Source organism: Carcharhinus amblyrhynchos, chromosome 6 (genome assembly GCF_965287045.1).
Source record: "Carcharhinus amblyrhynchos chromosome 6, sCarAmb.v2.hapA, whole genome shotgun sequence".
Classification (NCBI taxonomy): Eukaryota; Metazoa; Chordata; class Chondrichthyes; order Carcharhiniformes; family Carcharhinidae; genus Carcharhinus; species Carcharhinus amblyrhynchos.
The window spans coordinates 71649747-71721835 of record NC_137329.1 but is presented as its reverse complement, the minus strand read 5'-3'; the positions used below and the strand labels follow the sequence as shown (position 1 = coordinate 71721835).

At 43.4% G+C, this 72089-nt stretch overlaps 1 pseudogene; it reads left to right on the top strand.

The window, feature by feature from the left end:
- Positions 1 to 21801: 21801 nt before the first annotated feature.
- Positions 21802 to 49143, top strand: LOC145344354 (large ribosomal subunit protein eL37-like; annotated as a pseudogene).
- The last annotated feature ends 22946 nt before the right edge of the window (positions 49144 to 72089 follow it).

The window sequence follows — 72089 nt, the reverse complement described above, 5'->3', positions numbered from 1 at the left end:
ATAAAATTCTACTAGGATTAGATAGGGTAGATGCAGGAATAATATTCCTGAGAGTGGGGGGAGTCCAGAGCCAGGGGTTACAGCCTATGGATATGGAGTAGACCATTTAGGACTGAGATGAAGAGAAATTTCTTTACCCGGAGATAGTGAACCTATGGAATTCTTTACCACAGAAAGTAACTGAGGCCAAAACATTGTACGTTTTCAAGAAGCAGTCAGATATAATGTGTGGGGCTAAAGGGATTAAAGGATATAGGGGGGAAAAATGGAAACAGATTACTGATTTGGAGGAACAGCTGTGATCATAATGAATGGCGGAGCTGGTTTGAAGGGATAAATAGCCTTCTCCTGCTCCTATTTTCTATGTTTCTATCTCAATGCAGGTACTTCTTAATGCAGAAAAATGTGAAGTGATACAATTCAGGAGGAAGAACATGGAGGGACAATGTAAAAAAAAAGTACAACTTTAAAGGAGGTGGAAACCACCTGACATTATTTCATTTCTTCATACCTCAACTGTTTATTGAATTTAATGTCAAAGCTTGTCTAAAATTTGCCCCTTGAATGAGAAGAAATTGGACATGAAGATTCTCACATGAAACACTTGAATCTCCCACTGGCCAAGTGGCCTGTTCCCTGCTTTCTTTCTCCTTCCTTTCTTGAATTGGGTGGCAAGGGTGGTCTGGCCGTTCATGCCAGCATCTCTTTCTGGTCCCATTGCAATGAATGGAGATTTGGCTGAGCACCAAATTCTTCTTCCTCTCTGGCAGTAGCAGTGGGGCACGAACAGCTGGAGAATTCTGGCCATGATGTTGTATTTACTACCTTTCAATCTTGGGAATTTTTCTCTTCACTCAGCCTTTAAGAAAACCATGTTGATGCTCTCCATCTCTCCCTCTGTAAATCCTTGTGGATGCTCTTAAAATGTATTTTTATATTTCAAATTAGTTTACTCTCAAATTCATTGTTTTCTTTATTTATTAGTTCTAGTAGTGAACCGTTGTCTTTTATAAAATCCCTACAGTGCATTGGAAGGCCATTCAGCCCACCAAGTCTTCAATGACTCTGGGAGAGGAGATCTTACCAAGGCCAATCCACCTAACCCACACATTTTTCTAGGAGGAAACTGGAGCACCCAGAGGAAACTACGCAGAGAGGGGGGAGGGGGGTGGAATGTGCAAACTCGACACAGACAGTCACCCAAGGCCAGAATTGAACCCAAGTCCTGACGCTGTGCGTGCTAACCACTGTGTCACTGCCCTGCCAGAGCAGGGGGGTTTCTGCTGTCTTTTTGTTTCTGTGTCACACACTCTGACGCACGCAGCACTCATTTACACGCCAAGTTTTGCAGCTGGCTTTTTAATCCCAGTTTTTCATACATTCCTGTAAGGTGAGAATCCCCAAATTGGTCTAGGATGTAATTTACAGGATATAATTCCTACTGAAATCAGCTTCCATGATCCCCACAGCAGATAAAATATCACATTTGAATGACTTCTTCCAAATGTCTGTCTGAGACAAAGTGTGTGATATTCTGTTCTTTCTCTCTCTTTGTATTGCCCACACCTGCAGATATCAGTATCTATTCTCCTGACTATACTGTCCCTGCTTTTCTACTGCAAACACTTTTTGCAACATGGTGGCACAATGGTTAGCACTGCTTTAGAGTGCAAGGGACCCGGCTTTGATGCCCAACTTGGGTGACTGTTGGAGTTTGCACGTTCTCACCGTTCTGCGTGGGTTTCCTCCAGGTGCTCCGGTTTCCTCACACAGTCCAAAGACATGCTGGTTAGGTGCATTGACCCGAACAGGCGCTTGAGTGTGGCAGCTAGGGGAATTTCACAGTAACTTCATTTGCAGTGTTAATGTAAGCCTTACTTGTGTCTAATAATAAACTTTACTTAAAATGGCCTCCTGCACTGTGTTGTTGGTTTTCACATATACCATGCAGACTCTGCCCTCATTCACCCAGGCAGCAAGAGCTTACCTATTGGATATGGGCAAAGGCCAAGGCTCCTCTAGCATGGTTTCTGGGGCACCCTTAACTGCTTGACTCACTCTCTTCCTTTGTAAATCCTTGTGGATGCTATTAAAATGTATTTTTATATTTCAAATTAGTTTACTCTCAAATTCATTGTCTTCTTTATTTATTACTTCTAGTAGTCAACCTTTGCCTTTTAAATCCCTACAGTGCATAGGAAGGCCATTCAGCCCACCAAGTCTTCAATGACTCTGGGAGAGGAGATCTTACCTAGGCCCAACCCACACATTTACCAAAGCCAATCCACCTAACCCACACATTTTTCTAGGAGGAAACTTCCAGTCCCTGACCATTAAACACACCCACGCCAATCCTGAACGTAAATGGTGTGAGAGGGTCCTGAATCAAAATATTCAGGTAACACTCCCTTCCCTTGATGCATCACACGTCTGATCTTCTGACTCCAGCTCAATAATTCTGAGCTTGTGTCCCTCAGTATGGAAATGCTTATTGTGGACATGATCAGGATCACAATGCTGTCCACAATCTCCCACATGCTGCAGCCATAGCACAGCATTTGTCCTGCCACCCCGATATAATGCTGCCTTAATTGTTTAATTAATTAGTCGATGCATTTAATCAACTTAGCAAGTGGATTTTAGCTTGTTAGCTAATTACTTGATCTAGTTTATTTTATGAGTCGATCAGATATTTAGCTGTAACTCAAAACGGTTCAACCACTGGGGGCAAAGAAGGCAGCACTCCTTCCCACTGAATTTCCAAGCTTTGCATGTTGCGATACACTCTGCTTATGACCCACTCACTAAGTCCTTTAGAGAAGGAAACCTGCAGTCTTTAACATGCATGTCCGATATGTGAGTCATAGAACCATAAAAACATAGACGACAAGAGCAAGTAGGCAGTTCAGCACTTCACGCCTGTTCCTCCATCCATTATGATCATGGCTGATCATCCAACTCAGTAATCTGTTCCCACTTTCCCACCCATAACATTTGATCCCTTTAGCCCGAAGAGCTATTTCTAACTCCTTTCTGAAATCATGTTTTGGCCTCAATTGCTTTCTGTGGTAGAGAATTCCACAGATTCACCACTTGCTGGATGAAGAAATGACTCCTCACAGTCCTGAGTGGTCTAACCCGTATCCTCAGAGTATGATCCTTGGTTCTGGATTCGCCTGCTTTCAGAAACACCCTTCCTGCATCTACAGAGTTTAGTCCTAGTGGAATTTTATAAGTTTCTATGAGATCAAACTCCCCACCCCACACCCCCCCCCCAACTTATTTTTCTAAGCTCCAGTGAATATAATCCTAACCGACTCAATTTCTTGTCATACGTCAGTCCCATCAATCTGGTAAACCTTCGCTGAACTCTCTCTATATGCTACTGAAGTGGATAATCTCACATATATCCCTATTATTCGGCTTCTGCAGCATTCCAGTCCCACACTAACATGGCTGTTTCTTGGATTTTTACCAGCAGGCATGTCCAAAAGATCACTCTGAAGGCTTTTATTATCAGGAATATCAGTCATGGAATTAGTTTAGAAAATATTGCAGTGATTTCTTTATTCTCACTGTTTCACCCAATGTCACATTCTATTATTTTCTTTTATGTCTTCATTCATTCACTTCAATTAATTCAACTGGTTTCCAATACTTTAAAAGAGAAGTTATTAGAATTGATGCAGTAAATCTTGTTACTTCCTAATATTTCTAAGGAACCTTTTATTCAAATTCATTATATAAAAGCAATCCCTGTCTGTTTTTGGATAATGTTGTGGAATATGTTCCATGACATTGCCATTCTAATTTCATTCTCTCTCTGTTTTCTCTCTCCTTCCCCTCCTGTAAGTGTCATCTTCTTGAGCTGGTGTTAGCCCAGTCTGGCTCTGATTGCCTTGTAGCAAGTCACCATGGTTCGTGCACGAGCCTGGGCCTCAAAGGAGCCAGTCAAGGCTCTTTAGTGGTATCTCACTTGTCAGGAGTGAATGGTGATAGAGATGTCGACAAGAGTGATAAATTTCCTGGTCGTTAAAACCGACAGAATAAAGACATCTCTGCCAATGGGTGGGGCAGATATCTGAGTCTTTAACCTTTGCCTCCTGGTGGGTGAGGTCATGTGGAAAAAGACTCACCTTCAAGATTGACCCTGGGATACAGGGTGGGCTCTTCGTATTTAGGAGTGGGTTTACAACTTTTTGCAAATCTGTCTCAGCAAACATTCACATCCTTAAGCTGAGATATGGAAGGGAAGAAAACACTCTGGCTGGTTTATCCAACAACTGATTCCAATGTGGCGCTTCGAAGAAGATTGGTCGAGATGAAACTCAACTCTTTTGGGTCATCCGGACTCGAAACATTAGCTCTATTCTCTCTCCGCAGATGCTGTCAGGCCTGCTGAGATTTTGCAGTATTTTCTGTTTTTGTTTCAGCTTCCAGCATCCGCAGTAATTTGCTTTTATCACAGCTCTTTTGATACTTGTTTAAGGATTAGGTTTTTAATTTGCCAGCTAAATTGCTATAATCAGGCAAACCAGCCTCCTATCCATTGACTCTGTCTACACTTCCCGCTGCCTGGAGAAAGCAGCCAGCATAATCAAGGACCCCAAGCATCCCGGACATTCCCTCTTTCACCTTCTCCCTTCGGGAAAAAGATACAAAAGTCTGAGATCACGTACTCAAGAACAGCTTCTTTCCTGCTGCCGTCAGACTTTTAAATGGACCTACCGTATATTAAGCCGACCTTTCTCTACACTTTAGCTATGACTGTAACACTATGGGTCCTAATTTATCATTTTGACTCAAAGTGCTGAGCAAACTTGAAACTGGGAGTGTTTCAGATCTGACTTTTAGACCCATTCTCAGGTGTACCTGTACACACTCTACCTGCAATAATATCAATAAGCCCTAATCGTGCTACACAAGCCTATGGGTGGGGTGGGGCTTAACACCAGAAACCCTGCAGCTCCAACCGGTGCCTCCAAATTCGCTCGTGCAGAAAACAAATGATAGAATACTGCCCCCCTACCACATCCTTCCCAGGCCGGATAATGCCTCCCCCTGGCCTCCACAGACAGTGCCCCACCCCCACAACATTACTGACCCCCTTATCCTCTCAACACCATCCCCCCCATTGCCACCCAGACTGAATACAGATCCCTCCCCCTTCCCCCACTGATCTCAGACAATCCCGTTTCCCCCCCAAGATATCAGGGAGGGTGATCCCCCTCACCCCCACCCCGGACCCTCCCGCACAAGGCCCCCATCTCCTCCGGCTCCAAAGGCTATGTGACACCTCTGTCTCTCTCCCCCCTGAGAGGCACTGATCCACTCTCCTCCCCCTTCAGCACAACTGCGAGTGTGCACTTGTCTTCCTCTCAATGTTAACAAGCAAACTGCACGTAATTTGCTGGAATGTTCTGGCAAACTGCCTGCAGCTGACCTGCCCTAATGAGAGGCAGCTCCATTAAAAACACAAGAATTGATAGGCAGGCAGGCATTCCTGCATAACCAGCGCCCCCCTGATTTACTGAGGGCGACCTGAGGAAACTGTTGGATGTAGCAGAGGTGAAATGGGACACCCCCTTCCCCCAGGAGAATGCAGACCCAGGGGCTCTGATGGAAATGTGGCCTGGGAGGCAGTCGCTGCCTCGGTCAATGCCATGGCGCTGGCCCCCCCAAAACTGCAAAGCAGCGTGGGAAAAAAGTCAATGACCTCATCCGTGCAGCAAGCTGAGTGCTTAACCCCATCTTGCACCTTCCCCCAAATCTGCCCCAGACCCTGCCATTGCCAACACGCTGCATGCTTCCACCTCCTTCCTATCCTCCCCCCACCCTCCCCAGGAGCCCCACTGTGCTTGTCCTCGAAGGGCCACAGGAGAAGTCTCAGCTTTCAGGCGGACTAGTTATTGCCTGTCTTGCATACTTCCCATGCCAACACTGCAAGGGTGACATCTGCAGTGGAAAGCCTGGGGCAGGGGATCCTTACCATGAGTGGCAAGCTCCAAGCAATGGCTGAGTCACAGCAGGCCACAGCTGAGGGACTGAAGAGGCTTCTTGAGATTCTGCGGCCCATTCCTGAGAGGATTGAGAGCTTGTAGGAGACTTAGTGAGACAGTGCTGAGACACAATGGGCTATGGCAGCAACCTTTGAGATCATGGCCCAGTTGCAGAGGGTCATGGCTGAGGGCTTGCAGAGTGTGGCCCAGTCTCAAAGATCACCTTCTGTGGTCATTGAGAGGTGGCCCCTGACTCAAGTGGCCATCGCAGAATATTTGACCACTATGGGTAGGACGCAGGTGATCTTCCAGGACTGGAGTGATCCAGGGGCCCAAGGGAGGAGGAAGGGCTCGAGCCCATGCCAGGACCTTCCAGCCAGGAGACTGTGGCTGTGGCTACACTTTCTGACTCCCCCCTCCTGACACCGGGATATCTCAGAGGCAGTGGGATGAAGAGGGTGTCATGGAAACATTTCAGGTACCTGGAAGCCAGCCCAGAGGATGCCTGCCACATGCATCACAGGCCACAGGGCATAATAGGCAGCTGGCCTATTCCACTTCCGATGTACATTCTGGCGAATCACTGAGATGTTGGAAGGTGTAGTTGCACTGAGATGGCACGGGTAATATTTAAGCACCTTAACATAATCTGTTCACACGTTTTTATGTTAGAACGTTTTATTTAAACACCTTTATTGCAATTGAGTGCCTTCTCATCACCCACCTGTGACTAATTTGTCTTGAATAGGAATCCTTCAGCTGGAAGTGAGCTACGTGCATTAGGACCCAGCAACACCGTAAGACCCGATGTCAGTGCTGAGACTGGGCCTGTGCTGCGAGTCGGACATTGGAGACCCTGCAGAGCAAAAGCCCCCCACCCCCCCCCTCGCACGCTCGCAGAGCCACCACTGACCCGAGACAGAAAATGGCCACAACAACAGGACACCCGTGAGCAGCAGAGAGCCATCGGACGCTGGGCACTTACTTCCTCACTAATCCTCACTGATGGAGTGCTCGAATCAGACTTTTATGGAGCATGTCTGTTTTGCGCTGATTCTGGATTGGCGAACATAGTGATAAAGGGGGAATTGGTGATATAGTTGGGCATGCAGCCCATTAATTCAATTTAAATGGCTGTCACGCCCGTTTCGAGTGTGGTCCCAATCGCATCCATTTTCCGGCCTTGGTTAAAGGGCAACAGGTGCGGAGGCAGGCTACTCGCCTCTGTCACCTCCCAGAGTCCTGGTCCCCCCTCCCTGCAGTGCTGACTGCCCTCCCTGGCTGACCCACCCCCCCAAAGCCTGCCCGTTTGCTGGCCTTCATCTTTCTTCCACCAATCCCTATGCCGAGTGACAGTGGAACCTCCTAGAAATCACCCCTAGGCACTGCCCCCCTATATGAAATTGGCACTGCCCCCCAGGCCTGAGGGGCAGTGCCAAGGTGTCCCCTGGGAGTTGACACTTTGGGTCGTGCCAGGGGTACATTCTGGCATTGCCAGGGTACCAATGCCCATGGGTCATGCCCTGCTGCCTGACCCTCGGAGGCTTTGGATTCCCCCCTTCACTTCAGTGATGTGAGGCTGCTTGTTCCCCATCAATGGGGAGGTACTCTAAACCCTGCTGGAGTGAAATGCTCTTTGGGAGGGTGGTGGAGATACTAGTGAGTCCAGAGACTTCAGTCCCAGACCCACTAGTGGCATTCAAATTAGATTAAAATGACCATTTTAATGATCTTTGGTGGGAAGGCGCAATTTCCAGCAAGGTACAGACACTGCTCAAAATTCAGCGCTGGGAGACGCTAGTGGGGCGTGAATGCTTGCACAAACCCTGCAAATTGGCTGATGCAACAATCTCCTGGCCTGTTGTGCTAAAAATGTAGCACAGCATGTTGGGAGGATTGTGGCCTACATTCTGCACCCTCTCCTTTCCTTCTGCCCTATGTACTCTGTGAATGGTATGCTTTGTCTGTATGACATGCACGAAACAATACTTTTCACTGCATCCCAATACATTTGACAATAATAAATCAAATCAATCCTCTGATCAGTTTGGCAAATTTGCTCGCAATTCTAAGACAAGGCTAAGTTCTTAACGCTCTCGTTTCATTGGGTTCTGAGTTTAAGTGCTACCAAAACAAGGCTGGCACTTTGGGGCAGTGCCAGTTTTGAAGGGGATAGTAAATCAAGGCCGTATTGACCTAAGATCCTGCTGCCTAATCAAAGGAGAGCAGGGGGCTCTCCCAGAATCTTGCCCAATATTCATCCCTAGACCAACAGCACAAAAGAAAAGAGAAATGTTCACTTATTTCCTTTGCTGTGTGCAAACAGTTATGTCTTCACTTCAACACTGAGCTGGGCTTGATGTCAAACACCAAGAATCTTGTGGAGTGTGAGACCAGAAGACTATGATGTCTAAGATCAGCAGGACTGATTGGGAGATGAGTATTGAGATTTTCACTTACAAGTTTCATTGTATCTTTACTCTAGTTCAATGTTAATCCAATGAATTTTTTAATGGACTTTAATCAGAGCCTTAATCTGTGACCTCGATTTCGGCGAAAACTTTCTGTCAAAATAATGGGGAAGCTAATGGTACTCGATGGTAATTATGTGCAAGTGGTATGGCGATGTCAAGTGAGGTTAAACCTTCCACTAAAACCGTACACAGATGTGAATATTCTAAACTTGTCCAAGTTGTGCTGTTCTGCGATCAGCACTGCAAAGATTTTCACTCTTGAAATGTGTGGCTTTGCTGCATTTGCACAGTAGATGTGATCAAAAATGCCACAGATACTGAGGGATAGGATATAAGTACCATTTAATGATAATTGTTAATTATTGCTAATCAACATCTTTGACACTGAAGACAATTATTACAAGAGTTGGAATGTTGAGAGATATGTTGCCAAAGTTTATTGTCTTGCACACATCAGAACAAACACAGGAATTCCAAATTTCAAACAATAATGATTAAAACAGGAGGAAAGGCTGACAAAATAACTCTGATTTGAAGAGAAAATTAATCAATGGACAGGGGAGACAATGGCTGCTGCTTGGGTTGGAGAGTGCTGGGGAGTGGTTCCTCTACAATTCTTTTCTCTGCAAAGTTGTTGTTAGCTTTAGGTTGTTCATTATGGTAGTTTGGTAGGAATATTTCTTGGCTGGTGTTTTTTTTCCCTGTTTCAGGCAATCCCTTTTGACATTCATTTGGAGGAGAGCCACTAATAATTAGTATGTGTGTCCAATTGAGGAGATTTGGCAGGCTGGTAAATGATCATGTAGTGGCAAATTGAATCATGGGTAACTCCAGTTGCTGTTAATTATCTGCAATTGGCATAAATAAGGAAGATGAGAAATTAATAAAAAGAAACAGTGATACAAATGTGGTCCAAATGGGGGAGGTGTTCATAGAATCATGAATAATTCAGACCATTTTCTTTCTGTTGGACTACGTAATGAATGCAAGAAGGCCATTTTTCCCAATGAGGGCATTGGAAATATACACAACTTGCATCTGGGGTTCCTTACACGAGTAGATTAGGCATTCTGGGTTAGTAATTGGAGCATTATCCTGCCTCCAGTCATTCTGGTAGAACAATAGGGTGATTAATCTGGTGCTAATTCGTGAGGTTTGTCATCCTTGCAGTAAACTAATAGGAACATTACACAGACGCAGGGAGTACGTGCAAACTCCACACAGACAATAACTCAAGGTCGGAATAGAACCTGGGTCCCTGGCCCTGTGAGGCAGTAATGCTAAGCATTGTGCCACTATACTACCCCTGGCTAATGGTCTTTCATCCTTTGATCCTTTAATGGCACCCTTCAAAGTTTGTATCTCTGCCAATTCACTGGTGGAAGAATGATAAGGTGCAGTTTTGACATGTTGTATGCCATGGTTTCTGGGGTGGTCCACAAATTCCCTTAACATAAACTGAGTCCCACTGTCACAAACTCATTACTCCAGTGTGCCAAATTGTGCAAATACTTTATCTAGTCATTCAATTGTCTTTTCAGTAGTTGTTGACTTCATGATTTCAGGCCACTTGGAATGTGTGCCCACTAGAACGAGAAACATGTCGCTCCAAGTCAATATGAATTCTTTGTCAAAGTTGTCTCAGCCAATCCCATGCAGTGGTTGAAAAGGTGGAGTATTTTGTATCCCAGCACAAGACTGACATTGTCTTGCTCTTCAATCTGAGAGTCCAGATCTGGCCACCAGAAATAACTCCTTCCGAGTTCTCTTGTACGTACAATTCCTGGCTGTCCTTTGTAGAATTGATCCAGTTTACAACTCCACAAGCACAGAGGAGTAATCACTCTAATCTCCCTTAGAAGTTCCCCATATTGTACCGTTAATTCAAGTTCCCTTGTTCCGTGCGTCTTGAATCCCAGATTCCTTCTCTGTTTATCCAGTGGTATATTTCAGGATCGTGTCCATGACGTTCCCCATCACTGGATCAAACCTGGTGCACTGTTGCACTTGAAAGGCTGTTAGAGGTACACTTTCAACTTGGAAAAAGTACAAGGGGGGAAACTATTCTGTTCCATGTGCCACAGGAATCCATTGACCTCGGGTGGGACTTTCCAGTTTTGGGTAAGCCATCCACCCAAGATGTTCACATGGTTCTCCTTGATTCAGTTTTTCCCCCCCCCAAATTGGTGGACATGATAAAGCACTGGCACTTGCATGTTGCTCAGGTCTTCTGTATTTAATCTCATAATTATATACTGATAAGAGACCAACTGTACATTTTGTACAACCAATGAACACCACAGTGAAAAGTGGTCCGTTTAAACAAAAGTTTTGAGAAAAATGTAATGCATTGATAAATTTCTTCTGTGAGATACAATCTGGACTGAAAGCTAATAAAAGTGGCAATCATCCAGGCTCTTGGGATTACAAAATTCTCAAACCACAAATACTTGATTCCACTCAACATATGTCAGCAAACATTGTGAAATTGAACACAATGATTATAGAGCCTGAGCCATCAATCAGTGGGGAATAGTGTTCTCTTATTTTTATAGCTGTCTGGGCTCTCAGCTGGTTGATATAAGCAAATGGTTTGTGGTTTTTGATACTTCAAAGGGCCTGGATGATTGACACTTCTATCAGCTTGTGACGAGACTTTTTCACAGGAGAAAGCAATCAACTGATTACATTTTCTGGAGCTTTTTCTTTTTATACAGCCCACATTTCACATTGTTCTGTTCATTGGTTGCAAAAGGTGTACAGTAGGCCAATTAGAATGGACGTGCCAGAGCTTGACATGGGGGCATGAGGAGCATTGGGGATGGGTGGAAAGGAAGATCTTGATAGAGGGAGCATTGGAACACTTTTTGAACTTTCCTTTAACAAGGTCCCTTCATGTACATTTGGGCTCAAGACTTCTCCAAAGGGCTGTGAACTCCAATTCCCTAAAAACCAGGCCTGATTTTATAGAAATTGTGGAAGAGTAGAAGATACCTATCTCCACAACGGAACCCACCAGGTCCGATGTGCCGGAAGTGGGCTTCTGACAGGAATCAGCTGGCATCCTTTAAAGGCCGTCCTGAAAATTAGACAGCCTGGGAATAGGGTTGGAAATCCCAGAATTGGACATCTCTGTCATTTTCATTGGGTTCCCAAGTCACCCTGACACTGAAAATCCAGGTCTATCTGATTCGGGGTGGTGGCCCAAATCTTGTCCAGCTTCCTTTGAAACTTTAACCTGGGCCTGCATGTGACCCAGCTTCTGTGTCTATGAGGAGTCACAGCTGGCAACTTGCCAATGGGAGACACTTACACATGTATCTTTCTTTTTGATATTGCTGCTATCCAATACTGCAGTCTTTGAACGAGGAACAAACTATCACACAAGCAGAAAGCACCCTCTCCACCCACACACACGATGCAGCATGTTGATCTGTTGGATACACCACCATCTATCAGCCCTGACAACATGATACTGGAGGCACTTGATTGCTTCACACATCTAGATCCACCATCACAAACAACTTGCCAATTGATACTGCATTAAACACATACATTTCAAAAGTTGCACTTATTTTGTGGAAGTTGAGTATGAGAGTGAAACAACAGCAATCTGACTGAAAAAGTCAAAATGCAGGTTTACCGAGTCTATCTCCCCAGCAAACTGTTCCACCATGGTGAGATCTGGGTGATGTTGGCTGGATCGGAGAAAAAGCTTTTCACATTTGCTTTTTCAGATGTATGCCTGCCAATTCCTGACAAGTCCAGGAAATCAATGCAGAGGTTCTGGAGCGTTCGTATTACATCACCGTATACTCCTTACTAAGCTAACACTATCTGCTCTGGCTCAGTAAGAAGTCTCTCAACACCAGGTTAAAGTCCAACAAGTTTATTTGATAGTAAACACACACACTTGTGGGTTTACTATCAAATAAACTTGCTGGACTTTAACCTGGTATTGTGAGACTTCTCATTGTGTTTACCCCAGTCTAACGCCGGCATCTCCACATCATGATCTGGCTCAACCATATCCCTTGGACAGATGACAGCCATACACCCAAAATCCTTCTGTATGGTGAACAGGCAACAGGGTCATGGCCTACCAGACATCCATGCCTCCATTACAGGACACCTACAAATGAGATAAGAAGATACAAATATTGACAGTGAGAACTAGATGGCCATGGATTTTGCAGGCTGACTTTTTGGAAGGGGTGAGCAGACTCCTGAGTCACACAAGGCAATCTTTAATACCATCGTCTTGTGAGACAAAAGGCTGCCACAGCGATGGCTTTGGTCCCCATGATGTCCAGAAAGAGATGTGTCACTCAATGATGTGTTGATGTCAGCTAGGCCCAGAGGTGACACCAAGGGTGGAATTTTCCCGTCCCACCCGCTGTCGGAACTGTAGCGGGTGAGGCCAGCCCATGCTAAGGTACATTGACCTCGGGCAGGAATTTAAGGCCTTGAGGTGAACGTGGTCGGAAAATACTGTGCTAAGGGAAGTGGTGGGACACTAAAACTGGATATCTTCAGAATAGACATGGGAGATGCAGAGATTAAAGAGCAGTTTATGGACGGGGTAATGGAAGACAAGATGTGTGGATAGCAAGACAATATCTCTCCCAAAAGTCTTGCAAAAACACAGCTATGAGAGTGATGAAGAAGTCCTAGTTGTGGAATCTTGTACAGAATTCCTAGGGAGCAATAATTATTAAATGGTCCTGCTGTTTAGGTGAGTAATGATTTCAATTTAGAAATTGTGTGTCAAGCAAAAAAGTTTGTCATATTTCAAGAAGTGAATTTGGAAATGAGTGTCAGCAAGTTTCCTTTAGGCATTGGGCAGCCACGCATTTCCAATGTGCTGTCTTGCACTGTCTACGATTTTGCAAACATTAAATTAAAACAACAATCAAGAAATAATGCTCAGATCTAACCTTGGGGAACATCTGTTGTTTCTGTAACTTGGAAAATGAAAAGCTCTATGTTTAAATTAACGACATGTTTCTGCCTAACCAAAGTGTAACAGTGATTCACGTCTCCCAGCAATGGCTGACACACAGCAACTTCAACATTCAGCAAGTTTAGTCCAATGGCTAGTTTCAAACAATTTCAGTTTACATAAAAATAATGCAAGCCTTAGTGCCTGGTAGAGTTATACTAAATCATTCTCTGGTATGAGCCTTCATCCCTAGGTGCTTTGAGGAAATGTATATGGGCCTCCTTGAACTGCTGGTGATATAACTGAGTGGTTAACCAGGCAGCTTCAGTAGGTAGCTGAAAATTAACAGTGTTGCTGTGGGACTGGAGCAACATGTCTGACTTAAGAGTGACATAATTCCTTTCCTAATGGATATTAATGAAGCAGTTGGGTCTTGACAGTAATCAGGCAGTTTTCTGCTCAAGTTAATGAAACGTTTCTAAGTATAGACGGTGTGATCGAATGATTATTGAAATCACCAATGTGAAGACAAACACTATTTTGTGAAGATGACATTGAGAGTTGGCTGATGTAAGATCAAGACATTCTGATTAATGTGACAAGAATCATTGGTTGCACCTTGAATTTACATAGCACCTTTCACAATCTCAGGGCATCCGCAAGCACAGGGCAGCCAATGAAGTATCTTTGTCCCTGCTATAATACAGGAAACCGATTTTCGTACGGTAAGCTCCCATAAAGGGCCAGATAATCTATTTTAGTGGTGCAGGTTTCATTCCAATTCTCTTCCTGCATGTAACAGTGCACAAAGATAGATTTTAGCCTGTTTCCATAGCTTGCAATTCCCCGAATAGGTTGCTGGTCTTTAACCAGGGGGCTTTATAGCTTGATGGGCATCACTCCACATCAAGTATGGCTGATCAGCAGTCTCTCCCACTGGCCACTGGCATTTTACAGATTGACACTCAAACCTGTCTGGCCATGTTATGGACACACCTTCCTTGTCCTGAGGTGGGATTCAAACCCGGAGCTTCTGGATCAGAGGCAGAGATACTACCACTACGCCGCAAGAACTCTGTGATGTTGGATGAGGGATAAATATTGGTCAGGACATCAGAAAGAACTCCCTTACTCTTCTCCATAATGATGCTGTGGAATCTTTTACACCCACTTAAAAGAATAGCAATAGTCTCAGTTTAACATTTCTTCCAAATATGGCTCTTGCAATAGTGTAGTATTCCATTAAAACTGCATTGGAGAGACAGCCTGAATTTTGTGTTTAGTCTAGCTGAGTGGGACTTGAAACAAACTCAGAGGTGAGAATGTGCCCACTGAGTTGTAGCAAACACTATGGTCAGAGCCATTATCAGTAGAGAGTTGTGATGTGTGGTGGATTTGTCCAAAATGCTTTGCCATATTGTTGAACATGATGGTTACAATTCAGGTCCCTTCTAGAGTTTTTCTGTGCTTTTTCTTTTCAATCTGCAATATTTTATATTTGGCAGTAGAAAACTTAATTCACAATTCACAGAAAGAAGAAATCCCTGACTGTATCCTCCTACATACCTGGTATAATTGTCAGGAATCATAGGAAGATTGGATTTGGCATTAAGAAAGATAAATCAGAAATGAAATACGGGATCCATCTGATTACTGCCATAGTCAGAGGCAATGATAATTCCGTGAAACAGGGTACAGAAGCCACTTAACAAACACTGTCTTGCACCAGGGAACAGGGAGAGGCATTATCTCTCTTGTTGCCTTATATTAGAACAGCTATATCTCAATGCTCTCAAATCTGAGTTAGAAGGTTGTGGGTTCGAACCCCACTCCAGATCCATGAGCACTTCTTTCAGGCTGACAATCTGGTGCCTTACTGAGGGTGTACTCTTATTGTCAGAGGCACTCCTCTTCAAAATCAGTGAGGAACACACAGGTTTATGTACTCATAATTGTACTGCCAGTCCTCAAGCCACCAGAACACCCCTGGAGAGAGAGACAGTAGGCCCCAAAGAGCCACCTCCAGAGAGAGATACAGTGAGAGAGACAGAGAGACCCCTTGCTTCTTTCAGAACAGAGAGTAACTGCTTTCTTTTCCCTGTAAGTTTAGCTCCTCCCCTTAAATATATGGCTGTCTCTTTCCATCAACCTATTCAAAATCCTACTCTGAAACCGCAGGGAAAAAGCCAAATAAACAAAAATGCTTTAACTCAGATTAACACAAACACGTCCCTAGTTAAAACAATCATTAGCCTGCAATCTCAACATCTGAGCTGCCTGTTTAGCAGACAAATTGGCACCATGTAAAACAGAGCTGAATTTTAAACATGTCCCTCAGAAGAAACATGATAAAAATACATTTCTTAAAGGCAACAATATCATCACAGATCCTAGTTTTATCTTGAAGAAGTGCAGGGACATTTCCCTCTATTGCCCCAACCAATGCCTTTTCCTCAAACAACCTTCCAAAAAAAAAAATCTGGCTTTCATTGTCATTTGCACACAGATTTACTCCTGTGTTTCCTACATTGCAATAGCTCAAAAGTAAAGCTTTGGTTTCCACTGACCATTCCTGTAAACGGTACAAGGGCTGGGAGGGCATTACATGGTTCAACTTAAGTTGTTCTGAACCATGAAACTAAACCAGAAGTCTGTTACTCTAGTCTTGAGGTGATTAATATATTTTTGCAGATTGGGAAAAGCCAGAAAATGAGTCCATCTTTTCAGTGATGTCACAGAGTGCTGGACAGAGGAAATGCATTGAGTCAAAAACTTGGGTCAACAAAAACCATTCTTGTACTTTATGAGGGAGGAGACAAGAACTCCAGAGTACCCATGAACTAGATAATAATGGGTTATGACGGAACAATTAAAATGGCAGGGGTAATAAAAGCAAAATACTGCAGATGATGTAGATCTGAAATAAAATCCAGAAGTTCCAGAAAGCTCAACTGGTCTGCCAGCATCTGTGAACAGAGAAAACAGAGTTAATGTTTTGAGTACAAAATGACTCTTCTTTGGAACTGAAGAAAAATAAGAGTTAACAAAGAAAAAAGAACAACACAGCACGGGAAACAGGCCCTTCGGCCCAACGAGCCCGTACCGCCATTTTAACAATGTGCTTTTTTTCTTCCATCCTTGACCCATGTCTATGCTTATGGTACCCACATTGGAAACCAGATTAAGGGGAGAATAATTTAGGGACAATTTGTTACACCAATCAGCCTAAGAGCACATCTTTGGGGTGTGGGAGGAAACCGGAGCACCCGGAGGAAACCCACGCAACTACAGGGAGAATGCGCAAACTCCCACAGACACTGGCCCAAATCCATATATCTGCACAGCAAATAGTCATAGTCACTGAGCTGTTGTGGTGCCCGTCTGCTGGTCCAGTTTAAGCGTACACAAATGATGCGAAGTACTAGGCTACTCTCGAAACATCCAAGAACAGCCCACGCACGACCCACCCCGTGTATGCCCCTCGTTAGACAACAAGGTGGACCGACGCACCTGTGGAGTAAAAGAGAAAAGCATCAACAGATGTAACAGTTGATTTCCAGGAACGTCCCGAGGCTCTGATCCTTATTTAAAACAGTCTCCTATAACCCTCCATCCCTATTTCACTCATGTGTCTATCTAAGTAAACCTTAAACAAGTCCAGCGTGTCTGCCTCCACCACCTTACTTGACAGTGCATTCCATACCCCCACAACCCTCTGTGTGAAAAACCTCCCTCTAGCATCCAAATTATACCTCGGCCCCCTCACCCTAAGCCCGTGGCCCCTCGTGATATTTGTCTCCAATCTAGGAAAAAGCCTGCCACTGTTTACTCTATCAATACCCTGCATTATCTTATACACTTCTATTAGATCTCCCCTCAGTCACCGCCTTTCAAGGGAAAACAGCCCCAATTTGTTCAATCTTTCCTCATAACCCAATCCTTCCATACCAGGCAGCATCCTGGTAAACCTCCTCTGCCCTCTCTCCAGAGTCTCCATGTCCTTCTGGTAGTAAGGCGACCAGAACTGGACGCAGTACTCCAAATGTGGTCTAACCAAAGTTCTATACAACTGCAACATTAGACGCCAGCTCTTGTACTCTATACCCCTTCCTATAAAGGCTAGCATACCATAAGCTTTCTTCGCAACCTTCTCCACCTGTGTTGCCACCTTCAGAGACTTGTGCACTTGCGCTCCCAGGTCTCTATGCATTTCTATACTCTTAATAGGTCTACCCTTTATCATATAACTCCCCTCTACATTATTCCTTCCAAAATGCATCACCTCACATTTATCAGGATTAAATTCCATGTGCCATTTATCTGCCCTATATACCAGCCTATCTATATCCTGCCTGACACTCCTCACTGTCCGCCAATCCTGCCATCTTTGCGTCATCTGCAAACTTGCTGGTCACACCACGTACGCCCTCTTCCAAGTCATTTATATATATTATGAATAGATAATAGTGCCTGCGGCACACCACTGGTAACAGACCTCCAGCTAGAAAAGGACCCTTCTACTACTACTCTCTGTCTCCTGTTACCTAGCCAGTTCTCAATCCATCTAGATACCTGTCCCTGTATCCCATGAGCCTTAACCTTTTCAACCAACCTACCATGAGTGACTTTGTCAAACGCCTTACTGAAATCCATATAGACGACATCAACGGCTCGTCCTTCGTCGACCGTTTTTGTCACCTCCTCAAAAAATTCTACCAGATTCGTAAAGCAAGACCTCCCCTTAACAAAGCCATGCTGCGTATCCCTAATCAGATTGCAACGCTCTAAATGTGTATACATCCTATCCCTAAGAATTTTTTCCAACAACTTTCCTACCACTGACATCAAATTCACTGGCCTATAATTACCAGGGTTATCTCTACTACCCTTTTTAAACAGTGGTACCACATTCGCTATCCTCCAGTCCTCTGGGACCGCACCTGTGTCCAAAGAAGAGACAAAGATTTGCGTCAGAGGCCCAGCAATTTCATCTCTCACCTCTCTAAGCAGCCTGGGATAAATGCCATCAGGCCCCAGAGATTTATCAGTTTTTATGCTGCCTAAAAACCCTAACACTTCCTCCCTCAAAATGGATATTTCTTTCAACTGGTCTACAGCTCCCTCCAAGACAGTACAAGATACCAAGCCCCTCTCCTTCGTGAATACCGACGCAAAGTATTCATTCAGGGTCTCCCCCATTCCCTCAGACTCGAAGCACAGTTCCCCTCCTCCATCCCTAAGAGGACCGATTTTCCCTCTAATCACCCTTTTGTTCCTAACATAGGAGTAAAATGCCTTTGGATTTTCCTTAATCCTATCCGCCAAAGCCATTTCATGCCCCCTTTTCGCCCTTCTAACTCCCCTTTTGAGCTCCCTCCCACTCTCTCTATATTCCTCCAGTGCTCTCTCTGTTCCCAGTTGCTTAGACCGAACATATGCCTCTCTCTTCTTCCTGACCAAGTCCTCAACATCCCCTATAATCCACGGCTCTCTAATCCTACTTTTCCCATCCTTCCTCTTAACCGGCACATGTCTTTAGAACATAAGAACATAAGAAATAGGAGCAGGAGTAGGCCAACTAGCCCTTCGAGCCTGCCCCGCCATTCGATAAGATCATGGCTGATCTGTCGTGGCTCAGTTCCACATTCCCGCCCTCTCCCCATAACCCTTAATCCCCTCTCTTATCAAAAACCCATCAACCCGCGTCTTAAAAATATTTAGCGAGGTAGCCTCCACCACTTCAACGGGCAGAGAATTCCAGAGATTCACCACCCTTTGAGTGAAGAAGTTCCTCCTCAACTCTGTTCTAAACCGCCCCCCCTTTATCTTGAGGCTGTGCCCCCTAGTCCTGCTATCCTTTCTGAGCAGGAAGAGTCTCTCCACCTCTATCCTATCCATCCCATTCATCATCTTATACGTCTCAATGAGATCTCCCCTCATTCTTCTAAACTCTAACGAGTACAAGCCTAATTTATTCAGCCTCTCCTCATAGCTCAACCCCCTCAACTCCGGCATCAGCCTAGTAAACCTCCTCTGCACTCCCTCCAAGGCCAAAATATCCTTGCGTAAGTATGGCGCCCAAAACTGCACACAGTACTCCAGCTGCGGCCTCACCAATGCCCTATACAGCTGCAGCAAGACCTCCCTACTTTTATATTCAATCCCCCTCACTATGAAGGCCAGCATCCCATTAGCCTTCCTGATCACCTGCTGCACCTGCAAGCCGGGTTTTTGCGACTCATGCACAAGGACCCCGAGGTTCCTGCAACCTTTTCAGTTTTCCCTTGAAAGCCTCCCACATGTCGAAGGTGGACTTACCCGCAGTCAACCTCTCCCAATCAGTATCCATAATCTCATGCCTAATCCGGCTGTAACTTGCCTTCCCCCAGTTTAGCAGTTGAATCGTTAACTCTGTTTTCCTCTCCATTGATACTGCCTGACCTGCTGAATGTATCCAGCACTTCCTGTTTTAATTACATAATAAAACAGAGGGCAGCCAGATGGTTGGCATGTGGTTCAGAATAATGCCAAAGGTGTGATTCCCATTCCGGCAGAGGTAAACCTGAAACCTACCTCTTCACCTTGATCCTGAGAGTGAAGGCAAGCACAAAACCACGACTGACAAAAAATTGCTTAGGATGAAAATTTAGCAGATAACGAGTCAAGAATTGTCCTTTAGGTAGACAACAAATAACATGATAATAAAAATGCCAAATGGACTGAAATGGGATTTAGTAAAACTGGAGGGGACTCGAAAGTAGAACTTCGCAGAGGAGAATAAAACTTAATATACACCTTAGATCTCTTGTATGAATATATGAATATAGGATGTCTTGAGGCGCAGTGGTAGCATTGGGTTTGTGTCCCACCCAGGACGTGATGGCCAAGGAAATTGCGTCCACAGCATAGTCAAACAGCGTGTCCACTTGGAAATCCTTCCAAACACACTAATGGCTGGCGATAAGAGTCGTAGAGACTCTTGGTTAGCCACACTTGATGTGGAGTGATACCTCTCACGCTATAACCTCCTGGTGACCTATTCTGGGAATAACTATCTATGGAAGCAGATGAAAGTCTGCCTCAGTGTATCACTAGATGTGAGAAGGGAATTGGAATTAAATAATGGATCAAGTTATAAAAATAATCAAAGACTTGATTAAAAAACTACAAGCAAATGTGAGAAGAAGGATATTATGGAGAGGAAAGATTAAGTGTAGAAGAGAGGGAAGAAAGAGGGAAAAAGTATTCTTCAGGGAAATTATGGCTTCTTAAAATGATAGAACCAAGGCTGGCAGCCAGATTTTGTAATATGTACCATCCATTACACCAACACTCTTTCCCAAGTCACTCAACCTCCTGCAAACTCCTCAGGCATTAACTTATCTTTGTTTCCTGGCAGACTTGTTCTTTACTTTTGCACTTTACAACCATAGCAGTTTCCCAATAAAAAAAAGCAGAAAAAAGGAACCTGGGACATTTTATTGTCCACCATCCTTTCATGAAACAAATTGGGAATCAAATGAGGTCCAAATTGCACTAACATTCAGATAATGTCAAACTGCTACATTATAAAGTAAGTCAAAAGGAAAATAGATATATTTTTGACAAAGACAAGTGATAACATTCTCAGGGTCGCACAGTGTGTTTGCAGTTAATGGAAATGACAGAGTAGGAGAGATGAGAGTGACTTCCCTCGAGAAAGTATTTTAGTTTGCAATAATCCAATTAATATACAAAGATTTCAATTCTGGTCAAGTGCAATTGATAAATCACTTAAGTGTATCAGAAAATGTTTTTCCAGCTCTTACATTTTATTTTGTTTTACATCAAGAAATAAAATCCTTTGAAACACTAACAGGAGAAGGTCATATTCCAACTTAACTCAGCCATTTGGGAAGGTCACAGTAAAAAAGGTAAGATTCAGAAAGTGTGTGCAAAAGTTTCTGGGCGGCTTGACAATTAAGATCTACAACTGTGCTACACATCTCAGCCCTGAGAAGCTATGGGGATTTTACCTGCCTCCACAAGAAACAAGAACTGGGTCTCTGCTGTTTCTGGCGTTTTCCCCAACTGCCTTGTAAAGGGTGGAACCTCCAAATCATGGAGACTGAGACTCCCTCAGGTGGAGCTTTCCTGATTGAATTGGGAGCTAGAGTCATACTGGAGGCTGTGGGCCCAGTAAAATGATACTTGGCAGATTAGGCAGGCTTTAGTGAGCCCTACTTGCTGGGTTGAGGGCTACAGGCTATAGTGTATTCCTTGAAATAGTGAAATGTACACATTGTTCACTTGCAGTTACCATACAGAATTGTCCATGCAAACGGAGTCCACAAGCTGAATCAAGGAGTATGCTGAAGCTGGTTTTGCTCCCAAGTGCACAGTGACAATGACAAAAGGAACATCATGTCATATGGTTGGCACAGTGGTTAGTACTGCCTCACTGTGCCAGGGAGCCTGGTTTGATCTCGGCTTGGGTCATGTCTGTGTGGAGTCTACATGTTCTCCCTCTGTCTGTGTGGGTTTCCTCCAGGTGCTCTGGTTTGCTTCCACAGTCCAAAAGACGTGCTGGTTAGGCACTTTGGCAATGCTAAATTTCCCCCTCAGTGTACCTGAACAGGCGCCAGAGTGTGGACTAGGGAATTTTCACAGTAACTTCACTGCAGTGTTAATGTAAGCCTACATGTGACTAATAATTAAAACGGTAAAACCTTTAACTTTATCAGCATTTAGCGAGGGGCGGAACAAGACCCATACTCTTTGCTGGCAATGTGGGGCTGAAGCATTTCATCTGCAGAAATCGAACTGTGGTAATGTGTCTACTCTGCCAAGAGAAAGAGGGAGTATGACTGGAGTGTTCGGACCAAAAGGAGAAACACAATTTGTACGGGCCACAGGAGGCACTTGAATGCGTTGATTCAGGAATAGATTCCGCAAAAGAACCACACCAAAAGTTGGACATTACACAATGGCTTCCTCCAGCTCTGCTTCAACTACCAGTGTATCTACACAACAAATAAAGCTATAGTTTGGAAAAGGTCCCTCTGCACTATCCCCATCAGACACTCCCAGGACAAGTACAGCACAAATACAGAGTTAAGCGCCCCCTACACTATCCATATCAAACACTCACAGGACAGGTACAGCACTGGGATTGATACAGAGTAAAGCTCCCTATATGAAGAAGGAAGGCTCCTGAAGCTTGCCTCACTGATATGAAGGACCTCTTCTTTCTGTTGCAGGGTTGTGAGTTTGAAATAAGCCCCGATGAATACCAATTACTCCTTCATTGGTGGTGGGGTTAGGAAAGAGCTCCTTCTAGCTTTTGCAGAATGGAAATATTGCATAATTCTGCAGCTGGTCACAGAGATTATTACTTATCCTTTTCTCATTAGTCCTTCAGGGTCCTTTTCTTGCTCCTTTAGGTACTTTTGTTTGCCTTATACCAATTCTTGTTTCCATCACTAATAGATGATGCTTTTTTTTGGAATAAAACTCAGATGAGAACTTCTTATTTTCATTTTGTTCACCCTACTCCAAATCCAGGTCGGATGGACGTAGGATTTAATGGTTATGGAGGTGGTTAGCCTGATATTTAGTCAACTGCATAACCCCTTACATCTCCCACACCCCCTCCCCCTGCCAGCCTGCCTCAATCAACCAATCCTACTGGTTTTGAGCCTCCCACATGTTCACTCACCAGTGTGCTACTAATTGGGCCCAGGTTCGCTCAGATCTGCTATAGACTTAGCCAGTGTGAGAAGTGAAACTGTCAGCCTTGTAATCTTTGGAGGTGAAGGGTCAAACTGAAGATGACATTGTCAAAGTGCACTGAAATCAAGAGCCTATTAACACAATGATATGGACTGAAGGTATGAGCAATTTATTTGTCTGGGCAGCTCACTAACTAATCCTGCTGCTATCAGGCAAACTAATTCTTAAATTCATTTCTCATGCTTGTGGATGTTGTGTTGAGCAATTGAACATTTTTCTGTGCTCTGCACTCACAGAGTCACAGAATTCTTACAGTGCTCTAGGAGGCCATTTGGCCCATCATGTATCTGCACCAACTTTCCAGATGAGCAACTCATCTAGTGCCTGTCTCCTACCTTCTCCCTGTACTCACTGCGAACCCTTCCTTTTCAGATAATAGTTTAATTTTCTTCTGAGTGCCTGGATTGATTCTGCCTGCACAATGCTAACATCAGGAAAGACACAATATAGAAAAGATTTAGGGTCACATTCTCTTTATATTACTCTATAATGTGTCCTCAGAACAATCTACATTAGAACATATACTTCTCCAAATCCCACCACCTGCTGAACCTTTCAGTAGGAATGCCCATTATCTGCAACATTATGCAATATATTCATACTATTAATGAGTAAGGTTAGATGTCTATCATTTAGATCTTTCCATAATTCTCCAATCCAGTTCCCAAAAAGTAACTCTGTTCCACTTATAGATTTCTATGAGATCCCCCTCTCATTCTTCTGAATTCCAACGAACATAATCCTAACTGTCTGTCTCTCCTCATAAGTCAATCCCGCCACCCCAGGAATCAGTCTGGTAAACCTTCGCTGCACTCCCTCTATAGAAAGAACATCCTTCCTCAGATAAGGGGACCAAAATTGCAATAATATTCCAGATGGGGCCTCCCAAGATACTGTATAATTGCAGCAAGACATTTCTGTTCCTGTAGTCAAATCCTCTCACTATGAAGGCCAGCATACAATTTGCTTTTTGACTGGCTGCTGGACCTGTATGCTCATCTTCAATGACTGGTGTAGGAGAACACCCAGGTCTTGTTGGCCATAAATTAGGAGAGGGGAATGCGCATTCAGATAGTAAACTGCATTCCCATTTTTGCTACCAAAGTTAATAAGCTCACATATATCCACATTATACTGCAACTGCCAATCATTTGCCTACTCATGCAACGTGTCCAAATCACACTAAAGGATCTCTGCATCCACCTCATAGATCATCTTCCTACCTAGCTTGTGTCACCTGTAAATTTGGAGATATTGTATTTATTTTCCACTTCTAAATCGTTGATATACATTGTGAATAGCTGGGGTCCAGCAATGATCTCTGCTGTATCTCACTAGTCACTGCCTGCCATTTGGAAGATGACCCATTTACTCCTGTTCTTTGTTTCCTGTTTGCCAACCAGTTTTCTCCCTCTCTCAAGACAATACCCGCACGCAATCCCATCTGCCCTAATTTTACACGCTGATTCATTATGTGGGACTTTGTTGAAAGACTTCTGAAAGTTCAAATAAATCACACCCACTAGCTCCCCCCCCCCGTCAACTCTGCAAGCTACATCCTCAAAACAGTCCACAAATGTGTACACATGCAGATTTGAATCAAAGTAAAAAGTAAGTAGCCCTGTCTGCTCCTCAAGTCTAATCCACCATCAGTGGATAGGTTTATGGATGAAAAGGGATTGGTTTAGGTGAGAGGGTCATTGTTTTTTAACTGGTCGGCGCAACATCGTGGGCCGAAGGGCCTGTTCTGCGCTGTAATGTTCTATGTTCTATTCAGTTTGGTTACAGTTGATTTATATCACAACTCCATCCACCCATCTTGTCTCTGTGAACTTCAACATCATTCCTTAACAAAGAGATAATCAGGCACTGCATTGTAATTTTCAATTCATCCTTACCCTGAACAACATTTAGAATAACATTTTAGAGAGTGTTCTAAAATTCCACTGCACTTTGTGTGTGAAGTAATACCTCCTTACATTGAACTTAAATGGCCTCATTCTTATTTTAAGGTCATGCCAATTGTTCTGGACACCCTCACCCCACACAAAGAAAATTAATTCTTTTTATCTACCCTATCGATTAGACCCATCCTTTATCTTTTAGACTGAAGGAAATACAAGCCTGGACTGCGCAATGTCCCCTTGAATCTCGGCCCTCTTTGTCTGGTATCATTATGGTGAACCTATGCCACAAGCTAACCAATACTAATACCCTGAGGCGCAGTGCCCAGAACAGAGAGAGGCAAAACTAATGTTCCCACATTGCAAAAGTGAGATACTCTCGAATCCAAAGTCCAAAGATGTGCTGGTTAGGTGGACTGGCCATGCTAAATTGACCCTATTGGCAGAGTAAATTCATGGGGTTGTGGGGATGGGGCCTGGGTAGGATTATGATCGGTATAAACTCAATGGGCCAAATTGCCTCCTTCTGCACCGTAGGGATTCAACGATTCATTCTATTCTATGTAACAGGATGAATCCCTTCTATACTGTCGTCACAATTGCTGGTTTCCTCACTTCTTAATTTTGAATTCCCATGAGGAAATGAGCTTCAGAAAATATTGCCTAAACTGTTAAAGAGATACAGTGAGGCAGTTTGAATCAGTGAGAGAATGAACTCGACTGAGTGCCAAAAGCATTGTAATGTGCCTTTAAGGGATAGCAGCATGTCATCATTTTAAGTGATGTGTCTCATGATTCAGTCTCGGTTTTGCTTCAACCTGAAGCAGAACACAGCGCATGCACACACACACACAGCACACACACACACACAGCAACACACAATGCAGACACACACACACACACACACACACACAGCGTGCACACACACACACACACACACACACACACACACACACACACACACACACACACACACACACACACACACACACACACAGCGTGTGCGCACACACACACAGCGCACCCATGCACAGCCCTACAGCTCCATGTCCTGCGACGTTTTCAGTTTCCTTTGAGATTCGGTTTACTTTGATACACCTTTTCTTTAAGGGGCTGCATTTTAGTTTATCCCTTAGTTTGTTAATTTTGTTTATTTGGTTATCCAAAAGTAACATAACTCTGATGTCTTCAAGACTTATTTCCATGTGTATCTTCTCTCATGTGCCTAGAGTTAATAAATGAACCCATGACATGTTTACGCAATCCCTTATAAGTGATTGGTGTCTTTATATTATCATATCACCCGTGATAGAAATAACTTCCCACGTTTATTAACAAAAAAACTTTCTTCTTAGAACAAGTACAGAAAACAGGAGATTCTCTCCTTTATTGATGAAAACAGCCCACGCTACTTTCTGGTGGTGGAAGGGTGGGGTTTGGAATAGAATTTCTTCACAGCATTGTTTATTAGAAGGTCTGCTGCATTTTGATTTTATAACTCAAAATGTGAGGGTCGTGGGGATGATAAAGTAGGAGCAAGGATGACAATTTGAACGGGTTCTGAGCAGTGTCTGTGGAATGTGCTTTCACTGTGAAGCTCTGTCTTCCTGAGAAGGGCAATATACGAGGAGACTGCTCCCAGCCATATCAATTAAAAAAGCAACTGCCTTCTACAACCAGCTACCTCTCAAATGTAACTAAGCAGGGGTTGTAAAGTGCATGAAGAAACCAAGCAGCACAGTACAGGAAATTCCCGATGGGAGCAGCACACTGTGGAAGATTCTCATAACTTCAGTTTACGCCCATTCCGGCACAACCTTATGTTTTGCTGTGTGTTGTATATTCAGGGCAGGCCTATTGCCCATGTGCTGAGAGCTTGCTGTACTCCAACTGGCTGTCACATTTCCTACATTACAAAAATAGCAGTGCTTCAAATGTATTCCATTTTTTTATCAGAGAATCGTAGAATCTCTACAGTGCAGATGGAGGTTCATCGAGTCTGCATGGACTCTCTGTCAGAGTGCCTTACCTGTACCGCTCCCCGGTTCTATCCCCATAATCACACACATTTACCATGGCTAATTCCCCCTAATCTACACACCTTGGGACACTAAAGGGCAATTTAGCATGGCCAATCCATCTAACCTGTGCATCTTTGAACTGTGGGAAGAATCTGGAGCACCTAGAGGAAACATATGCAGCCTATGACTCTATGACACAGGGAGAATTTGCAAACTCCACACAGACAGTCGCCCAAATTGAACCCGGGTCCCTGGCACTATGAGGCAGCAATGCTAACCACTGTGCCACTATGCTGCCATGCCAGATATCCTGAGGTCAAACAAAAATTAGAAATACAAATAATTTATGTGGTAGACTGGCAGAGATATTCTCTTTCATGATCCCCCTGAACTATTGTTGAGCTTCACAATGAACCACATGATAAATGAGAGCAGAAAACAACTGTATGTGAGATTAAGTGACTGGACTTCAGGCACGAATGGAACTGGAAATTGAGGGTCATTTCCCAATTGGCCCACCAATTCACTGGAACATATAATTCAGCTGAGATCATGATGAAAAACTAGTTGAAAAAAACGGGTCAATGTAACATTTAACAGACACTAAATTGGTTCTTCAGGTGAACTTACATGAGAGCATCATAAGCTCATAATAGAAGAAGGAGTAGGTTCCTTATCCCTTGGGCCTGTTCCACCATTCAGTAAGATGGCTGATCTAATTGTGACCTTAATTCCAATATCCTGCCTGTCCTCCCCATATGCTCCTTGACTCTCTTATAGATCAAAAATCGGACTAACTCAGCTTTCAATAGATTCATTAACCCAATCTCCATGACTCTCTGTGGAAGAGAATTCCAATGACTCTTTGTGAGAGAAATTTCTCTTCATCTCCATCTTAAATGGGAGACATTTTATTTTTAAACTGTGTTCCTTGGTTCTTGATTCCCTCACGAAGGGAAAAAGCCTCTCGGCGTCCACCCTGTAAAGATCCTTCAGAATCATATGTGTTTCAATAAGATTGCCTCTTCTAAACTCCAGTAACATAGCCAATCCACTCAGCCTTTCCTTTTAAGACAACCCCTTTGTTTCAGGAATCAGTCTAATGAACTAATTCTAATACAAGTATGTCTCTCCTTAAATAAGATGATCAAAACTCTATATACTACTCTAGATTTGATGTCATCCATGCTCTGTATCGCTGTAGTAAGACTTCCCTACTTTTATAACCCTTGCAATAAACAACATTATTACATTTACCTTCCTAACCACTTGCTGCAGCTGCACTCCAACTTTTTGTGATTCATGTATCAGGATACCAAGATCCTTCAGTATTGCAGCATTCTGTCGACTCCCTCCATTCTAATAACACACTGTTTTTCAATTAAAGAAGTTTACATTTTCCCACACCATACTCCATCTGCCGGATTTTTGCCCACTCACATAATCCATTCGGATCCCTTTACAAACTTTGTGTATCCTCCTCCCAACTTGTTTTCCTACCAGTCTTTGCATCATGGACAAATTTGGTTAAAAGATAGCTGATCCCTTTGTCCAAGACATTAATATAGATCGTAAGTAGTTGAGACCCTGGCACTGATCCGTGTGGCACACCAGCTTGCTATCCTATTTAACTCTACCCTCTATTTCCTCTTAGTCGGCAAATTCTCTATCCATATTACCCCCAAAGCCATGAGCTGTTATCTTGCACTGTAAGCAAGATGTTGCACCTTATATAATGCCTTTTGGAAATCCAAGTACACCACATCTACAAGTTCTCCTTGATCCACCCTGCTTTTACATCCTCAAAAAATGTTAGCAAATTTGTCAAACCCTTTCAGAGTCTGCCTAATTGTATTATCTGGCAGATGGAGTACAATGTTGGTAAATGTGAGGTCATCCATTCTGATAGGAATAACAGCAAACTGGATTATTATTTAAATGGTAAAAGAACTGCAGCATGCTGCTGTGCAGAGGGACCTGGTTGTCCTTGTGCAAAAATCACAAGGACTTGGTTTGCAGATGTTGCAAGTAATTAAAAAGTGAAATGGAATTTTGACCTTCATTGCTAGAGGGATGGAGTTTAAAAACAGCTAGGCTATGTTGCAGCTGTATAGAGTACTGGTGAGGCCACCTGGAGGACTGTGTACAGTTTTGGTCTCCTTACTTGAGAAAGGACAAATTGGCACTGGAGGGGGTGCAGAGAAGATTCACTCGGTTGATTCTTGAGTTGAGAGGGTTGGCTTATGAGGAGAGACTAAGTAGACTGGGGCTAACTCATTGGAATTCAGAAGAATGAGAGGAGATCTTACAGAAACATATAAGATTATGGAGGGAATAGACAAGGTAGAAGCAGTGAAGTTGTTTCCACTGGCAGGTGAAACTAGAACCCAGGGGATTGGCTGCAAAATAAGGGGAAGCAGTTTTAGGACTGCTAGTTGATGAGGTGAATTCCTTGCCCAGTGAAACAGTTGAGGCTGCCTCATTAAATGTTTTTAAGGCAAGAATAGATAATTTTTAAAATTTAATTAATAGATAAAGAATTAAGGGTTATGGTGAGAGGGTGATAAGTGGGGCTGAATCCATGAAAAGATCTGCCATGATCTTATTGAATGGCGTAGCAGGCTCGAGGGGCCAGATGGCCTACTCCAGCTCCTAGTTCTTATGTTCTTATTATGATTTATGATTCATGATAAATGTTCTGTTACTAGCTCTTTCATAATGTATTCTAGAATTTTTCCCAATGACTGATATTAGGCTGACTGGCCTATAATTTCCTGCTTGCAGTCTCACTTCTTTTTAAAATATTTTAAATTTGTGCTTTTCCCAATCCTTTCCAGGATTCCGTGAATTTTGGAAGATTATAACCAATAAAACCATTGGGTGGGAGTTCTCACTCTCCTCACTCCACAGCGAGGCAGAGACGACTCACCATTGGCCACCAGTGGGATCTTCCAGTCCGACCCCTGATGCCTATTGCCCATGTTTCCGTAGAAATGTAATAAAATGTTGAAACATGGGCAGTTTTCTGCTGTAGGATTAAAGATCAAAATGAAGGAAATACATTTCTATAGCAGTTTTTATTTTTTTCAGGATGCCCCCAAAGTTATTTATTTATTAGTGTCACAAGAGGGCTTACATTAACACTGCAATGAAGTTACTATGAAAATCCCATAGTTGCCGCAGTCCAGCACCTGTTTGGGTACACTGAGGGAGAATTTAGCACGGCCAATTCACCTAACCAACACATCTTTCAGAATGTGGGAGGAAAGCGGAGCACCTGGAGGAAACCCGCACGGACACAGGGAGAACGTGCAAACTCTACACGATGGTGACCCAAGCCGAGAATTGAACCTGGGCCCCTGGCGCTGTGAGGCAGTAGTGCTAACCACTGTGCCACTGTGCTGCCAAGTGTTTTATAGCCAATCAAAATATTTTTGAAGTGCAGTCATTGTGAAATATGTCCAACAGGTAACAATGGGATAATGGCCAGATGACCTGTTTTGGTGGCATTGATTTAGAGATGAATGTTCGCCACGGCACTATGCAGATTGCTCTGAAGTGAGACTTGAATTTATGATCCTGTGATTGAGACACCAGTGCTATCACTAAGTTACAGTTAAGCTTTGATCCCAGTCTCTCCAGTAGAGAACAGCTCCAGACCTGAGCGTATTGCTCCAATTTCACACCCCCAGCAAGTGTTGCTTAACCACTTGTCATCAACTTTTCTCCCCCCTAAATAAAAGCTTTGAATCTTTAAAAACCTCATAGCAATGGTCCACATCGAAACCTCACAGAGAACTCAATCCCTGGCAGATTATACCTTGGGAGCTTCTGCTGCAAGTGCAGTGAGGCCTGAGGACAAACAATTAATCATAGTCGGACATGTAGAGTCTGTCTGTAGTTCAACAAAATATTGAGAAGAACCACAGTTTAAATAAGCAGTCGGAACATGAGCTGTTTTAGTAAGTGTTGAGTAATGCTAGAGAGGGTAAGCAAAACTAGGGGACATCAATAATAGGCAAAACTCAATCAAATAAGAAATTTATTTTTTTTATTCCTGTCTCAGGGTTACAAAGTCAACTTGCAGAGTGGATAGGGCAAGTCCTTAATCCATCTCCTTGCTTGCTTTAAAAACAATTCAAATTCATGGTCCTCACAAGAGAGACATACAAACCTGACAAAAACAGACATTACACCTAATCTTGGACTTGATCTAACACTTGATTTTCTCCATCAAATAAGGAATTCAAAAGGAATCTTACTCAGAGAAGGTGAGAACTTGCTCCCATGTGGAATGGTTGAGGTGTGGATAGCATAGGTAATTTTTAAGGAGAAACTAGTTGGGTACATGAGAGAGAACGAAATAGGTTATACTGATGGGGTTAAGAGAAGTGGGGTGGGAGGAGGTTAATGTGAAGCTTAAACAATGGCATGGTTGTTTTGGGGCAAGTTGCCTGCTATTTTGCCGTTATCTTCTATGTAATTCAAAGTTATATAAATAGCCAAATTATACGCAGTTTCAATAATTAAGTCAGTTAACGCCTAATCTTAATAAGTGGTCAGGCAGCACAATTCAAATAAGTAGTCAGAACATGCATTGTTGTGATAAGTAGCCAGTCAAAGTACAGCTATAAATAGCCTGATTGCTCACAGCTCCAGCCTGTGCTGGGCTCTAATAGATAGTCAGATTAGACATAGCTCTAATAACTAGCCAGACAATGCACAGTTCGAAGGAGCAGTCAATCGATGCATGGCTCTAATAAGCAACCTAATCTAAGCACAACATGAAGAAATAGCCTTTCTACACAGAATTCAAATAATGATCCAGTTTTGCATGGCTTATTATAAGCAGTCTGGCTACAGTTCTAATAAGTATTTCTTCTTGATTTGTCCGCCTGAAGACAGATCACCAGAATCTCCTCCATGGGTAGGAGGCAAACTTGAATCTACCCCAGCCAGTAGACTGAACCCCATGCTATTGGCGTCAATTGAATCTACACCAGTCATCTGGCCCCCACAGCTCCAACCCACCACCAACCGCTCTCCCCCCACACTCAACATTCCTTTGATCAAGATACAGTCAATGGAAAAACATCATTTTGTAGTAAGAAAGCCAAAATATGCTCAGAGTTGCAGTTATTACAGTCACCAGTTCCTCAGCTGGATTACATACTGACCCTCCCACTGACTATCCCTATGGATACTATACTGACCGTCCCACTGATGATTCGTACGGATACTATACAGACCCTCCCACTAATTGCCACTATGGATTCTATATTGACCTTCCCACTAACTCCCACTGACTATCTCAATGGATTCTATACTTCCCTCCTACTGGCAATCCCTATGGAATCTATACTGACCATCTCCATAGATTCTACACTGACCACCTCTATAGATTCTATACTGACCATCTCTAAGGATTATATATTGACCCTCCCACTGACCATCCCTATGGATTTACTATAGGGACTGACTATCCCTTTGGATTATATATTGACCCTCCCACTGACTATCACTATGGATTCTAAACTGAACCTTCCACCGACTATCCCTATGGATTCTATACTAACCCTCCCAGTAATTATACCAATGAATTCTATACTGACTCTCTCACTGACTATACTTATGGATTTTATACTGACCCTTTCACTGACTATACTTATGGATTCTATACTAACCCTCCCACTGAATATTCCTATGGATTCTATACTTCCCTCCCACTGAATATTCCTATGGATTCTATATTCCCCTCCAACTGACTATCTTTATGGAATCTATACTAACCCTCCCATTGAATGCCCCTATTGATTCTATACTAACCCTCCCACAGACTATCCCTATGGATTCTATACTGACCCTCCCACTGACTATCATTATTGGTTATTTATTTCCCTCCCATTGACTATCTGTTTGGATTTCATACAACCTTTCCCACTGAAAATCCTTCTGTAGTTTGTCATTTCCCCTTCCATTTGGGAGTTTCTGATTTCACCTCCTAATGCTTTCTGACATGCCTGACTGAGAAAGCATTTGAACAGCCCAAAACTCTGCACAGTGTTTTCTAATTGATTACTCAACTCTTTAATTCATAAATGGCATCATTATGAAAAGCTCTCTTTTTACACGCTTGCTACTTCCTCTGGCTCACACATCCTCTGCATATCAGTTAATTATCTCTGGTCGGATATATTCCAGGAGGTTTTTGACAGTGGAAGTGTGAGTGTGCTGGGCTCAGGAACTTTGCAGCACAGAGATTCAACTCTCACCGGGTTGCTTGAGGGTAACCAAAGAAGAGGATGAACGCTGACACAGACTGGCTAATCTGAATGGCCTGTTTCCTTATCGTAACCTCGACAGGGCATACTGTGTCAGACTATAAAGTTAGAAGCAATCAAACACAAGAGCAAAAAATGATTGGAGACACCTTAAAAGGGCAAGTTCTCTGATTGCAAGCTTTCAATAAGGAACCTCACTTTAGCAGCATTTATCAGAAGATTGCAAGTGTGCAGTCCTTGTGTTTAATCATCTTAATTTTTAAAATTACCTGCATGTGCAAATTGAACACAGCCAGCCTCCAACTAACCTGATTATTTTCAACAGGGCAGTCCCCACGGAATATCTCAAAGCATTCTTAATATTATTATATACCATTTGTGCATGCACTTCCCTAACCTTGGTACATTTGCTTGCATTGTCAAAGTATTTGAAACCAGTTCGGCTCAGCAGTTTCTGAGCAACATAATCACTTCGCTTGCTAATTGTTTGGTGGAGGGAGCTCTGGAAAATTGATCACATTTTATTCCACAATGGAAATTCCAAATGAAAAGGGTGCTGTTGCATGTAAACAGCAAGAATGGGTGACCATCTCCAAATGCAGTACAATGGGATGTGTGAAGAAGACACTTTGAGGGAACTAGCATCCACTGCCCATTATGGTCATTGCAGTGTTTGTAGTTTTAGCTAGAATGTATGTAGAGCAACAACAGTTCAACTCTCTTCAAATAACAGACGTTATTTTCACAAAACCATCAAATAATAAGTGCAATCAATTCACTTAATTAGTCATACGTTTACACACACATACAAATAAACGAGATTCATTCATCATTGTCTCGGGATAGTCAGTGATTGATGCCTGGACTCAATAAGTTTCTGACCCCATATGGAGACCACTTAACATACAAGATTCTGAAGGAACCACTGAGAGATTACTGGTCAGGGAATCTAGAACACAGGAATGCAGTCTCAGGATAAAGGTTTGATCATTTCAGACTGAGATGTGGAACAATTATTTCACTCACCAGTTGTGAATCTTTGGACTTCTCTACCCTGAAGGTTGTGGATGTTCCGAATGTTGAATATATTAACTAATAGCACAATGGTGGAATTTAAATTCAATGAATAAACCATCGATGATTGTCGTGAAAACACAACTCTCAAATGACGCAGCCAAGCCACTCAGATCAAGGGCATTGAGTGGTGAGCAACAAGTGTTGGCCTTGCCAGCGATGCTCAGATCCAATGAAAGAATTTTTTAAAACCCACCAGATTCACTAATTTCCTTCCTGTAGGGAAGGAAATCTGCTGTCCTTACCTAGTCTGGCCTATTTGTGACTCCAGTGTCACAGCAATGTGGTTGACTCTCAGTTGCCCTCTGAAATGATCTGGCAAGCTATTCTGCTCATGGGCAATGAAGGATGGACAACAAATACTGGCCCAGCTGGCAATGCCCACATGCCATTGTGAGAAACGGTCAGATACTCACTTTATGATTCCCCCCCTTGAATCAAATACACGGATGAGTTCAGCTAACTGTCGGTTTATTCGATCTTGCAAGAAAGGGTGCCGTCCCGTGGGTACACACACCTTGCTTTACACAATCTTAGTTTATATACATTTTTCCTAGATAACAATAGGACAGCCCTCCTTTCTTTATTGGGTACCACTCCTTAATCTCTTTACTGAGTGATCTCCTCCCTTGTTGACATCCCATTAACTCTAATCCAATCACCCCTTTTAAGGCTTAAATCGTTTTACCTCTCATCAATTCAGCTAACTCTTTTTCATTGTCCCGTAAATTGCTTACCCATTTATTTTATATGGTGTAAATCTCTTTTAGGCTATGCTGAAGACCCCGAGCGCCTGCCAGTCTCATGTTTTTTTCTTCTTTTTCTGCGTGTTTCATCATCTGCTGGTCTTAGCGTTTAACCCCTCAGGTTACACTAACGGTTCTGTCATGGTTTCCGCCCCAGATGGCTTGACTCAAAAATTACACTACCGCTACCATCCCTCACACCATGAAAGAATATGGAGTGGGGGGAGGAAAATGGATCTGAAGATGGAATTTTTCAGATGATGGGGTTTCCTGTGCCCTCCCATTGAATATCCCTATTGATTATATATTGACCCTCCCACTGGCTATTATTTGTAGTTGGGATGCCAATCAAGTCACTGATTTGTGCTAGGCGGTGTTAAGTTTCTTGGAGTTGCACTCATCCAGGCAAGTGATGAGTATTCAATCACACTCCTGACTTGAGTCTTGTAGATGGTGGACAGGCTTTGGGGAGTCAGGGGATGAGTTACTTGCTGCAGAATTCCCAGCCTTTGAGCTGCTCTTGTAGCCACAGTATATACATAAAATCCATAGAATCATAGAATCCCTACAGTGCAGAAAGACCCCATTTGGTCCATCAAGTTTGCACTGAGTTTCCAAAAGAGCATCCCACCCAGGTCCTCCCTGGGAACTACAGGCCAGTGAGCCTCACATCTGTGGTGGGTAAATTTTTGGAAGGTATTTTGAGAGACAGGATCTACAGGCATTTAGAGATGCAAGGACTGATTAGGGATAGTCAACATGGCTTTGAATGCAAAATCATGTCTCACAAATTTAATCGAGTTTTTGAAGGGGCAACCAAGAAGGTAGATGAGGGCAGCGTAGTTGATGGTGTCTACATGGATTTTAGCAAGGTCTTTGACAGGTGCAGCATGGTAGATTGTTGCACAAAGTGAAATCTCACGGGATCCAGGGTGTGGTATCTAAATGGATACAAAATTGGCTTCTTGACAGAAGCCAGAGGGTGGTTGTAGAGAATTGTTCTTCAAACTGGAGGCCTGTGACCAGTAGTGTGCCTCAGGGATCAGTGCTGGGTCCACTGTTATTTGTCATTTATATTAATGATTTGCATGAGAATATAGGAGGCATGGTTAGCAAGTTTGCAGATGACACAAAGATTGGTGGCATAGTGGACAGTGAAGAAAGTTATCTCCAATTGCAATAGGATCTTGATCAATTAAGAACATAAGAACATAAGAAATAGGAGCAGGAGTAGGCCATCTAGCCCTTCGAGCCTGCCCCGCCATTCAATAAGATCATGGCTGATTGGAAGTGGATCAGTTCCACTTCCCCGCTTTCTCCCCATAACCCTTAATCCCCTTGTCCGTCAAAAACCTATCTACCCTTGACTTAAATATATTTAGCGAGGTAGCCTCCACCACTTCAACGAGCAGAGAATTCCAGAGATTCACCACCCTTTGGGTGAAGAAGTTCCTCCTCAACTCCGATCTAAACTGCCCCCCCATTATCTTGAGGCTGTGCCCCCTAGTCCTGCTATCCTTTCTAAGCAGGAAGAATCTGTCTACCTCTATCTTATCCATCCCTTACATTATCTTATACGTCTCTATAAGATCCCCCCTCATCCTTCTAAACTCCAACGAGTACAGACCCAGTCTATTTAGTCTCTCTTCATAGTCCAGCCCCCTCATCTCTTGTATCAGCCTAGTGAACCTCCTCTGCACTCCCTCCAAGGGCAATATATCCTTGTGCAAGTGCAGCGACCAAAACTGCACACAGTACTCCAGTTGCAGCCTCACCAGTACCCTGTACAGTTGCAGCAAGACCTCCCTACTTTTATATTCTATCTCCCTCGCTATAAAGGCCAGCATCCCATTCGCCTTCTTGATCACCTGCTGCACCTGCAAGCTGGTTGCAGGTCAATTGCACTGGCTGCACTGATTGCACTGGTCAATTGGGCCAATGGGCTGACGAATGGCAGATGGAGTTTAATTTAGACAAATGCGAGAACCAGGGCAGGACTTACTCAGTTAATGGTAGGGCATTGAGAAAAGTTACAGAATAAAGAGATCTAGGGGAACATGTTCATAGCTCCTTGAAAATGGAGTCACAGGTGGACAGAGTGGTGAAGAAGGCATTTGGCATGCTTGGTTTCATCGGTCAGAACATTGAATACAGGAGTTGGGACGTCTTGTTAAAGTTGTACAAGACATCGGTAAGGCCACACTTGGAATACTGTGTGCAGTTCTGATCACCCTATTATAGAAAGGATATTATTAAACTAGAAAGAGTGCAGAAAAGATTTACTAGGATGCTACTGGGACTTGATGGATTAAGTTATAAGGAGATGCTGAATAGACTGGGACTTTTTTCTCTGGAGTGTAGGAGGCTGAGGGGTGATCTCATAGAGGTCTATAAAATAATGGGGGCATTGACAAGGTGGATAGTCAATATCTTCCCAAAGATAGGGTTGTCTAAAACTAGAGGGCATAGGTTTAAGGTGAGAGAGGAGAGATACAAATGTGTCTAGAGGGACAATTTTTTCACACAGAGGATAGTGAGTGTCTGGAACAAGCTGCCAGAGGTAGTAGTAGAGGTGGGTACAATTTTATCTTTTAAAAAGTATTTACTTAGTTACATGGGTAAGATGGGTATAGAGGGATATGGGCCAAATGCGGGCAATTGGGATTAGCTTAGGGGTTTTAAAAAAAAGGGTAGCATGGACAAGTTGGGCCGAAGGGTCTGTTTACATGCTGTAAATTCTATGACTCTCCTCCGCCCTTCCCCCATAATTCTGTGCACTTACCATAATTAACCCACCCAGCCTGCGCATCTTTGGACATTACGGGGCAATTTAACATGGCCAATCCATCTAATTTGCATGGACTATGGGAAGAAACTAAAGCGTCCAGAGGAAACACACGCAGACAGAGGAAGAACATGTAAACTCCACAGTCACCCAAGGCCTGAGTCAAACCTGGATTCATCATAATGCAAACATTACTAATCATTTGTCAGCCCAAGCCTGGATATTGTTCCGGTCTTGCTATATTTGGACATGGATAGCTTTTGAATCTGAGGAGTCATAAATGCTAGTGAACATCGTGCAGTCCTCACTGAATGTCCCCACTTCTGTTCTTATGATGGAAGGAAGGTAGCATAGAAACATAGAAACTAGAAGCAGGAGTAGGCTATTCAGTCCTTCGAGCTGCCCCACCATTCATTTTGATCATGGCTTATCTTCAAATTCAATATCCTGATCCCCCCCCATCCCTTGATCCCTTTTGCCCCTAGAGTTATATCTTTGTCATTGATGAAACAATGAAGATGGTTGGGCATAAAGCACTACTTAGGGAACTCCTACACTGATGTCCTGGAGCTGAAATAATTAATCTCCAACCACTACAACCATTTTCCTTTGTGCTATGTATGACTATAACCATTGGAGAGTTTTCCTCATGATTGCCATTGACTCCAATTTTGCCAGGGCTCCTCAATGGCACATTGCCTTGATGCCAAGGACAATATTCTCATCACATCTGGGAACTGCAAGCAAGGAAGGACAAGTTAAAAACAAATTCCAGCAGCCAAAAGTAAAACAATTCCAATTCTAGATTAAATTTCAGTTTTACTTTGAGACTTAATCAACTATCAGGGTGGATCAATTGGTAGCATTCTCACTTCTAAAGTAGGCGAGGTTTGTAAATTCAAATCTCACCCAAGAGTCAACTGGTGGAATTTTGTATTGTTGAGGGTGTTGTCTTTCAGATGAGACTTTTAAGTTGAAGTGGGTGTTCAGATCAAAACAGAAAGTTCTTCCAGTGTGTGTCCAAAGTTCTTCCCTCAACCAAGGTCATTTCTCTTTATGTAACCTTGCTGTGAGCACAGTAACTAAAATTGTAATCGTAACTTAATGCAGTGTAATTCTTTGAGACATCCTAAGGCTGTTCTGCATTAAGCAGGGCAGTTTTAACACCAGTTCCAAATGGACACGTACGCACTGAAAAACTGCATTTACTCTGGCACAGGATGATTTGTGAAGGGAGTAAAGGGAAAAGTCACCAAGATAAACAGGAGACACATCAGACATCACTCTTCTCTGAATCCCTGGTTCTTTTGCTAATTAATTCTCTGGATGTAGATATTATTGGCATTCATTCATTACCCAAGTCTGGTTGCCCTTGATGTGGGGAACATTCTCTCTTCCATCTTCTTTCTTCGGGAAAAATATACAAGTCTGAGGTCACGTACCAACCAACTGAAGAATAGCTTCTTCCCTGCTGCTGTCAGACTTTTCAATGGACATACCTCGCATTAAGTTGATCTTTCTCTACACCCTAGCTATGACTATAACACTACATTCTGCACCCTCTCATTTCCTTCTCTATGAACGGTATGCCTCATCTGTATAGCACACAAGAAACAACATTTTTCACTGTACACCATTACCTGTGACAATAATAAATCAAATCAAAGTAAGCCCCCTGCTCCAAACCTCTTCAGTCTGCGAGGTGAAAGTGCTTCCTTCATAGCATCTCTTACCCTAGAGAGCACATCAATGAAATATTAAGAGAGAGAGCCTTTGACAGAAGCAGGATTCTAATGATGTGAATTACAATCCTTCAGTTCATCACACACCAAGCAGTGAATGTGAAAAGAATAGATTAACATTATGGACACACCCACTTCTATTGCTGCAATGGTCATCAATAAAACAATCAGGCCGGACAGGGGGAACCTGATTAACACAAGAAGATTCATGAGAAGAAGCCAAGATGAGAGGCGTGTGTTCACTGTGGAAAGGTCATTGCCGGACTGTTGCATTTACAATCAGAACCTGATGGGTTGGGAATTGATTGGAGGAGCCCCTGAGGGGCCAATTAGCTAATCAGCCTGTTTACCGAATTCATATCCTGTACAAGCAGAGTTTCACTTCTCACACTGCTGAGCTACAACGATAGGGCACAAAGATTAAGAATAACTGGCCAGTTTCTTTCCTGTGCCTCGGAGCAAAAGAACCAAGAGGTTTGTAACGAAACCACACAGATGACAGGTCCCAGCTTTGACCCTTCAGGCACACAGCTTGGATCTGAAGGAAGGAATTGCATTTGCATAACACCCTTCAAGAACTTGGAATGCGGAAAAGGCAACAAGTCTCTTTTGAAGTGGTGTCACTGTTACAGACAGGGGATGATATAGCTTTAGGAACGGTTCCCACTTTTCCGCCTGTCGACTGATTGAAGACAGTGGGCGGGATTATACGGCCCCTCCCGTCAGCTTTGCCCTCCAGACCCGGCGAGCGGTGGGACTGGAAAATCCTGGCCAATGTGTTTTTAAAAGAAATAATATTTTTAAACCCTGCCCCCCCACCTCGCTTCCCCCTTCAAGAGCTGTGGCAATCAGGAACAAACAAATAACAGGTTTTCTCATCAGTTATTTTAAAAGAAAGATAAACGTTTATTATTCAACACCCTGATACACACACACACACACACACACACACACACACACACACACACACACACACACACACACACACACACACACACAGTGTATTGGGGCAAACATTGTATCAGTGTGCATTTCCTTGCATGTTGATAATGTTTAAAGTAAGATACAGTCCCATGATTAAGCTAGCATTTATGCAGGATGAGATTGGTAACGGGGTTACTAATTTACCTCATGTCCTGTGGTTAACCTGAGGTGTGTCAATTCCTTTCATTTTTCAATTTGATCCATTTGTGCTACTATATTTCCTCACTAGCTAACCACACCATAAACAATAGTCGTTTGAAACATGCCCTGCGTAGTGAACTCACTTAAGGAGAAGCAATTGACAGTGCAATTCACGAAACCATCAAGCACATGGCAAATCTCACTGACCATACGGTCTCAGAGAGGAGGGGGCTGTTCTTGTGTATGCTTTTAATTTTGATGTCCATTCCATATCAAACAAGAGGAGGTATTTGCTGAGTTCAAACTTTTCTAATCCCAACTATCCCGCCATAAACCAAAGTCCAATGAAGAAAGATCTTATTTACTTACTGGAAATAGAAACAGAAAATGCTGGATAAAGTTTAGTTTATCTATTAGTGTTGCAAGTAGGCTTACGTTAACACTGCAATGACGTTACTGTGAAAATCCCCTAGTCACTACACTCCGGCACTTGTTCGGGTACCCTGAGTGAGAATTTAGCATGGTCAACACACCTAACCAGCACATCTTTTGGACTATGGGAGGAAACTGGAGCACCCAGAGGAAACCCACACAGATAGGGGGAGAATGTGCAGACCCTACACAGACAGTGACCCAAGCTGGGAATTGATCCTGTATCCCCGGAGCTATGAAGGAGCAGTGCTAATCGTAGTGCTAACTGCTGTGCCACATCACAGGTAGACTGAGTCACAGGTAGACCTGCCCAGGTAAGGGTGGCAGATTTTCTGAGTGAAATAGATGGTTTTTTTATGACAATCAATAGCATGATCGAAACTTAGTTACAAAAATGCCAGTTGGACTTCTGTAAGAGCAGGTGATGGCCAGGTGATAGCATTTGTCCTCAAAGTTCATAGTCCACTTTGAATACTATTTGGATCTCTCTTCACTAACCTGTAGCAAGTTCTAGATTGGGAAGCTTTCCCACTACTTATAAGGGACTTGGGTCTGAATCCAGTAGCAGGCAGCACAGTGACATAATGGTTAGCAGGTGGGATGGTTGGGGGAGAGTGGGGTAGGTTCAGATCAAGTCAGAAGAGGAGGAGTCAGTTCAGATATAGAAAGGGTTGAGAGCTTCAAGTTTCTAGAGTCCAGATCATCAACAACATTTTCTTGATCGCCCCCCATGCTGACACTATAGTTAAGACAGCCCACCAATGTGTCTACTTTCTCAGAAGATGAAGGAAATTTGGAATGTCAGCTCTGACTGTCACCAAATTTTACAGATGCATCATAGAAAGCATTCTTTCTGGTTGTGTCACGGCTTGGTATGGCTTCTGCTCTGCCCAAGACTGCAAGAAACTACAAAAGGTCACAAACGTAGCCCAATCCATTGCACAAACCAGCCTCATGTCCATTGACTCTGTCTACACTTCCTGCTGCCTCGGCAAAGCAGCCAGCATAATTAAGGACCCCACACAACCCGGACATTCTGTCTTCCGCCTTCTTCCATTGGAAAAAAATACAGAAGTTTGAGGTCATGTACCAGCTGACTCAAGAACAGCTCCTTCCCTGCTGCTGTCAGGCTTTTGAATGGACCTACCTTGCATTATGTTGATCTTTCTCTGCATCCTGCCTATGATTGCAACACTACGTTCTGCACTCTCTCTCATTTCCTTCTCTATGAATGGCATGCTTATTCCATATAGCGTGCAAAAAACAATACTTTTCTCTGCGCTAATACATGTGAAAATAATAAATCCGTAATGTGAGAAGGGGAATTGGAAGTGAGGTGGGGTGGGTGGGATGGGGGCAGGGGTGGCTGGTGAAGTTGTCAGATCGGGCTAGGGTGATTGTTGGGCCACGAATATTTGATGTGATTTATTATTGTCACATGTATTAACGTACAGTGAAAAGTATTGTTTCTTGTGCGCGACACAAAGTATACTGTTCATAGAGAAGGAAAGGAGAGAATGCAGAATTAAATGTTACAGTCATAGCTAGGGTGTAGGGAAAGACCGGTTTAATGCAAGTAGGTCCATTCAAAAGTCTGATGGCAGCAGGGAAGAAGCTGTTCTTGAGTCAGGTGGTACGTGACCTCAGACTTTTGTACCTTTCTCCCAATGGAAGAAGGTGGAAGAGAGAATGTCTGGGGTGCTTGGGGTCCTTAATGTGGGTATTCTGGTTGGGTCGGGTAAAGTCAAGGGAAATTGGATTGTACGGGGCAAAATTGGGGTCGAGAGTTACTTAGAGTCCCATGTGGCTGTAAGTAGGGTCAGGGGATCCCATGCAGCCAGTTGTTTGGTGATCCCAATTGGATGGAGGCGGAGGGAATTCCATGGGAGTAAGGTTGGAGGTTGGTGGGAGGGGTGGTTAGGCATAACCTTGGTGGGGTGGGAGGATCCAGAGTGTCCCCTACAGGGCTTGGTCTGTGTGTTTAATTTAGTTACCTTATGCTGAAGTTAGAGATAGTTTTGTTTCTTCTAATTCTTTCAGCGCAACTATTGGTGTAAAATTGGCAGAACCATCAAAAGTTAATGATTTCAATGGCTCTTTCAGATGTTTACTGTAATGTCCTTAGCATTTTAGGGGTTGTGGGTTTTAAACAAAAAGAAAAGATGTGGATTGCACACAGGGCAGAATTTTACTTGCTCCCTATGCCGGACAGAGCAAGCTGGTAAAATCGCGCAAGAGCCAAGAAATCAGGGTCACACCCGATTTCTAGACTCTTGCGATTTTATGAAGTTGGATTTCTGGTGAGGCCAGCCTCTCGCCCACTGAGAGGCTGAATAATTTATTTAAATATATTTTGATTCTATTTTACATGTGACTAGCAAGCTCGGTGCTCAATCGTCCAGGCTCGCTTGTCTTTAGGGCCTCCCCGTGTATGGTTCTCTCCGGAGAGGAAAACACCTGCTCCACGTGAACAGAGAACAGTTATGTTGTCCTCGCCAGTGGAACCGGTGGCCATTGAGGCCTCCTGGGGAAGGTGGGGGCAAAAAGTGGTGCTCCTTGTACCATGCCAGCTTGGCACCTGGGCAATGCCCAGTGAGCCTGCAGCAGCTGGAAATAGTCTACACCATTTTTTCAGTGATGAAGTGCATAAGCTGGGGCATGAAAATTCCCTGGAACTTCTGGGTGTGATTCAGTACATCAGTGAGGTACGCCCTAAATCTGACGCTGGAGAGCCAGGGAGTTATGGGCCTACATTAGTATACACGCTTGCACATGTGCACACGCATGCACATGCACACACTCACACACATGCACATACACACGTGTGCACATGCACGCGCATACACATATACCCACAACTGCATACACACATACCATAAGCGCATACACACATACATATGCACAAGTGCACACACACATACATGTGCGCAAGTGCACATACACATACATATGTGCAAGTGCACACACATACATATGTGGAAGTGCGTGCACACATACATATGCACAAGCGTACACATACATATGAGTAAGCACACACACATACATATACGCAAGCGCACACACATACAAATGCGCAAGCGCGCACACACATGCATCTGCGCAAGCGTACACATGTACATGCACACATTCCTGCATTATTTGCTCATCAGTGTTTCTATTGGGTGTCTTACAGTATCTGTATTAGATACAAGTTGTCAGCTATGGTTTGGGTGACAGCACTCTTGTCATTATGCATTATGAGTTCAACTTCCTCTCCAGAGACTGAAGTACAAATCCTAGGCTGATACTCCAGTGTAGTACTGGTGAAGTGCTGCTTGCATCTTTCAGATAGGAGAATAAACTGAAGCCCTGTTTTGCCCTCTCTGCTGGATGTAAAATCATGGAATCATAGAATGCCATAGAGTGCAGAAGGAGGCCATTCAGTTCATCAAGTCTGCAAGGAACTCAATCCCACCTGGGCCCTATACCCACAACCCCACGTATTTACCCTGCTAATCCCCCTGACATTAGGATCAATTTAGCATGGCCAATCAATCTAACACGCGCATCTTTGCACTGTGGGAGGAAACCTGGGCATCCGGAGGAAACTAATACAGACATGGGGAGAATGTGCAAACTCCCCACAGACAGTGACCCAAGGCTGGAATTGAATCCGGGTCCCTGGTGTTATGAGGCAGCAGTGCTAATCACTTTGCCACCGCGCCGCTCCGAAATCGCAACAGAAAGGAGAAGCAAAACGTTGTCATCTTTCAAAGGCCTGTTGCTCCTATCAATATATTTCCCTCTAACAACACGCATCACGTTGGTGTTTGTGGGATCTTGCTATGCACACATTTGCTGCCATGCTTCCCACAGCATATTAAACTTATTTCATTGGCTGTAAAATGCTTTGCAACACCCTAAAGTTGTGAAAGGCACTATAATAAATCTAAACTCCTTCTTGGCTGTACATCTGATGTTATTTGTTCTGTTTAACCCCCCCCAACTGTGTGCATTGATTGTTCCACAGTCTTCCCACTGATTTTTCCAGTCTGTTGTTTTGGTGCTCAGCAGATAATCAAAATGCAGACAGTTTGGTTCAATACCGGGCAGCTGGACTCTGTAACTAGGCAGTCGAACAAAAGAAGTTATATCATAATTGGGAATAATTGGTCTGTTGCGACGTGCAGTGGAGATTTTCTAGGTGGAACTGTCAGACCCAATCTCATTACCCTGCCTTCACTGGCCCCATCCTTGATCTCGCCTTTCAAATACTTACCCAAACCTTTTCAAAGTAGAGTTTTTGCATTCCATCTGCGGATAATCATTGCCTTGTAGCCCCTGGGTTTGAATAGATGGATAGAAATCACAGTTTGTGTCTCCAACGCTTTCCAACATTCTTTCAAGGCAGGTAAACAGTAAAAAAAATCTTTAAGGCTTTAAACTCTGTTTCACTGGCCACTTCAATAAAGCACTGGTTTCAAACAAGACTTTGTGTGCGAATAAACCTCCTTACATTCCCTTCTGCATTCTCCCGGTGACAATCCGCATTCTGAGGTCAGCTCTTGTTAAGGACTTGCAGACGTATTTGATAGTGACTGAGAATATCTTATGTTTGATCCCAGCTTTTGTTGTGCTTGTGTTTTTCTGAGTGGGATTTTCCATCCGCCCGCCATGGCATGTTTTCCAGCGGCAGAGGCAGCCCGCCATTGGCCACCGACAGGATCTTCCAGTCCCGCCGATTTCTGTGGCTTTTTGTGTTCTTGCACCCTCCCCTGCTGGGCAATGCACCGCAGGTGGTGGGTGGGTGGCCACCAATGGGACTAGAAGATTCTGTCGACTGGAAGGGCTGGGAAGTTCAGCCCTTTTGTGTTTGATCCCAACAATGAAACCTCATTTCCCTCTAATTGTTTAATTTCTTACTGCAGCTTCCTGGCCACTCCTGGAGGTTGCTTCTGCCTGTCCAAGCAGCCAGGTGATTATTCAAGGGTGATTGAACCATTATTTACGAGCCATGGTTTTGCTGTGAAACAGGCAGGTCCCAAATTTACCTCAGCTAGAATGGGGATTGAACCCCATACTGCTGGTGTTAGCTCTGGATCATGGGTGGGATGATGGCATAGTTGTAATGTCATTGGGCTAGCAACCCAGGGTCCCAGGCTAATAATCTGAGGACGTGGGTTCAAATCCTGCCCTGGCAGTTGGTGGAATTTAAATTCAGTTCATAACTTGTAATATAAACCTGGTCTCAGTAATGGTGAGCATGACAACAATCGTGGACTGTAGTAAAAACTCATCTAGTTCACTAATGCCCCTTCAGGGAAAGAAATTTGTAATCCTTACCTGGTCTGGTTTGGCCTATATGTGACTCCAGACCCATAGCAATGTGACTGCCCTCTGAATTAGCCGAGTAAACCACTCAGTTTCAAGGGGTAATTGGGGATGAAGAACAAATGCTGGTCTAGCCAGCAATATCCACATCCCATAAATGAATAAATTTAAAACAAAACATGTTAGCTGTCTAGGTAACTGGCACTCTCTGGAAGGTTACTGCTCTTAAAAATTAAGCAGAAATGTTCACATCTATAATGTCACACTCCAGAACTACTTCCTCCGTTACCAAGACAATCAGTACAGGCTTCACCTGACGTCGCCTTAACACACTTGGTAGAAATAACCACTGCATCGGGCTCGAATGTGGATCTCTGGGAGTAGTTGAGGCACATAATATATTAGACTCCATACAAGCCCTTCTTTATCTAACCCAAACAGTATAACCTTGCTCACTTCCCAAGCATCCATTTAAATGTATCCAGTTAAGTGTCAATGTTTGCTCTGCAGATACTTGTAGAGGTCCTGTTTCTAACAGCACTGGGGGTCGATTAGCTCAATTGGCTGGAAGGTTGGTCGATGGTACAAAGCGACGCTAAAAGTGTGGGGTTCAGTTCCCATAACCGATTGAGGTTATTCATGCAGGCCATGCCTTCTCAACTTTACTCCTCATCTGAGGTCAGCTCTCCCCCTTAAAGTGGAGGACAGCCTATGGTCATCTGGCACTGCGGTGACTTTTAGATATCACTGATTTATACAATGAATGAAGCAAGAGATGTTATCACCCAGTTCCAGTCTTTCTAGTCTGCCTGATTCATTGTTTGTGCACTTTGAACTGATATTAAATCTAGTTTGCCATCACTAACCCCATTTCTCCCCTTTCTTCTCTCTTGAGATATGGTCATTGCTGACGAGGCTGTGCTTTTGTTGTCCCTTGAAACTGAGTGGTTTGCTGAGCCTTCTTAGAGGGCATTTTAAGAGTCAACCAAATTGCTGTGGATCTGGAGTCACATGTAAGCCAGGTAAGGATGGCAGATTTCCATTAGTGAACTAGATGGGTTTTTATAACAGTTGGTTGTCACGGTCACCATCACTGAGACTGACATTCAAATCCAGATTTATTAACTGAATTTAAATTCCACCAGCTGTCGTGGTGGGATTTGAACCCATGTCCCCAGGGCATTAACCTGGGCTTCTGGATTACTAGTCCAATGACATTACCATTACACCACTGTCTGCCCCTGATATTTTCTCCAATAATCCCAATGTTAAAGAATTTAAGAAATTCCACTGCATTTGATTTAGAAACCATGTCTGTTGCCTTCAGAAAGAATTTAGTTAAATTTGTCAAGAATGATCACCCCATGTGAAATCTTTACAGGCCATTTTCATTTCATCTTGATATTGTGGGAATTTCTTGCTCAATTAAAAGCTGTAAAAATTCCCGATCACAGATGTTAAGCTAAGTGGCCTGTAATTAACTAGATTAGATTTGTATCCTTTTTCAAAAATGAGGCTGATGTTGGCCATTCTTCAATCCTCTGACACATACCCATACTCAATAAAGACTAAAATTTAAATGCCACACTGCCCCTTTACACTGCAGTTGTAAAGGGCTAACTCTAACACTGCTCTCAGTAAGGCTGCTGAGCATGTGTGCAACGATTTCACTCACAGGGAGGTGAATGATAAATGGGATACTCCAAAGAGCGGAGCTCCAGCTCTGACTGGGATTCCCCAGTCCCGACATGGCAATCCCTCCAAGGGGCACAGTGTGGGCCAGACAAATGTCCATTCAACAGGCTGGGAAATTTCCAGTCTCGGTTGTAATATCCTGTAATCTTGGATATAGTCAATGAAGTGAATAAAAGTTTTTTTAAGGATAGCTCTTTGCCTGCAGCCAAATCTCTTTACAAGGGTGAGATTTCTGCCGAGACAATCCAACAATAAATGCAATTTCCTCCCTTACCTCTGTCAGGATATATCTCACTCCCTATTTAACCTTCCTTTAAACTTAAGCAGCATTTTTTTTATCCATCACAATATTGCTTATTTCTCTCTCTCTTTCTCTCTCAAGATTCATATCGCTTCAATATTCTTCACTGATATTAAATCAATACTTTCATGGATATTTTTCCATCAACCTCTACAGATTGAAAATTCAATCGAGGGCCCACTTTGAATACTTACATTTTACTGTATATCTTGAATATTATTACTTTCCTCTTCCACACTCTTTATTTCTTATGCCATTCTTGCCTTTATTTATTCCTTTATTATTCTCCTTCAATTTTGACTGCTTTCTAACACCTATCTATCCACGGCCTTAAAACTGCAAATAGCTTCCTTTTTTTAAATGGAGTGAGTTGATTCTGAATCATTGCAAGCTGCCTTTGCTGTTGTACAGTGCTGTGTGCCCATTTCTGCAGCTACAGTTACTGATTGAACAAGCAGCCTGGCTCATTCAAGTGACTGAGGAGGAGAGCTCTGCCACTGGGGATCAGGATCCATTTCAAACCAATCTGAAACCACAGTGAATCCCCCTTCGAACAAGTTAAGCTGCAAACTTTCAAATAATAAAATGCAGCATGTGCTGGAGACCTGAAATAGAAACAGAAAATGTTGGGTAAAGTTTAGTCTTTTTTATTGGTGCCACAAGGAGGCTTACATTAACACTGCAATGAAAGTTATTGTCCACTTTGGTAGGAAGAATGGTAGGAAGGACTATTACTTACGGGGCGAAAAACTGCAGCAGGCGACGGTGCAGAGGGACCTTGGGGTCCTTGTGCATGAGTCACAAAAACCCAGTTTGCAGGTGCAGCAGGTGGTCAGGAAGGCAAATGGGATGCTGGCCTTCATAGCGAGGGGGATTGAATATAAAAGTAGGGAGGTCTTGCTGCAGCTGTATAGGGCATTGGTGAGGCCGCAGCTGGAGTACTGTGTGCAGTTTTGGGCGCCGCACCTGCGCAAAGATATTTTGGCCTTGGAGGGAGTGCAGAGGAGGTTTACTAGGCTGATACCGGAGTTGAGGGGGTTGAGCTATGAGGAGAGGCTGAATAAACTGGGCTTGTACTTGTTAGAGTTTAGAAGAATGAGGGGAGATCTCATTGAGACGTTTAAGATGATGAATGGGATGGATAGGATAGAGGTGGAGAGACTCTTCCCGCTCAAAAAAGACAGTAGGACAAGGGGGCACAGCCTCAAGATAAAAGGGGGGCGGTTTAGAACGGAGTTGAGGAGGAACTTCTTCACTCAAAGGGTGGTGAATCTCTGGAATTCTCTGCCTGTTGAAGTGGTGGAGGCTGCCTCACTAAATATTTTGAAGACGCGGGTTGATGGGTTTTTGATAAGAGAGGGGATTAAGGGTTATGGGGAGAGGGCGGGAAAGTGGAACTGAGCAGCGACAGATCAGCCATGATCTTATTGAATGGCGGGGCAGGCTCGAAGGGCTAGATGACCTACTCCTGCTCCTATTTCTTATGTTCTTATGTTCTTATTGTGAAAATCCCCTCGTCAACACACTCAGGCACACTGAGGGAGGATTTAGCCTGGCCAATGCACCTAACCAGCATATCTTTCAGACTGTGGGAGGAAACCTATGCAGATATGAGGAGAACGTGCAGACTCCGCACAGACAGTGACATAAGTTGGGAATCAAACCCCAGATCCCTGGTACTGTGAGGCAGCAGTACTAACCACTGTGCTACTGTCCCGCGCCAAGCTCAGTCCATGATATCTTTTGTCAATCTCTCCTTAGCTCTGACCTATCACTGACTTTCCATTTGGTCCCATTCCCCCACTTCAACTATTCATTACATTTTTATCCCTCTTCAGTTCTGTAGAAGGGTCATATGGGCTCAGAATGTTTACCCTGTTTCTCTGTCCACTGCTGCTGTCAGACTCGCTGAGGTTCGCCAACATTTTCTATTTTTATTTAATATTATAGCTGTGAACTTTTGGCTGGAACATCAGCAGCAGCACACCTGTGAGAGAATCCTGAGGCTTGACCCTGCCAAACTCGGCCTTAGATTTTAGTGGGTGGGGGTTTATTCAATCTAAAAGATTGACTGTAACCCTGGATTCAGGATCAGCTCAAGGTGCTGAACATAGTTTAAAAGGATGGTTACATTGACTGTTCAAAAACTGGGAGAGAGGTTGACCAAATTCAAAACAATGTCTGGAACTTTCTGGCCGTTCCGCTGTGGAATTTTTCCGACCTGCCCATGGTGACACCCCAGCGTGGGTTCCCAAACCACCCATTGATCCTGGCACTGCCAGTGGCAATGGCAGACCACCTCCACTGGTGCAAAAAGTGCTGCACAGGGATGGAGAAAATCCAATCCAGAGCCTCGCATGTTATGGATAAGAAAGCTTTGAGAGATAGTAGCAAACTGTCATCAAATCCTGCTGTTACAACAGGAGTGAGAGACTGGGAGAGAGTAAGAAGTCTCGCAACACCAGGTTAAAGTCCAACAGGTTTATTTGGCAAAATAAACCCGTTGGACTTTAACCTGGTGTTGTGAGACTTCTTACTGTGTTCACCCCAGTCCAACGCCAGCATCTCCACATCATGGCTACCAAGAGAGAGACAGAGAGAGGACTGTTACTATGTAAATTTTGTTTTCAGCAAGAGTAACTATTTTCAAATGAACAAGGTAACATAAGCCAGGGAGCACCAGAGACTGACAGACAGTGGACAAACTCTGCCTGGAGACAAGCTCGAGGCCACCCAGAGACCGACTATGGAATTCGCTACCATAGAAAGCAGTTGAAGCCAAAACAAATTGGAGTGCGATCTTACTGGCCGTTCATGCCACATCCCACTGCAGCAAGGCTGGAGAATTTGTACCCAGTCAAATCTCCGTTCACTGTAGCAGGATGGGAAAATCCCGCTGGTGTGAACAGCCGTGACATTCCGGCATGGATGTTTCCAAGAAGGAGTTAGATATAGCTCCTGGAGCTAAAGAGTTTGAAGGGTATGGGGGGAAAAGTCGGAGCAGGTTACTGAGTCAGATGATCAACCATGACCACGATGAATGGTTAAGCTTGCTTGGATGGCCTACTCCTCCTATTTTCTATGTTTCTATGTTTTTAAGTAACATCTCTGCAAAGGGATAGAAAAGAAAATGAAGCTAAGGAGAGAAAAAACACCTGTAATCACTCGATGATTGCTGATGTCTCACATGCAGTGAGACAGTGAGCTGTTTAATCTATATCAAAATCCTTGGTCAGATTAACAAACACCTTTTTGAGGTCCTTATTGAGTTTGCAGGATGTTTGTTGAATTTGACATGCTGCAAAGATCACGTCTCCTATTCCCGGTCCTTCACGGAAGTCACGCTGTGAGTCTGGGAACACAGACTCAATGACACGAGTGACAATCTGACCTTTGCAAGAATTTCTCCTGCTGTTGAAAGAAGTGAGAGTCACCAGCAAGGAACCAAGATGCTACTACACAATACACAAGCTGCAGACCAAACTAAGAGAAACAAGGAACCAGTGGTGATGAGCTTCAAGCAGCTATTGATACAAGTGGCCTGAGAGCTTGACATAAAGGTCTGTAATCAGTCAGTGGGCCCAAGGCTAACCATGTGACATCCATCCTCTCAGCAGATGGCAGTCAGCTCCTAATGGATAGGCATAAGGCTCTTCAGTATTTGCGAAACCAATAACAGTGCGCAGTGATAGCACTGAGTCTCTTCCACAACACCACACTCTGGAAGATCTTGCTCTCAATCAATCTCGAGTTACAAAGGCCATATAGTAGCTTTCTAGGGGCAAGTTTCTGGGAGCTGATGATACCTGTCATGGCTTTTGTTCCCTTCCTTCTTAAAGTGATGATTGGACCCTGGAATTATGAGAATAAATTGCACTCAACAAACAGGTTTCATCTTAACTTTAAACTTATTTATTAATTAAACCAACAGAACCATAAAAACAAGCAGTGCTGGAGAAACTCAGCAGAATCTGTGGGGAAAAATAGAGTTAACAGCCGGAATTCTCTGGCCGTTCATGCCAGCGGGATTCTCTAGTCCTGCCAGCAGTGGACCCCCTCCTGAGGGTTTGCTGGCAGTGTGGGGTGTCCTCAATGGGAAATCTCATTGACAGCAGTGGGAGCAGTGAATCCCATTGCCAGCAAGAAACACATGGGTGGGAGGTTAGAGAATCCTGCCTTACATTTCGGATAAAGCTAACATTAACACTGTGAAAAACGATAGGTCGAACCTATTTATGATTTGACTGAATCTTACAATCCTTCTGTGGCTAGTCAATACCCATGTTGATTATAGGTAGGATGGCTGGATGCAATGCCCATGCTTCAACATTCTTCTTTTTATCATCACACTATCACAGACCTAGGCCTCAGACATAGGTTCAGTTAATAGCCTGCTGGATTACCTGGTCTTTCTGACCCCTTTCTCTTGGCTTTTCAGTTTCCTGAACTATCCAAAACAGCAAAGCCAAAGACAATTTCTTATGTCCTCCCCTGAGGTTTACACAACATAAGATGAGGTATTTCCCTCATAGTGATGGGCACTTAGCTCATAGCTTTGTTCTGGTACTAATGCTTCTCACCAGGACCTGGTGGTGATTCATAATTGCAGTTAATTTATGGAATTGCCCAGCTGTTAACTTTCTCCAAACTGATCATGAGTCACGGCTTCAGATAACTCATTCTTGCTGTGCGTCATGGTTAACTGTTTCATCTCACCTGAAGTATTGAAGTACAGTGAGACTCACAGGCAGAGGGAGCTCACCAGTCCCTTCTGTCTAATCCGCAGTAGGAGTGGGTGCCCCAAGACTAACATTTATCCCTCAACTAACATCAATATTACAGACCAAGTTTTATTCTTTTTGAGAGCTTGCTGTATGGAAATTGGCAGGAATGTTTTCTACATCATAACAGTGACTACACTTCAAATGAACATCATTGGCTGTAAAGAACTCTGAGGTAGAGAATGGCACTGTAAAAATAACCTTCTTTTTGTTTCTCAGATTGTGGATCAAAGGGAGCAATTGCCATTTATGGGTGTACCATCATATAGTCTTTGGGACAAGCGTAGCTGGAAAATCCTGCCCACTGTGTTTGATAATAATTCTGTGATAATAATAATTTTGGGACACTTTACCACATTAAAGGCATTATTTAAATAGATGTAGATGTTTGCATATTGGTAGCAGCATGGCCCTTGAAATGGAGACTGTGTTCCAAGGACCACATGATTGGCGAGAAGCATTTGGATCCCTCCAGCAGGAATCTGAGCAGATTAGCAGGAGGGCTTAGACCACAGGTCGATGAAGGATTGGCAGTTGGAGTTCAGAGGAGCAGTCATACTTGATGTTCTTGTATATAATTACTCTGTTGGCAATAAAACCTTTTTGGTTGAAACTTCATTGAGTTGCCCTCAATCGATTACAATATTGCTGATGCTTCTCACAGCATTAGTTACTGTAGGGGTGCATTAATGAAAGCAGGGTAGCAGAGAGGCCTGATCCAGTGAATGAAGGTGGTTTGCACATGACAGTAATTGAATCACTGCTTAATAAAAATCAACCGGTGTTAATATTCAGTCGCCTGGCTTGTTCACATCTGAAACCACAGCACCAAGTCGACAACTGTTAATTAATTATGAATAATTTATAACTTTCTATTGCAATCAGATCTAGTGTGCATCCACATTCTGAGCAGAAGACATGTCAAGGACTCATCATCTAATAATGTAAGAAGCAGTTGACACAGGCACCTGCTTTTGGCGAGGTATAAAGGTTCAATAAAAACATCTATATCTATTTAAATAATGCCTTTAATGTGGTAAAGAGTCAGAAAACACCTCACAGAATTGTTATCAAACACGGTGGGTGGGATTTTCAGGCTGTGCTTGCCCCAAAACTGGAAAATCCTGCCCAAGGCCAGTGGATCTTCTCATAAGAACATAAGAAATAGGAGCAGGAGTAGGCCATCCAGCCCTTCGAGCCTGCCCCGCCATTCAATAAGATCATGGCTGATCTGTCGTGGCTCAGTTCCACATTCCCGCCCTCTCCCCATAACCCTTAATCCCCTCTCTTATCAAAAACCCGTCAACCCGCGTCTTAAATATATTTAGCGAGGTAGCCTCCACCACTTCAACGGGCAGAGAATTCCAGAGATTCACCACCCTTTGAGTGAAGAAGTTCCTCCTCAACTCCGTTCTAAACCGCCCCCCCCTTTATCTTGAGGCTGTGCCCCCTAGTCCTACTATCCTTTCTGAGCGGGAAGATTCTCTGCACCTCTATCCTATCCATCCCATTCATCATCTTATACGTCTCAATGAGATCTCCCCTCATTCTTCTAAACTCTAACGAGTACAAGCCTAGTTTATTCAGCCTCTCCTCAAAGCTCAACCCCCTCAACTCCGGTATCAGCCTAGTAAACCTCCTCTGCACTCCCTCCAAGGCCAAAATATCCTTGCGTAAGTACGGCGCCCAAAACTGCACACAGTACTCCAGCTGCGGCCTCACCAATGCCCTATACAACCGCAGCAAGACCTCCCTACTTTTATATTCAATCCCCCTCGCTATGAAGGCCAGCATCCCATTCGCCTTCCTGACCACCTGCTGCACCTGGATTCCCGTAGTGGGCGAGATGGGAAAATTCCCCTCAGCTATACACTGAGCCCGTAAGGAGATATTAGCGCAGTGACCAGGTGAAAGGCGTGGAGAGGTTTACGGAGGGATTGCTTGAGTTCACAGGCAATTAAAGGCTTAAGGTGGCATGATTGAAATTGGGGATTTAGAATTTTGAAGTTTAAAGATTTGCAGGAGGGTTGAATTAAAGGAGTGCAGGGATCTCAAATGATTGTAGAGATGCAAGTGGATACAGAGTTGGAAGGGGGGAGGGCAAGAAGTGAGTTAAACCCAAGGATGCTGCATCGTGGATTATCGCTGCACATGAGGTAACTTGCTTGAGGTTCACGACAATAACTAAAGAATTAAAACAAAACACTGCAGATGCTGCAAATCTGAAATCTAGAATCATAGAATCCTACAGTGTGGAAGGAGGCCACTTGGCCCATCAAGTGTGCTCCAACCACAATCCCACCCAGTCCCTATTCCCATAACCCCATGCATTTACCTTAGCTGGCCCCCCCGACATTAAGGGGCAATTAGCACAGCCAATCCACCTAACCCACACATCTTTGGACTATGGGAGGAAACCAGAACACCCAGAGGGAACGCACGCAGACACGGGGAGAGCGTGCAAATTCCACACAGACAGAGATGCCAAGCCGGAAATCAAACCCGGGTCCCTGTTGCTGTGAGGCAGCAGTGCTAACCACTGCACCACGTGCCACCCCTATAGACAAAAAATTCTGGAAATATTCAACAGGTCAGGCAGCATCTGTGGAGACACAGGATTAACTATTGGCTCTTGCTGACCGACCCTAGGGAGAGGGTCAATCATCAAGAGCATCCATTCCTTCTTACTATTCAGTACGGTTTGCAAGAAATATGTGTGTTGAGTGTGTATCTTTTGTGTGTGTATATGTGCATATATGTGTACATATGTGTACATGTATGTGTGTGTGCGGCTATGTGAGTATACACGTATGTGTGTGTAAACATGTGTATGTGTTCATGCATGTGTGCATGCATGAGTTTGTGTGCGCACGTGTGGGTGCATGTCTATTGGGCTTCTGTGTGTGTGTGTGTGTGTGTGTGTGTGTGTGTGTGTGTGTGTGTGTAACTAGCCCATGGTAGTTCATTATCCTGATTCACACATGTGGAATAGTCATTTACACAAAGTACTGGCGTGAGGAAAGGCACCCTAAAAGCAGAGTGGGAGGGTTACAAAATGTTAGCAACGCAGACCAGACTGATTGTTCCAATATATCCACATTCATATTCCACACAAACTTCCTCTGCCTTACGAGTAGCTTATCCTTCTATTCCTTTGTCCTCACGTGTTTATTTAACTTCCCTTTAATGCATCTATATCATTCACCTCGTGGCAGCATAACTCACACTGCTCTCTGGATAAAGAAGTTTCTTCTCAATTCCGAATTGAATTTAGAAGTGACTATTTTATATTTATGGCCCCTAGTTCAAGTCTGACCCACGAGTGGGGACAGTTTCTCCCAATTTACACCTCAATAATCTTAAAAACCACTTTCAGGTCACCACTCAACCTTCCCTTTTCTAGTTCTGCAGTCAGCCAAGTTAATTAGTGAATAAGTGTTAAAAGGAAGATTATAGATGGAGATGTATTTTGTCAATCGCTAGTGCCGTTTGCAAGTCAAGCATTCACTTCAGTGAGGGGAAAAAATGTTCATGTGTAACATCAGAGGGAGCAGAGAAATGCTCATTGACTCACCACAGCCTATTTGTTAATGTAAAAAAACAACAGTGTCTCTCAACTGTATCACCTAATCATCTTGATCAACTCAAATGCTCTTGCCTCTAATTCCTTATCTGTAAGATCTTTCTGAGTGTCGCTCACTCTTTAGATGAAGAGACCAATAATGACAAACTTTTCTCTCACTAATTTTTGCCCATGTTGCCTTCATTCAAATACCTTAGTGGAAGATGAAATTGTGGTACAGATTAATCTTTACTGGATATTTTAATACATGATTTGCTCCTGCGAAGTTCCCGTCTCTCTGTCTCACTCCTGAACTAAATCATGCAGAATCATGCAGCACAGAAAAAGGCCATTAGGCCACTGGTACCTGACTATCCAATCGGGCCCACTCTCCTGATCTTTCTGCATAGCACAGTGAATATCTATCCAATTAGTTTCTAGTATCCTTTGATACTTGGGATCAAACCCACCATTGAGTTAACGGAGTGCACTGATCCAACACTGCCAGCTTTCCCCTTCACAGTGGTTAAAATCTTGATGTTGAACTCTCTCTCTTCTAGCTGTCAACTGATATGATAATTGACTATTGATCAACCATAATTTCCTATCGCTGAAGTTCAACATCTGCATGCTAATTGGACTCCAGGGATTAATTTAACTGTAGGCCCTAATCAGCCAGTTTTAATCCTATTGTCATTCATTTCCTCTGGGGAATAATTTTATGTTTATCAAGGTGTAGGGGCGAATATTTTCTATTTTCTATATTTTCTAAAATTAATGGAAGGTTTTCTACTTTGAGTATCAAACAGCAGGATGGCACAATGGCACAGTGGTTTGCACTGCTGCCTCTCAGCAACAGGGACCCAAGTTCAATTCCAACTTTGGGTGGTTTTCTGTGTGGAGTTTGCACATTCTCTCTGTGTCTGTGTGGGTTTCCTCCGGGTGCTCCAGTTTCCTCCTACAGTCCAAAGACATGCAGGTTAGGAGGATTGGCCATGCTAAATTGTCTCTTAGCATCCAAAGATATGTAGGTAGGTGGATTGACCATGGTAAATGCGTGAGGTAATGCTGAGAGGTTGGAGGGGAGGGCCTGCATGCTATGCTCTTTCAGAGACTCTATTCTATAGTTCTAATATCTATCACTATCAATTGAGGTATAATATAGGGTCACACTCCCTAACTTAACAATGTACCTCAGCACCAATCTAACCAGAGTACCAACTACTGTACTGTGATACACAGAAGCACAGCATGGTTACAGCATAGGGGGAAGAACATGAGAAGATGGTAACACCAACATCAATTTGCATTTTTGTAGTGCCTTTAATAGATGAAAAATCCCCAGGTGCTTCACAGGAGTGTTATCAAACCAAAATTTGACTTTGGGACAAAGCAGAATGTTAAAGGGAGAGGTGAAGAAAGCTAAAGAGCTGGCTTCGAGGAAGCTTCGCAGAGCTCAACACCTAGATGGAAAGGCTGCTAATAGATGAAGGAAATAATTGATGTACAAGAGAGAGCTGAAGGAATGTGGAGTGTCCTTGTAATGTTATAAGGTTGGATGAGGTTAGAAAGATGTGGAGACGTCATGGAAGGATTTGAACGAGAGGAGAATTTTAAGATCAAGGTTGACTGGGTGCCATTGTATCACAGGTAGAATGGGAGAGAGAGCGGTCACAGAATAACTTCAAACGTGTAAGAGGCAGCACAGAGGTTGAGTGATTTAAAACATGCAGCAAATGGACAGATTAATGAAGATTTTGCCCTGTCCCAGATGAATTAAGATTGCGCAGAGGTGAAAGGCTGAGATTGATTAACCAAGAAAAGGCTTGCGATCATGTGTTAAGAGAGAAATGAGAATGTGCAGAGGAGAGAGATAATGTTGCGTCACAGTTCATTATGGACTATTTAAAGAGTTCCAGCTCTAGATAAACAGAACTGGTCACATAGGGATCCGAGACACACCCTTCCCCCTAACAACTATAATATAAAAAAGCAAAATGCTCCAAAACAAAAACAGAAAATGTTGGAAGACTCAGCAAGTCTGGGTTTTAACTCTGGCCACCTATGATCCCTTGGCAAGGAATGTGACCCAGACACAATAAAAATGAAATCTCTAGAAAAACAACTTGCAGTTTGTTGTTCACTACATGCCACCTAGCCACATTTACTATTCATGTTTGTGATATTAATTTTATAGCAATGTGATTGTTCAATGTCATGAAGAGACTAACAGAGGGTAGAATTTTCCAGTCCAACTTGTCCCGAGACTGGAAGTTCCTGTCTGAGGTCCCTCAAACTTTCCAACCCACAAGCGATGCTCACTGCGGGTGGGGCGGAAAGTAATCTCGGAGTTAATGTTTCGGATCTGTGATCTTTTGTCAGGACTGGGAAAAATTAGAAACGTAGTCATGTTTAACATGTGCAGAGGGGGAAAGGCTGTGAGTGAGAAGCAAAAGGAAAATCACTGGTAGACACAAGCCAGAATTTTACACAAATGGGTTTCAGAGATGGGGGAAATGTGAAAATTTATGGAGGGATTCTCATTGGGTTCCTGCCCACCCTGACCTGCCAGCGATTCTACTCCAAGGTGGGCAGAGCCTTGGACAGGAACTGAACAAGCAACCAGGCAAAAGGTGTGGCTAGAAGAGATGTGAATGGCAGGAACATGAATAGCTGCCATGCAAAAGTAAAGGAAATAAAGGAGAAAACAAACCTTAAAAAAAACTGAACCAAAATGGGGCAAAGGTTAGGATGTAAAATTGTTGAAGTCAGTGTCGAGTCCTGAAGACTGTAAAACGCCCATTCAAAATATAAGGTGCTTTTTCTTTCCCTCTTCATGGGATGTGGGCGTCGCTGGGTAAACCAGAATTTATTACCTATCCCTGAGGGCATTTAAGAGTCAACCACAATGCTGTGGATCTGGAGTCACACATACACCGGATCAGGTAAGAATGTTATTTCCTCACATTAGTAAACTAGATGGGTTTTTATGACAATGGTTTCTGTGATAACCCTGCAGGGTCCATGGATAATTACCGTTTGCATTTGACCTTTTAATTCCCAATTTTTACTGAATTCAAATGTCACAATCTGCCATAGTGGGATTTGAACCCAGGTCCCCAGAGCACCGCCCTGCATCTCTGGATTACTAGTCCAGTGACAATACCACTATGCCACTTCCTCTTAACACCCTGAGTATCACTTTACCCCCTTGCACATTTCAAGGTGGAATTTCAAGGCGCACAAGACGTTTTTGAAGCACTGGTCACAGGAAGTGATGTCAACCTCAACTTACTGCAAATGATTACATTGTCCTGACATTCATCAGAGATGTGATTAACAAATATAGCTAAGTGGCATGTCATGAACAACAAACACAAGTTGCTTTTGCTGCAGCTTTCATACCTGTTTGAGAATTAAACCATTATGCTTCTGTCACGTTTATAGCCAAAGGACTAGGAGCAGAGTTCAAACCAGCAAATTTTCATTGTTAAACATGCAAAGTATTGGCCCTTTGAAAATTGCCAGATGTACCCTCAGGAAAATAACAAATCTTAAACGTTTTTAGTGTGACATATCAACATATTCTTCAGCTTTTTCCCTCAGGTATATATAAGGGGATTTAGACGTGCTTTAAGACAAGATACAATGCAGAACAACAGAATATTTTAGCTCTTGTTGAGGACCTCCTAACCCGTCAAGGAATTTCTCCTGGTGTTTTTTGTGATCTTCTTAAAACGCTGCAACACTCTATTGGTTGCTATCCCCAAGCTAGTTGCAAACTGAGGCTTGTAAGGGAGTTAATCAGCTGCACAAAAGTTCTTATTGTTTTCCCTTGCACTCTAGACTGGTCCCTGGAGAAAGCTGGTTGCTGTAAGCACACTCATACACGTGCACAATACAGCATTGATAGAGGAGCTCATCTGAGAATGCTGCTAAAAGATGTTTGGGCGATTTGCCAGGAACCTAACAGAGCGTGCAGCAAGTAATGACCTGATTCCTAGCTCAGGAGATAAATATTGTACCATCAAGAAAGGGAATGGAAAATTTCAACAGAATAACAGTAAATATAGAAGTTGATGGTGGAAGTCAGAATTGTTTGGCAAGGCAGAGCAGAAATTAGTTGCCTCAGTGCACCTGGGACACTGTAAGCAGTCCAGTGACAGAAAAAGCAAAGTGCTTTCTTTTGTATGTCCTCCAGCAGTTTAATTCTGTAACAGCTCCTCTCTTTGAACTTTTGACTTTGTTCCTCAAGGTAATAAGTTTCAATCACTCTGACTAGTGATAAAGGCTCAATCAATCAGCCTGCAGAAGCAGGCTGGCCCTTCTCTTGGCCCAATCACGCCAAAATGGCCGTGGCCTAGTAGTTTTATCGCTAGACTACGAATCCTGAAACTCAGGTAATGTTCTGGGGTTCTGAGTTCGAATCCATCCGCTGTAGATGGTGAAATTTGTATTAAATAAAAACCAATATCTGGAATTAATAATCTACTAATGACCATGAAATGGTTGTCGGGAAAAACCCATCTGGTTCAATAACGTCCTTTAGGGAAGGAAATCTGCCATCTTTATCTGGTCTGGCCTACATGTGACTCCAGAACCACAGCAATGTAGTTGACTCTCAACTGTCCTCGGGCAACTAGGGATCAGCAATAAACGCTGGCCAGTCAGTGACGCCCATGTCCCATGGATGAATAAAAAAAGTGAATAAAATAAAATGTTAGTGACTGATCAGTGATGCCAAAAATGGTTAGCTTATTGTGGAATGCCATTGATTTGATGCCATGTCCTCCCACTTGAAAGCTCCAGAGCAGAGATTTTAAATGTTTCCAATGAATCACAAAACATGCAAATTGTTTTCTGGCAGTTCATGCCGGTGTGATCTTCTGGTCTTGTTGATAGCACACCCCAACCCTCCCCCCGCCACATGTCCTCCCCCCCACCACACCACCATCCTCCTCTCCTCCCCGACCCCTGTGGATTTCCCAGCCGGGTGAGCTGGAGTCAGTGGGAAATCCAATTGACCACAGTGGGGCCAGAACATCCCATTGCCGGACAATGGTGTGCCAACAACCCCCCCTCCCTCCCCACCCCCCCCCCCCCACCCACCTCCCTGCCCCCCACCACCCCCACCCCCACCACCACCATCACCACCACTGAAGAGATGTCAGAGAATCCCAACCGCAATTGACATCAATAAAATGGAAATAATCATATCTTTGCATTACTAAAAGTTGAGCAAGGATCAATTGAACAGAGCGAATGGCTAAACCAAGTTATTAGAGAGCATAGATAGGACAGATAGAAAGGAACATCTTCCCTTAGTAGATGGGTGGATAACCAGAGGGAATAAATTTAAGGTAAGGGGCAGGAGATTTAGAGGGGATTTGACGAAAAGTTTTTTCACCCGGGGGTGGTGGGAATCTGGGACACACTGCCTGTAAGGATGATAGAGGTGGGAACACTCACAACATTTAAGAAGTATTGAGATGAGCTCTTGAATGCTGTAGCATACAAGACCACCAACCAAGTGCTGGAAAATGGAATTAAGATAGATTCTTGATGACCAGCATAGGCACAATGGGCTAAAGGGCTTCTTTCAGTACTGTAACACTCAATGGGTCTTGTCTGTGGTGGGACCTGTTGCGAGTGAGAATGGAGAATTTGGCGTTCCAGCTAAAATTCCATTCACTTTCAACAGCACCGGAAATTCCCAGCCACAACCGAGGACGGAAAATTTCAGCTGTTAACTCTGAAAATCAACCAAAACTAGAACTTATTCAAAACCCATAACCCCCTGACTTCAGTGACCAGAGTCTTGAGTGTCTAATAAATAGGCTTTGCTTGCTTCTATGAGATTTGTTTTTTGCTTTTGTTCAGTTTTTAGTTTGAGTGGGCCTATGTTACTGTCTTATATTATCAATGCCCTAAGAGGGTGCTTATCGTGCTGATCCTTGTTTGGTAACATGGAGAGTTACATTGATGAACCTCTGCCCCTCCTAACTCCCTCCATGGTAAGTGTGTCAGATCCCCTCAGTCAGGGTTGGTTTATATCTCAGCTTGAACTGGGCCACAATCTTGTCATGTCTGTCAAAACTGACCCACAGATGGAGCTATTGAGAGACTGTTGATGTGTTAATTGGATGCTTCCAGTCTCTTCAGCTTGCTCCAGAATGCTTTCTCTTCAGATTTGTTTTTTTTGAACTTCCTAAAAGCCCTCCATTTAAAAGGATGATAAATCTTTTATATTTCTTTCCATGAGTCACTTATTGGTAATACTGTCATCATCAGTCAGCCTGGAACACAGACTACTTCATGACTGACTGGACTAAGTTATCCTGACGTGATGCACCATCTAGCAGCCTAGTGGAGCTTAATTAGGTTTTGGATGTAATCCAGCCAGTTCAAATGGTTGTTCACCAAACAAGAACTTGGACTTTTAAAAGTCCCGAGAAACAAAACAAAGAAGGTTGAATACAGTCCAGGAAAGATCGACGCTGAAGAAGGAAGAACCTTCATCCAGCTGTGCGGCATGGTGGCACAGTGATTAGCACAGCTACTTCACAGTACCAGAAACCCGGATTCAATTCCAGCCTTGGGTGACTATGTGGAGTTTGTATGCTCTCCCTGTGTCTCCGTGGATTTCCTCCGCATCCTCCGGTTTCCTCCCACACTCCAAAGATGTGCAGGTTCGGTGGATTGGCCATGCTAAGTTATCCCTTAGTGTTCCAGTATGTATAGGTTAGATGGATTGACCATGGTAAATATGTGGGGTTATGAGGATAGGGCTGGACAGATGGGTCTGGGTAAGATGTTCTTTCAGAGAGTCAGCGCAGACCTGATGGGCCGAATGACCTCTTTCTGCACTGTAGGGATTCCATACTTCTATGGTAAAGAATGGGAACACGTTACAACTGAACTCTGGTGTTAGGAAAGAGAGTTGCATTTCTGTAGCCCCTTTCATGACTTCAGGACATCCCAAAGGATTTCATAGATAAATGAGGTACCTTTGAAATGTAGTCATGCTGTCAACATGGTCTCAGCTTTGGCTGTAAATATGCATCTTACAATCGCAAAATGATTCTGTTTTCAAAGCAAAGACTTAATGCAGTTTTGGTCCTTGACAATTCATTGATTGCTGATGATCCAGTCACACAATTAAAATCCAGCTGGGGAAAGAATAAACAAAAAATGTCAATAATCTTTTTATCAGAATGAGGTCTCATGGCTAACATATCCTTTATTCATAACATTTATAAAGGCATGTTATGTAACAACTTACCATGACATAAATTACAATAGATTTCAATTTCTTTCAGTGCACTACTGAATGAATTTGATTGAGATTTTTGAAGGGGTAACCAAGAAGGTAGATGAGGGCAGTGCAATTAAGGCTGTCTACATAGACTTTAGCAAGGCCTTTGATAAGGTATTGCATAATAGGTTGTTGTATAAAGTTAAATCTCACGGATCCAATTGGTTGCAAAATTGACTTGATGACAGAAGACAGAGGGTGATTGTAAAGACCAGTGCAGTACCTCAGGGATCAGTGCTAGGTCCACTGTCATTTATCATTCATGATTTGAATGAAAATTAGGAGGCATGGTTAGTAAGTTTGCAGATGACACGAAGACTGGTGGCGTAGTGGACAGCGAAAAAGATTATTTAGGCTTGCTACGGGATTTTGATCAATTGGGCCAGTGGGCTGATGAATGCTAGATGGAATTTAATTTTGATAAAAGTGAGATAATGAATTTTGGTAGATCGAATTGGGGTAGGACCTACTCAGTTGATGGTGGGGCACTGGGGAGAGTTATAGAGCAAAGAAATCTAGAGTACAGATTCATAGTTCCTTGAAAGTGGAGTCACAGATGGACAGAGTGGTAAAGAAGGCATTCGGCTTGCTTGGTTTCATTGGTCAGAACATTGAATACAGGAGTTGGGATGTCTTGTTGAAGTTGGACAAGACATTGGTAAGGCCACACTTGGAATACTATGTACAGTTCTGGTCACCCTATTATAGAAAGGATATTATCAAACTAGAAAGAATGCAGAAAAGATTTACTAAGATGCTACTGGGACTTGATGGTTGAGTTATAAGGAGAAGCTAGATAGATTGGGACTTCTTTCCCTGGGACGTAGGAGGCTTAGGGGTGATCTTATAGAGTTTTATAAAATAATGAGGGGCACAGATACAATAGATAACAAACATATTTTCCCAAAGGTAGGGGAATCTAAAACTAGAGGGAATAGGTTTAAGGTGAGAGGGGAGAGAAACAAAAGGGTCCAGAGGGGCAATTTTTTCACACAGAGGGTGGCGAGTGTCTGGAACAAGCTGCCAGAGGTAGTAATAGAGGCGGGTACAATTTTGTCTTTTAAAAAGCATTTAGACAGTTACATGAGTACGATGGGTATAGAAAGATATGGGTCAAACGCGAGTAATTGGTGATAACTTATTGGTAAAAAATGGGTAGCATGGACAAGTTGGGCCAAAGGGCCTGTTTCTAAGTTGTAAACCTCTATGACTCTGGGTATGTTGTACTGTGAGCTGCCTCACTTCATATATGATTACAGGTTGTATTTACAGTATGCATTTCTTATAGACTGAGAGGTTATACATGGTTTCTAGCATGAAGGCCTTAGAATGTAGTCTTCCTCCATTGAGGTTTTGCGGCTGCCTCAAGGTTTAAGTGCGTCCCTCGGTGTATAGCTGTGGATCTTGGAATGTGCCAATCTGCAACAGTTGGTGATGGGTAACTCTTTGTACTGGAAAACAGACAGACAGGCAAGAAGTGATTTGTATTGATGGTCCTCCTGCAGCTGTCGATGTTTATCTCAGTGTGCGTCCTGGGAAGAACACCAAGGCCTGCATTACAAAGATGCTCGGGATGAACTTTGGAAAAAAACACTGCATATTTTTATTTCATACTTTCTTTATAAAAGTTGTAATTGTATATTACAAAACATTTCAACTTGAAAGTAGCAGGAATTTAGACTTGTCTCCCTACAGCCTCGATACAATTGTTATGCAGCTGATATTTATAATATACATTCCATGTCTGGGAAGCAAGCCTGAGGGCAAAACATTTCATATTGAAAAGTTACAAAAAGTGCAATAGAATTCAACTTACCTTCATACAGCATGTCTTCAACACAATTTCAATACTTTGTATTCAAATGATTTTTTGGTACTTGGGTATTATTGAAAAAGGATATTTGGTTATTTTTTTTCATTTTGTACTCATCTGGGACACTTTGCAAGAATACCAGTGTCAGGGGAAACAATAACTTTATGAACAGAGGTTTGGCGAGTGTAATCTGATTGGTAGAGGCATTTGTTGTGGAGAATACAGCGGTTGATGGTGACTGAACATCAGACAAGCAATGATGGAAATTTAAACCAGGCAGCTTGACTCTGATTGGTCAAGGAATTGCCCTGTGGAATGAACAAGCAGATCATTTATCAAAGTGTTTATGCCGTGCAAATCAAAATGTTGCGATGCTGCCAGCTGGCTTCTGCTATAGACACCCTTCTTGACAGTAACGTTGGACACACTCCTCATCTTGTATCTGCTCCTGGCTGATCTGCTGAAGATCCCTGAGATAGTCAACAGTTGTTTTCCATCTACTTGGAGTACATCTCGAGCATAAGTAGTTGGCGGGAAATTGAGGAGCAAATATTTGAGATTACAGATAGCTGCAAGAAAAATAAGGTGGTAATAGTAGAGGATTTTAACTTTCCCAGTATTGATCGGGACAGCCATGGTATTAGAGACTTGGATGGAGAGAAATTTGTTGAGTGTATTCAGGAGGAATTTCTCATTCAGTATGTGAATGGCCCGACTAGAAAGGGGGGCAAAACTTGACCTCCTCTTGGGAAATAAGGAAGAGCAGGTGACAGAAGTGTTAGTGAGGGGTCACTTTGGGACAAGTGACCACAATTCTATTAGTTTTAAGATAGTTATGGAGCATGATAGGTCTGGTCCAAAAGTTAAAATTCTAAATTGGGGCAAGGCCAATTTTGATGGTATCAGGCAGGAACTTTCAACAGTTAATTGGGAGAGGCTGTTCGCAGGCAAAGGGATGTCAGGTAAGTGGGAGGCTTTCAAAAGTGGTTCAGAGTAAGCACATTCCTCTTAGAAATACAGGGAAGACTATAGAAGTCGGGAACACTAGATGACGCAGGATATTGAGGCACTCGTCAAGAAGAAGAAGGAGAAATATGACATGCATAGGCAGCTGGGATCAAGTGGATCTTTTGAAGAGTATAGAGGGCGTAGGAGTAGAGTTAAGAGAGAAATCAGGAAAGCAAAAAGGGGATGGGAGATTGTTTTGGCCGATAAGGCAAAGGAGAATCCAAAGAGCTTCACAAATAAATAAAGGGTAAAAGAATAACTAAGGAGAGAGTAGGACATCTTGAGGATCAAGGTCATCTATGTGTGGATCCACAAGAGATGGGTGAGATCCCAAATGAATATTTCTCATCAGTATTCACTGTTGCAAAAAGCATGGATGTTAGGGAACTTCGAGAAATAACTAGTGACGTCTTGAGGAGTGTACTTATAATAGAGAAGGAGGTGCTGGAAGTCTTAAAGCACATCAAGGTATATAAATCCCTGGGATCTGATGAAGGGTATCCCAGGATACCCTTCAGGATACTGTGGGAGGCTAGGGAGGAAATTGCAGGTCCCCTAGCAGAGATATTTAAATCAGTGATAGTCACTGGTGAGGCACCTGAAGATTGGAGGATGGCAAATATTGTGCCTTTGTTTAAAAAGGGCTACGGGGAAAAGCCTGAGAACTACAGGTCGGTGAGCTTCACATCTTTATTGGGTAAGATGTGAGCAGGTATTTTGAGAGACAGGGCCTACAGGTATTTAGAGACGCAAGGACTGATTAGGGACAGTCAATGTGTATTTGTGAGTGGAAAATTATGTCTCACAAATTTGATTGAGTTTTTTGAAAGGGTAACCAAGAAGGTAGATGAGTTAATGTTGTCTACATGGACTTTCACAAGGCCTTTGACAGAGTACCACGTGGTATGTTGTTGCATAAGGTTAAATCTCATGGGATCCAGGGTGAGGTAGCCAAATGGATACAAAATTGGCTTGATAACATAAGACAGAGGATGGTTGTAGAGAGTTGTCTTTCAAAAGGGAGGCCTGTGATCAGTGGTGAGCCTCAGGGATCGGTGCTGGGTCCACTGTTATTTGTCATTTATATTAATGTTTTGGTGAGAATTTAGTAGGCATAGTTAGTAAGTTTGTAAGATTGGTGGCATAGTGGACAGTGAAGAAGGTTATCTACGATTGCAATAGATTCTTGATCAATTGGGCCAGTGGGCTGACAAATGGTGGATGGAGTTTAATTTAGATAAATGCAAAGTGATGCATTTTGGTCGATCGATCCAGGACAGGACTTACTCAGTTAATGCTAGGACGTCAGATGGACAAAGAGATCAAGGGATATAGGTTCATAGATCCTTGAAAGTGGAGTCACAAATGGACAGAGTGTTGAAGAAGGCATTCAGCATGCTTGTTTTCATTGGTCAGGACATTGAATGCAGGAGTTGGGACGTCTTGTTGAAGTTGTACAAGACATTGTAAGGCCACACTTAGAATACCGTGTACAGTTCAGGTCACCCTATTATAGAAAGGATATTATTAAACTATTTATATTAAACTAGAGATTTACTAGGATGCTACTCAGACTTGATGGATTGAGTTATAAGGAGAGGCTGGACATACTGGGACTTTTTTCCCTGGAGCGTAGAAGGCTGAAGGCCGATCTTATGGAGGTCTATAAAATAATGAGAGGCATAGATCAGCTAGTCAATATTTTTTCCCAAAGGTAGGGGAGTCTAACATTAGAGGGCATAGGTTTAAGGTGAGAGGGGAGAGATACAAAGGTCTCCAGAGGGGCAATTTTTTCACATAGAGGGTGGTGAGTGTCTGGAACAAGCTGCCAGAGGTAGTAGTAGAGGTGGGCACAATCTTGTCTTTTAAAAAGCATTTAGACAGTTACATGGGTAAGATGAGTATAGAGGGATATGGCCCAAATGCGGGCAATTGGGACTAGCTTAGGGGTTTAAAAAAAAAGGGCAGCATGCTCAAGTTGGGCCAAAGGGCCTGTTTCCATGATGTAAACTTCTATGACTCTATGACACATCATCCAGGATGATATCATGTGCTGCAGGAAGTTCAAAAGTGGTCTGGATATTGTGTTTACAGTCATTTGATGTTTCCCTTGAACATAGACCATCTCATATGTGAAATGTGAAACTCACGAGATACAAGTGGAACATTTGAATTCTGGAAGTATCTTTTCAAGTTTGTTCCCAACTAACAGTGATCCATTTTGATTATGATGTTCAGGCTAGTAATGCTGTTAAGAGTTCTTGCAAGCCCACATGACTGGGAGAGCTTCTACCTCAAGAACATCGTACCATATATCTGTGCCTAACAGTCCTGGAGATGCTTCATATCCTAGTATGTGGCATCTATCCAGTTGTTGGAATAGAACCGCCCCTCGGTCTATGGAGGAAGGATCAGCTGCTGTTACCGGGGACAGGAATGTGTCATAGCGAGGAAGGTTGTTGGGTGAGAGCAGTATGTCTTTGATGTGACTGGATGCTTGCTCCAGGTATGCATCCTAGCACCACATCTGGTCCTTTTTGAGGAAGCTCTGTGATTTGCACCAGTTTGGGCAGAAATTCCACCAACTGATTCACCATGCCCAGGAATTGTTGGAAGTTTGGAATAGTTCCTGGGGTTGGAATTTGCTGATTGGAATTGAAATATAAATAGAAACACTCATAGAAACTAGAAGCAGGAAAAGGGCATTCACCTCTTTGAGGCTGCCCTGCCATTCATTTTGATATGGCTGATCATCAAATTCAACACCTTGATACCACCGTCCCCTCTATCCCTTGATCCCTTTAACACCTAGAGCTAGATCTAATTCATTCTTGAAATCAGGCTACGTTTTGGCCTCAAATACTTTCTGTGGGAGTGAATCCCACACATTCACCACTCTTTGGGTGAAGAAATTCTTCCTCACCTCAGTTCTAAAAGGTTTACCCTTTTCCTTCAAATATGACCCCTAGTTCTGGACTCCCCCAAAATTGGGAACATTCTTTCCGTCTCATCCTGTTAGAATTTTATAAGTTTCTATGAGATCCTTTCTCATTCTTCTAAACTCCAGTGAATATAATCTTAACTAACATAGTTTCTCCTCATATGACAGAACTGCCATCTAAGGAATCAGCCTGGTGAATTTTCACTGCATTCCCTCTGTAGCAAGGACATCCTTCCTCAGATAAGGACCCTCCAGGTGTGGCCTTACCAACGCCTTATACATTTGCAGCAAAACATCCATATCCCTATATTTAAATCCTCTCGCAATGAAGGCCAGTGTACCATTTACCTTTTTTACTGCCTGTTGTACCTACACACTAGCTTTCAGCAACTGATGCACAAGGACACCAAAGTCTCACTGAGTATCCGCCTCTCTCCATTTACATCCATTCAAATAATAATCTGCCTTCCTATTTTTTCCTACTGAAGTGAATAACTTCACAATTACCCACATCATATTGCATCTACCATGCATATACCCACATTCAGCCTGTCCAAGTCAAACCGGAGCATCTCTGCATCCTCCTTAGAGATCACCCTCCCACCGATTTTGTATCACCTGCAAATTTAGAGATAATACATTTAGTTCCCTCATCTAAATCATTAATATATAATATTTGGGGTTCCAGTACAGATTCCTGTAGTACCCCACAAGTCACTACATGCCAGTTGGACAATGAATTATAGAGTTTTACAATTATAGCCAATAATACCTACCCAACTGCAGTCACACAAACAACTGTTTAAATTTCCTTAGGAGATATAACCTTGCAGTCCGCTCTTTATTACCATTTTTTAACTGCCTAGTTCTGCTCTTCGGTTCATTTCTCTTTACTCCTTTATCTTCCAGCTTTGTTTTTTAACTGTTAACTTGTTTAGTTATTTAAATTTCAGCCTTTTAAATATGATACCGATTATCAGTTACTCACCAACCAATCAGCTTACTGCTTTCCTGTGATGTTGCTCTTGGATTTATCAAACTGAGCACATGGTTTGACAGCTCAAAGTCCCACTCTCCCCGGGCCCCAAAATCCCCAAGACCCCCAAACCTCTCGTTCCCCGTGGGTCCCGACCCTCACGCTCCTCGAGGGCCCCAAACCTCATGCTCTCCGAGGTCCCCGAACCTCTCAGTCACTTTATCCTCCACTTCCAGAAGAACATCCCTTGTATGTCCCCAAGTCTCACCCAATACCCATGGTCTGTGCCAAGGTGCCTCCTGGGCTTGGCATGTAGCCCCTTGGACATTGCCAGGGGGCCAGTGCTGGTACTGGCAAGGTGCCGATGCCCAGGGGGCACTCACCCCATCGTCTGACCCTCTGGTGAGACCCGATTGCCCCCCTTCACTCCAGTGGGGTCAGGCCACTAGCCCCCTGCAAGTGCGGAGCAATACTAAACCCTGCTGGAGTGAAATACTCCTGGTGGGGGCAGAGGCCAGCAGGCCCGGAGACTTCAGGCCCAAGCCCATTAATTACATTTAAAACAGATTCCAATGAAGGGCTGCTTATGTAATTCAGCTCTACACCTGTTTCCGGCGCAGAGCTGATGGTGCTGGAAATCCAGCACTGGGAGTCGCGCTCAGGGCCGGACACCCAGTGTGAACAGCATTAATCTGGCCCTGCTTAAATCTCCCGGCCCACTGCACTAAAAAACTAGCGCAGCGAGATGGGAGGATCACCCCCATAATCTCCTGAAAGGAGAAGCTATTTTTCGCCTTTGTTGGCTGCACCGGAAGAGAGGCCACCATAACCTATGTGTAGTCATTATTTGCTGGATTTAGCTCATAGAGTTATTTAATATTGGATATTGTTTGGGAAAAGGGGTGTCTCAGAGGTCAGGGGACAAAAGTAGTTGTGGACAAAGGGATAACTTTATGTAAAACTATGTGTATACCATCTGTGTATGTAAGAGTGATAGTGTGTTATAAGTCCTTATTGTATCTTTCTTTTAAGTTAGTGAATATTCTTTGTTAATTGTTCTCACAATGATTGGACTGTTCCTCATCGGATTG